Genomic DNA, 70,647 nt, shown 5'->3' with positions numbered 1-70,647 from the left:
GTCGGTAGCGGGTGTCCAGGAAAGCGGTGTTTTGTCGCGCCGCTTATTGCCGGGTATCATGTCCAATAGTGGCGCTTGTGCTCGTAGGGCATGAGGGATGAAACGTCGGTAGAAGTTTGTCATGGCCAAAAACCTCTTCAGCTCCATAACGGTGGTCGGTTTCGGGTACTGACGTATAGCTTCCACCTTATCTTCTAGCGGCCGGATGCCTTCGGCGGTGACGCGGTGTCCTAAAAAAGAGATTTCTAGCTGGGCGAACTCACATTTCGCCAGGTTAATGGTTAGCCCGTGTTGCGTGAGGCGATTGAAAAGCTGTCGCAGATGGTCTCGGTGTTCCTCCGGTGTCCTCGAGGCGACTATGATGTCATCGATGTACGGGAATACGAAGTCGAGCCCGCGTAGGACGTTGTGGATCAGTCTCTGGAACGTTTGGGCCGCGTTTCGCAACCCGAAAGGCATAGTGGTGTATTCGAAGAGTCCGAAGGGAGTGATGATCGCCGTCTTGGGAATGTCGTCCGGATGGATGGCGATTTGGTGGTATGCCTTCTGTAAGTCCACCTTCGAGAAGATGGTCTTCCCTTCCAGCTGCATGGTGAAATCGTGCAGATATGGCAACGGATACGGTCGGGGTTGGTGCGTGCGTTGAGAGCACGGTAATCGCCGCAGGGACGCCAGGTACCATCCGCTTTACGCACCATGTGCAGCGGGCTGGCCCAGCTGCTGCTAGACGGTCGGCATATCCCGAGTTGTACAAGGGACTCAAACTCTGCTTTGGCTGCTGCATATTTGTCCGGTGGTAGACGCCGTGAGCGGGCGAACGTTGGCGGGCCCGTGGTCTCAATGCGGTGCACTACTTCAGACGGAGTTTTCGTTCGGGGTGAGTTCGTAATGAGGTCGGGGAACTCATTTAGAAGGTCAGCTACGGGAGACGACGTGTCACATACCTTGACGGTGGACTGTCGGGTTGTGTCCGGCTGGCCGGCTACGCGGAGGTTAGATTGCGCGTCAACTAAACAGCGATGGCGTAGATCTACAAGTAAATGGTAATGGCGCAGAAAGTCCGCTCCTATGATGGCAGAGCTTACGTCCGCGATAACGAAATTCCACAAGAAAGGACGGCGTAAACTAAGATCAATTGTACGGAGGGACTCACCATATACCACTATCGGCGACCCGTTGGCTGCATATAGCCGCATCGTAGACGGCTTTGTGGGGATGTAGTTAGCTGATTTCGGGATGACGGAAACATCAGCGCCAGTGTCGATAAGGTAGCGGTGTTGTGTTTTGCGGTCGAAGATCACCATCCGGTTGCTGACAGGTAAGATGGTGTTCACTTGCGATCCGATGTTCCCGGCGCATCCTCATGCTGATGACGGCGGTTGACCCGAGCTCGGAGACACGGGGGCTGGATACGAGCAAGGCTGTCGGCAGGATCGTGCTGTCCTTCCAAAACGGCGATGGTAGTAGCACTGTCCATCGGTGGCGTCAGTGGCACGACGCGGCGGTGTCGGTGGCTGTGAACGAGGGTGAGCCCGGAAGCGGTCGCTTTGGCGGCACTGTCGCATGAACTCGTTGAGCTGGCGGCTAAGGTCGTCCACTTTCCGCGTCATTTGTGCTTCGAAATCATTCGTCGAGCGTACCTCGGCCATGGTGTTGCAAGCGCTGGTCGTGGCGAGAGGTGAAATGCATTCCATTATAGCGTCGGCGACTGCGGTCTTGTCTGCTGTCGCTCCTTGTGCGGCGATAACGGCCGACTGCACGTGTGGAGGTAGCTTCCCGATCCAGAGGTCCACCAGGAGCGATTCGGTAATCGTATCGCCAGCGGCACGACGCATCTCCGCAAGTAGCTGGGACGGTTTGCGGTCTCCTAATTCGGTCGCGTACAACAACCGATTTAGTCGCCTGCGTTGAGATTCGCTATAATGTGCGAGGATGGTTTTTTTCACGAAATCGTATCGGTTAGTCGCAGGCACGTTTCCTAGTAGCGGTTGTAACTCCGAGAACAAACGAAGAGGTATCTGGGCCATCACTATATGGAAACGTCGGCTGTCCATTTTCGCGGTGATACCGGACGCTGCGAACCAATGTTCTAAAGCGCAGAAAAACGACGGTAGGTTGTTGATGTCCATCTCCGGTACATTCAGTCGTATGGCGTGGCATGTGTCCACTTGGCGCTCTGCGGTGGGCTCCATCGTAGGTGCTGCTGCAGCCGCGTCGGTAACATCGGCCGGTCTCATCTCAGTCGCCTCTGGGACAAGCGGTAATGCTAGGGAAGCGCGCTGCCGGTCGGGGCTGTGTTGCATCATCTTTTACGCCACGTATAAAATCGTGGTTTTGCTGCACGGTGCTTTGAAAACCCGAAATGGCGCTGTAGGGTTTCGAAGAAAATGGCGCTGTCTGCTCGTACACAATGGCGCGCTGAACTGATTGACACAAAATGGTGCGCTGTACCAACACGAATAAAATGGCGTCGCGGTGTCGGAAAATGGCGTGTCGCGTATGACGATGTCGCTTGCACTGGCCGGATTGACGGCGTATTTGGACTTACCAGAACGACGGCGTAATTGGTTCGAGCCAGATCGTTGGTACGGGTCGCTGGTTTCACAGGCGCAGACAGCTGAGGGCACGTGCCGGATCGATGAGGAAGGCTGCTGGCTATGTGGACCGGAACGTTGGCGCGGTGAGCGGGGTCGTACGCTGAAGCGTCGGCGTGGGCTGCTAGCTACACGGGCCGGATCGTCGGCGTAAGCTGCTGGTCGCGCGGGCCGGATCGTCGGCGAAAGCTGCTAACAACACGGGCCGTAACGTCAGTGTACTTCGTAGATCGTAAGGCGATGTTTCGATGGTTACACGGGCCGGAACATCGGCGGAGTGTGCAGGTTGCACAAGCCGGATCGTCGGCGGTGTTCGCAGGTTACACGAGCCGGAACATCGGCGGAGAGTGCAGGTTGCACAAGTCGGATCGTCGGCGAGGTTAGCTTGTTACACGGGCCGGAACATCGGCAAGTGTGCTGGTCGCACAAGCCGGATCGTCGGCGTGAACTGCTGGTGTAACCGTTGGGGTGCTCTTTCTCTCTCTCTCTGCTCGTCGATCTGCTTCCGTGGAGGATCAGTCAGTCACTGGCTGCCAGGTCGTGGATCCTGTGGACACTTCACTGGCACAATTTTCACTCGCGGCGATAAAAATGTTCGGTCGGGCGACGCACACACGCACTCACGGAATACACGCACTACGCACACACTCACAATGAAACCACACGCACTCGCGTCGAAATATTCGCACTCGCGATAACAAAAGAATTTTTTTTTTTTGGCAATCACGTCGGGGTCACCAGTTTTGGCTACCAGAATAAACGGTAGACCATTTTTGTATTTTGAGATTGCCAAGATTTATTTAACTTTGTCGAATGTGGTTTACAAAATTCGATGTGGCTTGGAGAAGAGAATAAAAGAAAAAGAGAGCGCGTGTAGTGTTCGCTGGGTTTTTATAAAACGCTGAGACGGAAGTCTCTTGCGCGGCCTCGTGGCTTATGTCAACTTGACATATTCTGTTAATCCGTGCGCGGTGTATGTCAGGCTGACGTTTCTTCGATAATCCGTGTGCGATGTATACAGCCGGAGGTCAGCTCCGAACAGTGGTAGAGCCACACCGTGGTCGCCACAAATCTTATCACTACGGAAAAATGCTGGATCTGCTAAAGTTACTCCTACCGGCATATTCCACCTTTCCGTGTTTTTCGTGCGAAAAGGAAAATCCGATGTCACCTTTGGTAGTACCAACCAATCAAGCGTTGCGGCAAACTCAGCTACACGTGACTTGACGATTGCTGTCACAACGGATACAGCCCGTACTTCTACCGCTGCGATTCCCGATAATGGTCTTGCAAGTCGTCGTTTTCTCAGTCTCAACTGCTGCACTAATTGCACACTGATAAAATTTGACTGGGAACCTTGATCTAATAATGCTCTAGCAATCATCTCCTCGCCATGTTCATTGCACACTAAAACTCGTGCTGTCGACAACCAGACCATCTGCTCCTTGGCAGCTTTTACATGCGTTGTAGCGTTTATAGTTTCTTCTCGACTTGGTGGGGTTGGAAAGGCAATACGATTACATAATAACATATGATGACGTCCCTTGCACTTCTCATATCTTGTTGATGAACGGCAGAAAATAGATCGATGATTTTTAGTCAAGCAATTGAAGCATAGTGCATTCTTTTTGACTACTTCCTGGCGTTCTATTCCTGAGAGCCGCTCAAATGATGGACACCTTGCTACTGGATGATCACCCTGGCATACAATGCAACATTTTGTAACGGCTATGTGTGCTTGGCTCGCACATACTAAAGTTGCGTTCGGTTTCGTTCCCTTCCCCCAGGACAATCGCATGGCAATCGGATTGAAGGCGCAACATTTTCCATACAATCCGCAGTGTTGCGTTTTCTTCGCGCCAACTTTGCCTGTATTTTCAATGAGCCAAGCGATTTTACCCCCTCCTACACGCGTTGTATCCTACAGCACGCTTGTCGCGGCAACGTTCACCACATACACACACATCTCCACACTCAGCGTACGACATCTTCCCTGTTGCTGTTCTGGACTCAGACAAAATTTGTGTTTCTACACTTATTGTTCAAAAAAGTAGAAGCTCTTAGGATCTGAATTTACAAACAAATATCAAAATGTTATGTTCTGCTAATGATATTGCACTAAATTTAATTGAACTACATTAAGTTTTTACATATCTTTCGTAAAAGTTCGGCAGAGTATGAAAACGTCGTTACAATTTGTCATGAATAACTTAAATTTTAAGATTTTCGCACATAAAATTATGACGCGCGCTGTGCATGTGCCTGCTGAATTCTTTTATCTGTCTCGCTTCTACACATGTGTGCATTACCGCTGTCATCCAGTTGAAAACTTTGTTGTGATTCGTATTAGTGTTGATATTTTTGTTATCTAAGGAACCTTTGATTTGCAATTTAGATCATCAAATAGTATAGATTTATCATTTCATGAGCAACATAATACCGCCAGTACCTCAGTGTTGTGATCTAACGAGTATTTAATAATTGAAATTGTAGAATGCAATAGCAGTGACAGAGAGGGACAGCATGTACAAGTAGGGAGAATAGGTTGACAGTTGTTATTGAACCACCGCCGAAGACGGGCGAATAAATATTACACCGAACCAGAACTCTACAATTGGCGCAGTCGGTACGATTTTTTGTTGGTGGTGTGTAAAACGTGCAGATAAGAGATGATGGAAAGAGTGAGTCTGGGAAAAAAAGTTGTAGCACGTAGCGTTTTACGAAAGAAAGGAACGGAAAGAAAGGAAAAGGTGAGTTCGGCAAAATCCCGAAGCATTGTCCCAAACGTGGAAAGTAAATGACAGCCATGTTGCGTACCCAATCAACAAAACTGACGCTTACTAACAGAACCCAACAAACATTTTAATATGTAAGAGCGAGAAAGCATGATTATTTTTGCTGACCGGGAAAAGAGAATGAGAGTTTGGTTTGAAATCTACAGCGCAGTTTGGCAAACTAAAAAAAAAAAATAAGAAAGAACATGAAAAATCGAGAAGAATGCAAGTCCGGTTGAAGACCGTAGTACATACCCAAAATAATACTATTGATTAAAAAAAGAGAATGCGTGTCCGGTTGAAACTCCGCAGCGCAAAGTAGTGTTTGTAATAAAAAGAGACTTTGAATAAATATAATTTTAAAATAGCATGCAAGTCCGGTTGAAGACCGTAGTGCATATCGAAATAATTATAATGATTATAAAAAAGAATGCGAATCCGGCTGAAACCCCCAAGCGCACAGTGTTTGCAGAAACAGAAAGATGTTGAAAAAATTTCAATTTAAAAAAAAGATGCGAGTCCGGTTAAAAATCCGTAGCGCACTAGTTTTGATGAAAACTGAAACAGTAAGAAGCATGCAAGTCTGGTTAAAGACCGCAGTGCAAATAAAAATATTTTATAAAAAAAACAAACAGTCGTAAAAGGAGATGCGAGTCCGGTCGAAGACCGTAGCGAACAGCAATCCGAAACAAATAAAATGCGAGTCTGTTTACAAATCCATAGCGCAGTTTTTCCATAGTAAACAGGCAAGTCCGAAAGATTCGAAGTGCCGTAATAAAGTTAATGTGAGTCCGGTGTGATTCCGTAGCACAATAAGGGCAAGTCCGGAGAAATCCGTAGTGCCATATTGTAATGAGAATGTGAGCCCGGTATGATTCCGTAGCACAAAAGGCAAGTCCGAAAGATTCGAAGTGCCGTAATAAAGTTAATGTGAGTCCGGTGTGATTCCGTAGCACAATAAGGGCAAGTCCGGAGAAATCCGTAGTGCCATATAATGAGAATGTGAGCCCGGTATGATTCCGTAGCACAAAAGGCAAGTCCGAAAGATTCGAAGTGCCGTATTAAAGTTAATGTGAGTCCGGTGTGATTCCGTAGCACAATAAGGGCAAGTCCAGAGAAATCCGTAGTGCCATATAATGAGAATGTGAGCCCGGTATGATTCCGTAGCACAAAAGGCAAGTCCGAAAAATTCGAAGTGCCGTGTTAAAGTTAATGTGAGTCCGGTATGGTTCCGTAGCACAAACGGCAAGTCCAGAGAAATCTTTAGTGCCATATTGTAATGAGAATGTGAGTCCAGTACGATCTAGTATGAATATCCAGTATGTAGCACCAAAGGCAAGACCGAGGAATTTCGAAGTGCCGCATTAAAACTAATGTTAGATCGGTATGGTTCCATAACATATAAATCAAGTTAGAAGAATTGCCATACTAAAATAGGAAAATTGATATTTTGCAGCATACGCTGACGACAAAAGTAGAAAGGAAAGTATAGTGGTGGAAAAAGAGATTAATCTGGCAAGCCAAGTTGTCACATAAAAGACAACATAGATTAATATAAAAAACAAGCTAAAGAGTGGCTGGCAGCGCGAGAAGCTCAATGTGCGTGACATCTTGAATGTGATTATGTGCGATAAAAAGAATGCGATTCCGGCTGTTATATGAAGTGCACAGTTGCACATAAAAAAGCGATAAAGAGAGACGGAGAAAGAGAGAGAGATAGAGATAGATAGAGAGAGACAGAGAAAGAGAGAGAGATAGAGATAGATAGAGAGAGACAGAGAGAGACATAGAGAGAGAGAGAGACATAGAGAGAGAGAGAGAGAGAGAGAGAGAAAATAAAATTGAAGATTTAGAGAAAAAATACAATTGAGAGACAGGATACAGTAAACAAAAAAACGAAAAGAATGTAGAGATAGTTTGTATTATGTGATAACATTTACTAGAATAAAACAAAATTAGATGTGGTGCTGACTTTTGATTAATAAGGCACTTTTGATGCATAAAAAATACAATAGGCAAATTTTGTTAGAGTCTTGTTAATTAGGAATCTTGTTGATAACTTCAAAGAAAGTAATGTAATGCGAACGAAAATCGGGGAATAATTCCTACTGTTAAAAATAATTACATAAAATCGTTAGTCATGCATTTATATAAACAAACGGGATTTGTTTGCAAATCAAATGCTAATACATCACGACAGAATTGTGATTCAACCGAAATGCACATGATGATAGATAGATTAGAAGACTTGATTATAAACTATGGATCTAGCTATTGGAGATTGAAAAATAATCAATTTGTTGATTTCATTAATCGTTATTGTGTTTATCCAACAACATGTAGTATTTTAAGAATGCAGTTGCTTTGGAGGTTTGTGGTAATGATAGAGTATTTCAAAAATATTAGAGGGAATCATTGCTCTTCCTATGCTTCTGATACAATACCAAAATTGATAACAGGATACAAGTTCAAAAAAAAACATTGGTCCGAAGGGTTTACTCGCTATAATAGCAATCCAGATAGATTGTCCAGATCTCCAGATCCAGATCGACCAATCCCAATTTCAACCCATTCCAGATGGAGCTAGGCTAATTGCTATGATAGCTGCTAGGATGAAAGGACGTCCAATTTGACAGCCTACTGACCGATTTTGGTACCTGGTTTAGAGCAAATTAGCGATAAGTTCGGTTAAGGTCTTGAAGTAGGGTTGAATAAGGTCAACGCAAACAGCTGGTAAAAATTAGGCTCCATCGAGGATAGTAGCCAAAGCAATTAGAAGAAGACAGGCATATGATTGGACAAATGGGCAAAATTATCTACGCGAGCGAAGGTTAAAGTAATCGAAATGAAGTCACTAACAGATTGATACACACGGACAACACAGAGTAACAAGCTGATCATGAAGATTATTAAAATAGGATGGGAAATTAATTTTTAAATGCTTAACAATTAAAAAAAGAGATCATAATGACTACTTAAGGTAGTTGCAATCTTACATCGCAAAAAAGGGAAATGAAAATTCATTACGGACAAAATGAAACATAAGGTTAAAAAAAAGAAGAAAGAAGAAAATTTAAGAGCATATACAATAACATGTTTGATATTTTGCCACACCTTCCAGTACGTGTAGATAGCAAAAGTTGGTGCAGGAAAAATCATTCCTTCATGGAATAAAGAGTAACTGACAAACATTTTGGACGAGTCCCAGGTCAGTAGATTATACGTGAGATAAAAAAAAAGAATTCAAGTTTGTAAAACCAGCCCGTAAGACCAGCCCGTAAGACCAGCTAAGATGATATCTGAAAGATAATGTCCATAATAATGTAATGAAAGATTATGTAATGTCTATTGATCATGGTGAGACTGACAAAAGCTAAAATGCATCGGAATGAGTTAGGAAAATAGGGAAGAGTAAAGTTAACAAGAAGTATAGATACAAAAGATAGTTCGAAGAAGCGACGTATTGTAGGAATTGTGATAAATAGAAGAAGTAAATAAGACAAGAATCAAACATTACTGCAAATATGTAGAATATACGTAATTTATGTCAAATAGGCTTTGAGATGTTGAAATAAGTAAGCGTTGGAATAGGAATCTACCTTGCAAAAAAAAAAAAGTCAGACATGAGTCATCGATGAGGAGAGTTATAAATGTAGATGTGTTTGAAGTGTTAAGAATGAAGTCAAGCAAAGAAAGCGAGAAGGAAGATGACACGGAATTTATAGGAGCAATGCAGAAGCAAGTGACACCGGGTAGAATTGAACCAACGAAGGATGTTGAAGCGGTTGAGCGCAGATATCAAAGAAAAATCAGCTGTAGTGACAGTTACATGTATCGGATAAGTATTGAGTTTGGGAATGTTAAATGAAAAATGAAATTATTTTGAAAAATAATGTTTTTTTTGCAGCTTATCTTTAGCGTAATGCACAGGACTGTACCCTGAATCATGATGCAGAGAAGTCCTTCGAGGTAGCCGAGACACGGAAATGTACTACACGCAATAGGATTTCAGAACACGGAGAGATGGAGCACATATATGATACAACCATCAAGTTACTAATGCTATGAAGGAAGTGGAAGAATAGAAGATCGAGATGTAGATGTACAAAAAAAAATCATTTGCAGGAAACCACGACAGAGTAGTCAGAATCATGAAGTATTATGACAATTAAAAAGTTAGACCATGCAAATTTGGTTTTTGTTAGGATTTAAGGATTAGACGTAGATGTATATACAATCGATATTGTAAACCGTGAATTGTTTGCTTTAAGTTGAAAACCATAGAAAATCTGTATAACAGAATATAAGAGAGGCTTTTTTTTCACTGTTTTTCTTGGAGGAGGAAAGGGATTGTAGAATGCAATAGCAGTGACAGAGAGGGACAGCATGTACAAGTAGGGAGAATAGGTTGACAGTTGTTATTGAACCACCGCCGAAGACGGGCGAATAAATATTACACCGAACCAGAACTCTACAGAAATAAACTGTATTTACGTTATTGTGTTATACTTGCTGTTTAAGCAATACGCTTGCTGTAAATTTGAATTCGGTAAGTAACTGGCTTAATTTTGAATGGTTAATGTGTTTATAATGTAAAACGATAAAGTTACTGGGTGTGTTCATGTTTTTTTAGGTAAACAAGTGACTTCAAGATATTCTATTGTCCATGCCCAATCCCACCCAACTTGCCCCACCAGGGATTTGCGAGTCTACGCCAGGGAACTGCGTTCAGTCCGAGAGTCCGGCAGTGATCCAAAATACCAAAAAGGTACACGCGGAAATATTCGTGACTGAATATGGAATGTAACTTGTCCGTGTTTCCATGGCTGCTAGGATCCCACGTCCGGAATTATGTGTTGTGCTCACTTGAGTTGACTGCTTTTTTCATAGTTGGCGGCATCTGATATCTGTATGTCGCTGCTCTTCGTTGCTGCTTCGCTCCACGATGGATGTGGATACGGGTGTCCTTGCTTGCTGGGTAGATTGGTATGAGTTCCACAAACTGCAATGCGTTCATACCAATTTCCCACGCCAATTGCTGACTTACGCTGTACCAGTCTGAGCAATCTGCAGCACTCCAGAAGCACTCCTGGCAGTCCCCGTACCGCACAGGTGGTGCGTAGCATAACGCCGAATCGGTGGCTGCTGCCAGCAGGTGAGAACGATTCATGTGAACGACACGATCACTCTACTGACGGTGATAGAGACTACTTCCGGAGATAGCTTTAAACTTGAACAACAGAACCAAACCATAACCCTTACTTGGCACGATGGCATTTCAGCTGACAGTGTCCATGCGGATGGCGGATGTGTAACGCCACAGCCATCAGGCAGTGTTTATCCCGAGCGTTAATGCTGTCGAACGATATGGCCGTTATGCCCGTGTTGACAATACACAAGATTAAGTGATAGGAAAACCACACGCCGCGTAGGGCGTACCGGTCATTGGACATTGACATTGTTGTGAATCCTATTCCTCTTGGTACAGGTGAATGAATATACGTCGCTGAAGTATTTTTCCGAGTGCATTCACAGCACCAAAGCTAATATTTTCGAAAGGTTATCTAGGCTTGGGGAGCAATATCATTTGTTGTCGGTTTTTAATACGGTGCAAATGACCGCTCGAAAGACGAGTTTACCAGGTATTCCTGTTTCGATACTATCGTCGTAGCATGTTGAATTATTTTCAATGTTCTGGGGCTTTTTACGTTGCCATCTCAGCAGGCAGCTCAGTGCCAACCGTTACAGGCATCATATAATTGCTCGCCGTCGAGAGCTTTCTCCACCTTTGCCCTCACCTATTTTGATGAATTGGAAACATGAAACTGTTAGCACATGCTAACTTTAATGACCTTCTCGATCACGCGGTTTTCATTAAAATGATGTTCCGCTGCCTCCTTTTACCCAGGTAATGGCGCACAGGGATTTCTGGTGCGCACGTTATAGCATGTGCGTTGAAGTATTTCACTACACGCATCGGCAAGCACCTCAAATATCGTTCTCAGCTGTATCTCTCTCCCTCTCTCGGATATCAATGCTGCGAATTCCAATATGGAACGAATCCAAGTTACAAAGGGTCGTTTTCCACCTGCTGCTAACGCATCGGTCGCGCTGTCGACTGTCATGTGAATTATGCCGTGATCGATACGACTGGGGCTGTTGCGCACGCACCTGATTTTCATCGAGCCCTTGCATCTCAAACTTTGTCATCCCGTGGTCGGACCTCGGGGATAGGAGCACAGGGCATTAGTGTGAAAAAGTACATGAAATTAAATTGTAACTATGTATACGAATTATGTAGTTGAATATTCGTTAACAGTGTTGTTTAAACTATGTATGTGAAAAAGAGTTCGAATGAATGCCCTGTTCAGTTCATACTTATTTTTAAAATTATTATTCAGGCTGTTGAACATTAAAAGATACTTCCCTTTCTTTATGAGAAAGAACTTTCTTTATGAGGAAGGACTTTCTTTATTTTTACAAAATGTACAAATATGTTTGAGAAACTCCCTCGTGAGTTTTTAAAAGATATGTTTATTTTTCGGCAGGGAAACACAGACTAATTTGCTAGGTTTTATGTTTCGACGCTGCTTGGTGTTCTTCGCCTACCGGTCACGTTACCAACCACATGCCGTGATCATGTTCATCCCGCCTGCATGGTGTCATCTGCATACCGGACGGTCCACTCGATCAATACGGCACCGCACATGGAGCTTACGTTCGTGATCTGCGCCGATTGTCGTAGGAACCCGCTTCCGGTATGGTTCCAGTTGGTACACGACACCGCGTGTGGAGCGCACCAAGCACTTTGTCTAGCACCTGTGTACATATCTGAACATTGTTTGATTTACTATAAAGGTAGGGTAATTGTACCAGTATTGGGCTGGCCAGAGCAGCAGTTTAACTAAAACTGCTCATAAACTAACAATTTCAATATTGTATGATGAAAATGTTCTTATTTTGCTTTATAAACTACTGTAATACTACTGTACCCCCAGTATGTCAAGTTACAAATGCTTTTTTTATATATAAGCAAAACGTGGTACAGTCCTCAGGTGGCAAAACTTAAAAAAAAACTCGTCGTGAGTTCAAGCCTTCTATGGACCGGTCCCTTGTGTCAAGGATTGAATATCCGTCTGCATGGTACTAATAAGCCTAGAAGCCCGGTACAGCCCTGCCCTTAGGTCGTTACGCCAAATAACAGCAATTTCATAAATACATTATAATGGTTCAATACACCACGGGTCCTGTCGAACACCCGGAAAATGTAAAGCTCTTAAAATGTAATTAGATTTCATGTTAAATACGTTGATGTTATGCATCGCATTTTTGCACACATTCGCGTATTTTGTTACCCTGTCGAAACCTGTCAAAACTAAAAACTTATCCTGTTAACCTGGTAGATTTGTACAAAGTCTACCATTTCTTAAATATAAATAATACACATAAACATAACTCATAAACATACCTGCTAAACAAATAAAACTTACTCTTAACTTACAAAAAAGGCTTATTCATACCTGGAAAACTAAGAAAATTTTACAGGCATACGAAACCATAAAAAACGCAGGTAACTTTTACAACAGCTAGAACACGCACCTGTGCATAAAAACCCCAGGCAATTAAATGATTCGTATGTTGTGCAAAGGTAAATTTACATACCTTTTCATACTTCGGGTTGTATAAATTTTGCTCCAAATACAGCATGCCCCTCATTCGCAAATACGTTGTTGTTTGTGTGACATCTCTGTTCTAATTCGGAGCTCTGCCATTGTGTCTCGTGTATTTCTTGAAAAGTGTAAGCTCGATTAGTGATGGAAAATATTCCATATTCGCAACAACTTAAAATAACCGGAAAACTTTATAAAGATGCTGATGCTAAGGCAAAAGTATCAAGATTGGATACCCAGTCTAGTGCAACGCATAGTGAAACGCAAATAGATCTGAGGAATCAGCCTTCAACATCCTCTGCATTACCTTTTACTGCAGCTGATATATTACCAAATCAAGCAAACATAGACGCAAGTAGCAATTTAAAAATCATAAGCGATTGTGATTCTGAAGGAGACAATGAAAACATCGACATTAACGAGGATGAGGATATTGAAAATTTGGACATCAACGAGGCTGATGAAAATGAAACCATTAACATCAACGAAGAGCAAGAGGATGACGAAACAGATGAAATCGAAATAGAAAATCTGGATCTTAAAGAATGCTTAAAAATCTGGTCATTGGTTTCCAATATAGACCATAAATCGCTTCGGTTTCTGCTGAGAATTTTACGTACAAACTGTGATGCTTCTCTTCCTAAAGATCCTCGTACATTACTAAAAACTCCAAAGAAACCTGCAGGAATTACAAACATCACTGGAGGGCAGCTGTGGTACCAAGGAATAAAGACATGCCTCATGAAAAAGTTTCGGTAAGTTCAATACAGATGGAATCGCAATTTCAAATATTAATTTATTTTTGTCTTTTTTTCTTTAACAGCACCGCCAACCTTGATGACAATATTTCAACACTAAGCCTGAAAGTGTTTATTGATGGATTACCACTTCATAGGAGCACCAATCTGGAGTTTTGGCCAATCTTGGCGAGCATCGACGAACTCCCAAACGAAGCGCCGATGAAAGTGGGTATTTATTGTGGATTGAAGCATCCACAAAACATAGAGGAATATTTACGGCAACTTGTAGATGAGTTGAAAGAATTGACTACCAGTGGTATTGTTATACACAACCGTTTCATCAAAATCAACCTGCTTTACTTCATCGCTGATACTCCTGCTAGAGCTCTGCTAAAAGGTAAATATTCATTTACACTATTACTTCTCTACCAGCTAAAAGTAAAGCTAACAAGCTATATCTTTCTTTTCCGTTTATTAACAGGAGTTGTGAATTTTAACGGATTGCAAGGATGCATTAAATGCACATGTCAAGGAACAAAGGAAAACAATAGAACTATTTTTAGAGGAGTTTCTGCCGAGCAACGAACTAACAAAGCATTTCGAGATGGCGTTTATATGCCAGAGCATCAAAGAGAACTAACTCCTCTATTGGAGCTAGAATGTTTAGATATGATAAAACAATTTATTGTGGCTGATGAATTGCATCTAATTCACCATGGAGTATTCAAGAAACTAATTAAGAGATGGAGGGATGGAGAGCGTGGCTTTTTACCTAGATGGTCTGATCAACAATGTGAGACAATTTCATCAAAATTAGCCGACATTCAGCTTCCATCCGAAATTCATAGAAGGCTACGACATTTAAGGTATTTGGATTTGGTATTTGGAAAGCGACCGAGTTCAGATCATTCCTTCACTACGGGAGCATAGTTATTTTGCGTGATTATATATCAGACGAGCAATATTCCCATTTTATGTTGCTATTTTGTTCAATTACTCTACTATCATCAAAAGCGTACGAAGAGCATTGGCCAAAAGCAGGAAAAATGTTAAATCGTTTTGTAATGGACTACGAAACAAATTACGGACCAAACGGTTTAACCAGCAACGTACACAATCTTCAGCACGTTCTAGAAGATGTCAAAAACTACGGCCCACTTCCATTAATATCAACATATCCGTTTGAAAATGAACTACGTCTTTTGAAGCTGCTGTTAAGGAGTGGAGTGAACTGTTTACAACAAGTGATAAACCGTTTGGCAGAATTAGATCAACTTGACAACCGACACAAAAATACAGAGGAGAATATTAAATATCCATGCGTTAAACACCACTGCGATAAGAGGACAGCACATATACGTCAAGGATTAATGTTACAGCAAGGAGATAGAAACGGATGGTTTTTAACGAAGGATAATCATGTAGTTAGATTTGAATCAGCAGTTGAACGCGCATCAACAGAGGTTATAAAAGGAAAAAAGCTTCTGACCAGCGAGGAATATTTTTACAAGCCTATAAGTTCATTCCTTTTGAACATATCGAAGGGTAATATGAATGAGTTATCATCATTTTCGGATGAGTTTTTCCCTCAAAGTATAAAGTGTAAGTTAGTAGCTATAAAAACAATGTCAGAAGAGTATGTGTACATTCCATTGCTTCATACTTTAGAAACATAAATAAATAAACATATTCATAAAGAGCGATCCAGACAGTTCATTTATTTAATAATAGTTCACATTGCTTAGAATTTTAAATTCTTTTAATTTTAATTCATTTCATAAATTCAAACTTTGTTTCATTATATACTTAACATATGTTATCACAAGTATAAGATCATGTGTAAGCTTATCGAACATAATTAACATAATATAATGTAATATATAAAGGAACATACTTTGTTATTAATTCTATTTTCTCTAGCATTACCTTATTTAGTGTTTAGGCTTAAAATTATGAGAAGTAGAAGCACGAGCTCCGGACAGATTAAGTCTAGAGCTGGCATGTCGTAATTTCTGTCCTATATAATCAAAAACAAATCTTTCCGCCGGTTTCACAAATTTTGTCTCCGCAATTTCCAAGAATAATTTTTTTATGTTAGTGTAGGACGAGAAAGGAATCTTTTGCTCTGTTTTACTGCGTCCGGACCAAGTCATTTTAGCTAAAAATTGCCGGGAAAATAGTAAGTCCAATGACTGGTGTATTTGGTATTTAGAGTTCCCTAACTTTAATGAACTTCGCAGCTCCGTTAAATTTTTTTGTTTAAAAGTATCGTTTGATTCTCCTAGCTGGCTTTCAAAATCCTCTAATTGTTTTTGGTCCTGTATTGCTTCGAAAACAAATTCATTTACTGGCTCACTATGTCCTGATTTTTCGTGTAATACATCTATTATGTAATCTAATTTGGTATTTCAAATTTCCAATTTGCGCTCTAATGTTGAATTTGTTTTTTTGCTTTTCTGATTGGCTGATGTAGTTGCAGTCGTAGTTGAGGTTGTTGTAGGTATTGCCTTACTATTGTCATTTGGTGCGGGTGTCGATATCGGTATGGATAGGGTTTCATCGAATGAATGGTTGTTAAGATAATCTGTAACAAAGCAAATTAATAAACTTATTCAAGTACATTTAATTTTATTATCATCTCACTCACCATCTAATGAATTGCATCTGGAACGTGGCAAATACTGAAGATGTGACCCTGTCATGGAGACTGCAAATAGATTAATATTTAAAAATGGGATATTTTCAAGATTGTCAAGGCACTTCATACCATTTGATGTGGAAACATTTGTTGTTGGATCTTGTTGGTATTGTTCTTCAAATTGTGTTTCTACCAATACTGTTTGAAATTGTTCATGGCTATTTTTTTGGAGATCTTGTTGTTGTTGTGCCTCTTTCTGTTGTTGTTGTCGTTTCTCTTTCTGTTGTTGTTGTTGTTTCTCTTTCTGTTGTTGTTGTTGCTCATTTTCTTGTTGTGGTTCTAGTTGATTTTGTTTGTGTGTTGAACAAACTGGAGTTTCTTGTTCTTGTTTAGGAATCATTGATGATCGCCAGGGACACTTCGTTAAGTACGACATTATTGCTTGCACGTCGGCGGTTGGGGGAGCTAATAAAACTGGAAATTTGTTTGATATTACTGTGTTAAAATTTTGATGGTGCGTGACGAACATGTTTGCAATGATTATATGCTAGTGGTGAGTCATACGTTTCATTTCACAATCTGTGGATGTGATCCAAACGGAATCGATTCCAACCCGTGAAGTGCAGCTGGTGCGCTTATTTTGAGTTGGAATCAAATCTGACCCGTGGATGTATCGAGTTGGTGTCGACCCTAATCATTGTTGTCGGGTTACAATCATGTTCGTCATAGTTTGTTCTATATACGGTGCCGATAACAACTATTCGTTGCATTTCGGTCCTCCGCCAACAATTTCCTCAGATTTATTTCCTTGTTCCTTACCATTTTCATTAGTGGGTGCCTTTTTTTTGTTTTCCGTTTTCGGATATGACGATGACGAGGTGCTTGCTGCTTGGATCATATCCTTCGTTGTGCTGTTATCGGAAACAACTTCTTCTTTCACTGAAAATGCTACACGTTAATTAATGAAATCACTCCTACAAATATTGTCTTACCAATGGTTTCCGTTTTTGTCTTTGACGGTTTGATGACGGTTTTAAAATCTGCAATTGGTCGGCTTGACTTCGGTTGGACTATATTGCACGCTGAAAATAATTGCATACACCCCGGTACCAAAATCCATGCGACTTTTCGCTAACGGATTGATTAAATGGCGCCCGATTAGACGATCCGATAGAAGCACTTTTCAGGCTTAACGGATTGAGCGAGATACACCGTCGCGGCGACACGATACATGTTGCATACATGTGTATTACATTTCAAGAGCCCCCCCTCACTTTTTTCGGATAGCAATGAGTTCAAACACACTTACGAATCCGTTGTTAATTTTTTTTTTATTTTCCACTTTCTTTTTATGCACCCGCGGGAGAGTGCGAAACGACAAAGAAAAGAAAACACACACACACCTCCTCCTCCCCATGGTGTTTTTCGCAATGTGATCCCGTAGGAGAACGCGAATGCAAAAACACACACACAAAGTCACGCACGCACGCAGGCAAGCACACAAACACACACCCCACTCCTCCCCCGCTCGTGTTTTCGCAAGGTGATTCCGTAGGAGATCGCGAAACAGCAAAAAACACACACACAACCACGCGCGCACACATACACACACAGACACATATACCTACCCCCCCTCCTCTCCTAGTGTTTTTCGCAAGGTGATCCCGTAGGATCTCGTTATGCGAAGCGGCAAAAACACACACAGCCACGCACGCAGGCATGCACACACATACATACACACACAGACGCGCGCGCGCACGCACGCACGAACGCACGAGAGAGCGTAAATGAAGAGGTTCCATACGTTGCCGGCCTCCCCCTCCCGTGTTCTCGTTCACAGAGAAGGCTGATGTGTGCACGTTTGTGCGTGTACCTTTGCCGTCCCTCCTCTCCTTCCTCATCCGTTGACCGTTCGTTGTAAGGTGGAGGATGATTTCAGCGCTGTTCAAGAAATGAAAGTTAAGAATAATATTACTCACTCTTTTTTCGTATGTTTTGTGTGTTATCATAACTTACCTTATTGCAAACAAAATCCGGAATGAAGCTCCTCGTTTAGAATTTTCCGCATTCGATCACATCCTCGGCGATGCTCGACGCCATCAGTGGATGAAAGCAGGAAAAGAAACAAAGAAAAGCATCAGTCACCATCAGCATCATCTTACTCTCACACTTTTACATCGGTTGATGATTCTTACCTTTACAATACCACCAAAACAAACAGCGATGGAACCAAATCCGGAACACCAAAATCACACACGATTTCTGGAGCAAACCGACACATCCTCCCCCTCCAATTGTTTGCCGCAGACTGACGTGTGTGTGAGCAGCAATGTTCTTGAAGCGGTGAGCAACGGTAAAGGACACACAAGAAGAAGCGAGACGGCTATACGAGTAATGAATTACGCCGCTGCACACACAGCGCGCGTCATAATTTTATGCGCGAAAATCTTAAAATTTAAGTTATTCATGACAAATTGTATCGACATTTTCATACTCTGACGAACTTTTACGAAAGATATGTAAAAACTTAATTTAGTGCAATTAAATTCAGTGCAATATCATTAGCAGAACATAACATTTTGATATTTGTTTGTAAATTCAGATCCTAAGAGCTTCTACTTTTTTGAACAATAAGTGTAGAAACACAAATTTTGTCTGAGTCCAGAACAGCAACAGGGAAGATGTCGTACGCTGAGTGTGGAGATGTGTGTGTATGTGGTGAACGTTGCCGCGACAAGCGTGCTGTAGGATACAACGCGTGTAGGAGGGGGTAAAATCGCTTGGCTCATTGAAAATACAGGCAAAGTTGGCGCGAAGAAAACGCAACACTGCGGATTGTATGGAAAATGTTGCGCCTTCAATCCGATTGCCATGCGATTGTCCTGGGGGCATTAAACAATCGCACATGTAAACAATGCAATGCAATCTTACCTTTTTTTTTAGTTCCAGGTTCTTCATTTTCCTTCTCCAAAATATTGCGGGATCTTTTTCCAGATGCAGGAATCTTCTTACCTCTACCGGGCTGCGCCACGTTGTTTTGGTTCATTTTCGGAATCTATATCCAACGCAAAAACATATCAGCCAAATTGTTGAGAACAAACAAAACAAAGCGGACATTGTTACACTTACCGTATCTAATATATTTCTGTTATTTGAATGATTTAGAAACCCATCAACTACTAGATCCACTTCAACACTTTGTTTGCATTACAAACTGACAGCTCGCGTACGTTCCGTGTACGGGTTGTGGTTGTGTGAGTGAGAGAATTTTCGTTCTCATCGCAACCACTGCATGAATTAAAAAATCCAGACGCATGTACAATAAAAGACATCGCATGATACATATCACACGTTGCTGCAACACGACTATGTCGCGTCATTCAAACTATCCGTTAAGCCTGAAAAGTGCTTCTATCGGATCGTCTAATCGGGCGCCATTTAATCAATCCGTTAGCGAAAAGTCGCATGGATTTTGGTACCGGGGTTCTTTCTCTGCCCGTTGTTCTCTGCACGACTTGAAATGGGATCATTAGCTGCTTTTGTAGATATTCTGTTTGTCCCATCGGTAACGGTGTTGTTCAAAATCTTTATCCTCTTTTCACAGAATTCCATCAGGTCATCAAAATTGTCTTCCGTGTCAGCTGCAAAGATTTCGTATGCCATTAACGTATCGTGATGAATTTTGCATCTTACCAGACTTGTTCAAGGTGTAGCCCATTTTGATACTGGCTCTTTTAGTCGTTCCATTCCCCGCACCAACCGTCGAGATTCATTAACGATTCGAGTCAACTCTTCGGGTGTTGCTGCTGCCATTGGTTGAAGATCCATGAGCGCCTTAAAATACTCGCGCTTCAGCTTCTTTTCATCATCGAAACGCTTAAAAAGCGCCTTCCATGTACTCGAATAGTTCTCCCCCATAAGTTGAACATGTTCAAGTTGTCGAGCTACATCTCCTCTCAACGACGCCAGTAAATATTGCAGCTTCATAACTTCAGACAACTCCACTACCTCGTGCACCATCGATTCGAAACGATCCTTAAAACTCATCCATTGCGTACTATCACCACTAAACGTAGGAAGCTCTATTTTCGGTAAACGCACTTGTGAACTCGAAAACAATGTGTTCGTCATAGTACTGTTCGCGATCGGTCGTACACTTTCATCTCGTCCTTGTTTTTCTAACAGAAAACCCTTCACTTTGTGATACTTTCTTTGAAACTCCTTCCTCTCACTTCTTAACTGTACCTCATCACACTCATCATACTCCAATAACAACTTTTCCCGCACGCTTTCATAAGTCTTTTTTGCCTCTTCCAAGGACAAAAGCTGACTACTTAATTCACAACGTTGTGCATCCACGTAATTATCCATAAATTCTTCAAATTGCCCTAGGCCTGCCAATCGATCTTGGTAAATTCTTATCCACGGCACCATTTTTTCTGCTTCTTTCGATGCTTTCGGCATTTTAAAGTTCAACAACACTCCTCAAATTGCGATGGCGAACACTGACACCAACTCGGTCACGATGGCCGAAACACACTAACCGCAAACTGATTGTCCTAGCAACGATCTTTCCGACGCTAAACTTGTTCTAATTTTCACACGATTTTACCACTCCTAGCATTGGGGCCCGCGAATTGGCCGAAATACACTTCTCATCCCAACTCAGGAGCAGGTCCAACACAAATGTGTGTAGTTTTCTAGCAATCAACAAAAAAACAATTTTACGTCACCTATAGTTACGCGCACCTCTGTAACTCGGACCCACGCTATGGCCGAACTAACGCACACGCACAAATCGCTAGCACGATTGCTAAAGCTAAAAAAAAAACGGTACACGCACAAAATTACGCTTACGCACTGTTATCGTTCGCTTACTTCTGCACTCTAAACCGCCGACTCCCGGAAAAGTGTAATAAAAGTCACAAAACTCTATGCCACTTCATGTGCACTCACGTAAAAAAACACGCACATAAAGGCATGCGCCGGCAAATCGTACGCCTACACTCTTCCACTCACAAACAATCTCGTGGATTCAGCACAAGCAAAAACGATACAATCGCAGCGATCTTGTGATGAGAATCTAAATGTCCCGAATTCTATTGCGATTTTGACAACTCGTTTATCCCTTTTTGTTCGAAGGACCAAATGTTCAATAGCTCAATCAAAAAAACCGATGTGTTCTGTACGGTGGTTCAACTTAGACTCTAACATTTATTTCATCATTTCAATAGACGTACGCGTTCTCACTAACACTAACTAACTCTTATCGTTATGGACTAAATTATGGCTACTTGTATGCTATTACCTTTCAGCATACATCTAGGCGCTAACATATTTCATTGATGACGCCTTGCTTGAAAATAAAACGCAAAGAAAAATAATCCCTGGCACCGTGGCATAAGGAAGCTGCTTAGGCGCTATTTAAAAGATCCACCTGGAACTTTAACGCTGTTTATCTACTGCAAAAGGCGAATTCAAGCAGCGATCTTTAGCATGCCAAAATTAGCTGCTTAGGCAATTTTGGCTACTTGGGTATCTTCTTCACAAGGTATACCTGTTCTCGGAAGCTTCCAATTACTAGACCATTAATTAACGACTGTGAAATTTATCGGAAAGATCATACTAAATACCTAGGACTAACGGTAGATAAACGACTGACATACAGATATCATACAGAAAATGTTACTGTTAAATGTGAAAAAACTTTTTAGAATTCTGTACAGTTTTCTTAATAGGAAATCGAAATTAAATTTCAAAGACGAAATGCTGTTGTACCCATTAGGTAAAATTGTGCCCACTCACACAAATTAAAATTGCAAAGAGCTCAAAATAAATTCTTGAAAGCTATTTTAGAGTCCCTCGGTGGTACAACACAACTGCATTACACATCGGATGTAATATTCCCACAATAGTGAAAATATTAACCAGGTTGAAATTAAACTACAATGCAAAGTGCACAACTAGCCCACTACAAATACTACACACTAAAAAATATTTCACGACCTCGGTTAATTATCTGCCGAAATACAGGGTTTTCCAATTGAGTTTAGACTAGCATCATACTTTTTTTTGAATAAGCGCAATAGATTCTTGACTAGCATCCTCCATTTTTGATTACGATCAAAATCGATTCGATTGCAGGCGCGAAGTGACCAGATTGTTTTTAGAGGTTATCGGTAGGAAATCTAAAGCAAATTCGGTAATTTTCGGTAAAAACAACTTTTTATTCACTCACAAAATTTATTAAATTCCAATTTTATTGTTGAACGGTGAATACTTAGAAAAATATTTGATTTTCGGTCAGAAATATTGAGTTTTAGTATGCTCAATTGTGAACCGATATTCGATCGAAAATCGATAGAACTACATATGGTCACTCTGAAAAAGCTAGCTTTTGGTTAGGTTATGTCTATGGGTCCACTACTGCATATTTCAATTCAGCTGTTATATACTTTTGTGTTGTATTGTGCATTCATAAAATCAAAACAATAGCATCGAAAACCTATCAGATAAAATATATCTTTCTTTGTGGATGATATATAACAGTAAAACAAATTATTTAAACAAATGAGCGGATGAAATTAAATATTATCCACAGATTATTATTCAAGTCGATCTGTCACACCGGATGTTATAAACCCGTCGCTCTTAGGCTGTCATGCAGGGACCAGCTGAAATCAATTGCTCCTAGTCAATAATCCATTGCTCGTAATGAAAAAAAAAGAATGCTAGTCAAGAATCTATTGCGACTATTCAAAAAAAGTATGCCGCTAGTCTAAACTCAATTGGAAAACCCTGTATGTCAGCTCTTTCATTTCTTGCTGATATGTCAGTAGAAAAATCCCAGTAGCCGAAAATCAGTACCATGAAATACTGACATATCTGTTAAATATATATTTTAACCGAATCTCGGCAACACTGACTCAATTGGAAAACCCTGTATGTCAGCTCTTTCATTTCTTGCCATCCGGCGTTTGACTTCAATATACGTATTAACTCGTCGACCCGACGCAATTCGACGACTCGACAAAACTCGACGACAACCGCATTTTATCGTTATAACTTTGCTAAAGCTGACTATGTGAAACTGAACGACATGATATCAATGTTTAACAATAGCTTTCATTGTTCCAATTTTGTTTCACTTGACGAAGCAGTATGTTCATTCTCGTCCTTCATGCTGCAAGCCTTTGTTGTATGCGTCCCAGTTCAGCGTCCTAAACCTAACCCCCCCTGGGCGGACCGCACACTCAAATGACTCAAACGTGTAAAAAGAGCTGCTTATCGTCACTACCAAACGCGCCGCTGCCAAAGATCTCGCTCGATCTACTTTGACATGCACTCTTCATACTGCAGCTATAACAGGTTTCGATATCGCAGATATTTGAGTAAAATTCAACGTAACCTCTGCAGGTGGCCTGACTCGTTTTGGCGCTTCTACAACAGCAAAACAAAATCCACGCATACACCGAAATCCATTACGTACAAAGGAGCAACAAGTGCCAACACTAATGAAATGTGCAATCTCTTCGCGGATCGCTTCGCAGATTGCTTTTCACCGGCCATGAATGATACCGATACCATTGATGCTGCTCTCATCAACACTCCGGCTGGCGCAATTAACATGAGCACTCCTTTCATCGACAGTGAGATCGTTTTATCAGCCCTAATGCAACTAAAGCCTTCCTTCGCTCCTGGACCCGACCTTCTGCCGTGCTGAAACGCTGCCAAACGACAGTAGCACCTATCCTTGCAAAAATGTTCAATGCATCGCTAGCCAATGGCTACTTTCCCAAAACATGGAGAAAATCTTGGATGGTTCCTATTTACAAAAAGGGCGACAGGACAGATGCCATCAACTACCGGGGTATTACATCTTTGTGTGCCATTGCCAAGGTGTTCGAACTAGTGATATACAAAAATCTGCTACATACATGCCGCAGCTACCTAAGCCCGTATCAACATGGATTCGTGCCAAAAAAAAGTCGACTACCACGAACCTGGTTGAATTTGTAACCTATTGCACTAGTCAAATTGCCGGAGCTCAAGTCGATGCAATTTATACAGATCTGAAAGCAGCATTCGACTCTCTTCCGCACGCAATTCTTCTCGCTAAACTCGATAAGCAAGGAGTTCCCAGCTCGCTCGTACAGTGGCTTAAGTCTTACCTAATTAATCGCACATACATCGTGAAAATTGATAAGCACATGTCCAAAGAAATAGTCAGCAGCTCGGGTGTGCCACAAGGAAGCAATATTGGCCCGCTTCTCTTCATATTGTTCATCAACGATGTTACCCTCGCTTTACCTCCCGACAGTATCAGTCTGTTTGCCGACGACGCAAAAATGTTTGCGCCTATTTACAAAACAGGTGATTGTACATTCCTGCAAGACTGCATCGAAATTTTCTGTTCGTGGTGCAAGCGTAACGGACTGACTATCTGCATCGAGAAATGCTACTGTGTGTCTTTTAGTCGATGCAGGAGCCCAGTCACTGGGACCTACTTCATTAACGGCACTGCAGTTAATCGACAAAATCATGCCAAAGACCTGGGCGTTCTGCTTGACTCTAGTTTGAACTTTAAACAGCATATCGATGACGTTGTAGCCAGAGGAAATCGATTACTTGGCGTGGTTATCCGGACAACTAGTGAATTCCGCAACCCCATCTGCATCAAAGCTGTCTACAACTGTATTATTCGTTCGGTTCTGGAATATTCGTGCGTAGTCTGGAGCCCAACTACTGCTTCTTCAATTGCTCGACTTGAGGCGATTCAACGTAAGCTCACGAGATATGCCCTACGCCTACTTCCCTGGCAGGATCGCAATAATCTTCCTCCATATGCTGCGCGGTGCCGTCTTCTAGGCCTTGAACCTCTTTCGGTTAGAAGACGCAATGCACAATGCTCTTTCATCGCTGGATTGCTAAATGGCTCTATCGACTCATCGCCTTTGTTGCATCGAGTCGATATCTATGCACCATCCCGAACACTTAGGTCTAGAGAAACTCTACGGCTCGCTCAACCCCGTTCCAGTGCTGGTCGGTCTGACCCTATGTTCCGCATGTCGGCTGTCTTCAACACTGTCTCGGATTGCTTCGACTTCGACATCTCAACTCAGTGCTTCAAGGAACGTCTCCGGCTTTTGCTGTGGCCGCAGTGAATTGCGATGCAAATCTTGTTTTTGCTATGTATTTTTTTTTATTGACTTGTTACATCTTAATTAGGCCATACGGCCTTTGAAGATTAAATAAATAATAATAATAATAATAATAATATGTCATTACAAAAATCCTAGTAGCCGAAAATCAGTACCATAAAATACTAACATATCAGTTAAATATATATTTTAACCGAATCTCGGCAACACTGCATGCCGAGCGCATACGTAAACACAACATGAGCTCGGTGACAGCTCATCTGTAAAAATAACCGAGATATCGGTTTGATACGTTTCAACTATCTTGCTAGCCGTGACTCGGTTTTCTGTCTGTCATTCGCCATTATGTTTACAGCGTGCTAGTGAAACAATTTTGGAGTGGTTTTGTGATTTTAAGTGCGATAAAAGCGAAAATGGATGTAATTCTGAACATTCTGCAGGAAGAAGATGTAAGAATATACGAAGTTTTCCGTAAGTATCTTTGAATCATGAATAATTTTCATTTTAGCTTCCGGTACCTGGTCTAATTTGCTTCTTCTGTGGAGAAAAAGTGTTTGGCTATGTAGAAGAACTTTAGCATCACACTAATGCACTTATTCGGCAACAGCACTTTGATCCGGATCGTGTGTTTTATGATTGTATGGTACCAAAATGTCGATCGACATATAACCATTTCAAGTCATTAAAAAGGCACATATTGCAGCAACACCCACGTTCGCCCAAAACACCCGGTACCAAAAGAGCTATCGGAGAAACGCTCAATGAGATCCCAGACGAACCCGTAACAAAAAAATCAAACCACATTGATATGGAAACTGATTTTGACACTAACTTTGGATCAAATTAAAAAAAAGTCACTTTGGGTATTTGCAGATTGACGGCAGATGTATCGCTTCCTCAAACCAAAATTTTGCAAATGATAAAACTTTGCGAACACCAAGTAAAAATGCTTGGTGTTTACTTCGAAGAAAGAACAAAGTCATTTTTAACGGAACGTAAAACTGATTTAGCTGCTCCAGAAACTATAAACTTTTTAAACAAGTTCCACGTAGAAGATTTGTTTTCGGTAGTTTCAACACGTTCAAAACAAACACAGATTTTAAACAATTTGGTAGTTAGTATTCCAAGACCAGCAGAAAAATTGCTTCAAACACGAAAAGATATTCGGCATATTGATGGTATACCAACAAAAGTAATAGTTAACGAAACCTTCATGTATATACCGATCACTGAGACCTTGAAGCTAATTTTCAGATGTCGCCAAAACAGGGAATTAATGACAGATAATTTGCCGCCAAACCCAACCCTCAAAGAATACTCTAGTTTCCGATCTGGAGAAACATACCAAAACAGTGAATATTTAAAAAAAAAATCCCCGATGCCATACGAATAAGCCTTTATCAAGACGACGTGGAACTCGGAAATGCACTGAGCTCTAGAGCAGGTATTAACAAAGTATCGGTGTTAGATTTTAAAATAGAAAATTTTCCAAGCAGGTGGAATAGTTCTCCGAAAACAATATTTCCACTAATTTATTGCACTTCTATAGACTCCAAAAAGCATGGCTTCAGCAAGATCTTGGAACCTCTAATTCACGACCTCCGAAAACCGGAACACGGAGTAGACGTTTTGTACGGAACAGAAAAATATACCATACGAGCAGTTTTAACGATCTTCTGCGGTAATACACTGGCTGTACATGAGGTTTTCGGATGACTGGGACCCATTGCAAAATTCTTCTGCAGACTTTGCACTATGCCAAGACCAGCATTTCATCAGAATCGGTTCCAAAATTTTCCCATGCGTACGAAAGAGTGGTATGAACTCAACTTGGAGAAAGTTAATTCAGGAGATATGACGCCTTCAGATTGTGGATTGAAACGTGGTAATTGCATATTAAATGAGCTACAATACTATCACATTACACAAAATTTTGCTTTGAATACTATGCATGACATAGCGGAAGGATTGGTGCCATAACTATACAGCTAGTACTAGGTCACTATCACAAAATTAAGTCATTGGGTTTCATTGCATCATTCATCAATGACCGCATACATTTATTTGCCTATGGATACATCGACAAAAAGAATAGACCATCGGCGAACTTTACTGATGAAATGCTATCTAAACTTATTTACAAACTCCAACAGACTGCATAACAAAACGTGATAATACTCCTTCTTTTCCTTTTTTGTTTACTGACAAGGTTCCCGCTAATTGCGAGTATATGCGTATGATCGGTCATTTGTTGAATATAACTCACATTTTGATGTCTTCAATAATATCTGACCATATGTTAGTATCATTAGAAGAACTTATTCGGTTGTATGAGGAGAAATTTTACAAAAAAATTCGACGAAGACTCAACAAAAATCACCACCTTGACCATTACATCCAGTGTTACAGTGTTTGCTTCATAAATCTGTGTGTTCCACATGTTTTTGTACCCAACAAAGCAACAGTAAATGGGATCGACTCCAGAAAAAACTTGCTAGTGTGCATAACAAACCACGAAAATGAATATTATCCGTTGTATGGTATTATTGTCGAGACAGTGGTTATGAACAGTGCTATGTTTTTGATGATAAAATTATACAAAACTAACGGATATAATGATTGTCTAGATGCGTACTAAATTGCAGTAGGACCAACTGAAAAATTTGTTTCGTTTGAAGAAATCCATTCGCATACTACCTTTGCCTTCTGGTCACCATTTGGAAGTGATAAAAAAAATGTTTCCCGAAGGAGCTATTGCCAGGATTATTTATAAGCGTAATATTATATTATATACTTCATAGGTTAGATTGGAAAATAGGAAAGATAGGTTGAAATTGATTAAACATTTCTTACAGTAAAAGAAGAAATAACAGATTTGGACACCTTCTTATCCCTGGACAACAATGATTTCACTAGACTACAGTTAACGACAAAAATGATAAAAATAATTAAAAAATATCAAAAACAGTATGGAGTTACAATTGACATTACGCCTCCCAATGAATTTATAGAAGAAACGCAGAGGAATGTACCAACCAGAAGCTTGAGTTCAACTTTTAAGATGTACAATTTTGACAATGTGAGTATTATTGCTACGGCGTGTTGTACATACGAAGAAGTAACTTTTTTTAAAGGAAATTGACGTTAGCCTACTCCTTAAGCAAAGTGATGAAGGTAAACAAATCCATGAAACATTGACAGAAGGAATTAAACTCGATGAGGTCACCAACAAAAAAATAAATCGAATAATTTGCGATTGGTTAGCGGACAGTTAGGTAGCGGTAATCGCTACTGCGGGCGTGCGGGCGTGCGTGCGGAAAAATCAAAATTGTTTGATTGACGCATGCGGTTGCGGGCTGTCACCCGCTGCAGGTGTCAAATTCCATACATTTTCAGAAAACGCACGCACGCCCGCATCAGCGATTACCGCTGCCTTACGGCGTGTAAGTATTGTACAAAACAATGAAAAGTGTGAGTTGATGTACTTCTTTCATATATTTCAGGCGTCCACAAACGGAAAAAAAGTAATGTTTGCTAAATCATTAGTTAAAACTTATCCCATTCTGGCCTCGAGCCTTTCAGATGTACCCTATGTAAGTATATTATTTTTTATTATTTATTACGACCATTAAACATGGTGATGCTGTCGTTAACTGTGTACAGGCGGTCCCCGAGATACACGGTTAATGGGGACCGGAAACAGCCGCAAAATACCGCGTATCGTGCTGTCTTTTCTGAATGCTGCCAGGATGTATTCGCAATCACTTCGATGGAATTATGTGCAATATAACTGTTTAAATCCAAACATATCTGCTTGTGATTAGAACATACTAACAGCTTAATCACAGCATGTCACACGAGATTCGAACGCAATTCAAATCAGGTGTAAGTCACTGGAAAATATTTGGAAACACAGCACACTTAAAAACAGAACAACACGAATTTTAGTCAAATTTAGAATATTTTACAGGCAGCGTGGTTTGATAAAGGTGGACGAGGAGCAGGACGGCATGCTGGTTCTATTCATTATATAATGGAAACCCTTGCAAAAAGATCCTGTAGTCGAGTGTTCTACCGATCAAGATACGATGAATCGACTCCATCTTCTTCGAAAATAATAACGAACGTGGAGAAAATATTGATGATTTGGTAGTATGACATATGAAGTTTCTTATACTTAGATATTATAAGGTGGCATCGTAGAAGTGATACACTTTGTTTTTGTTAGAAAGTTGACACCAGGTTTGATTTCTCTTAGGAATCTATTTAAATAGCTTCTATTGGTACTAAACCTGCATTTCACTTAATTTATTTCAAATCTTTCTCCTTTACAATTGATAACCGCCCGTAGGCGCTTTTGGAAATCGTTGCAGGCCGCACGCACAACTTCATCCGGCATTTCATCCCATATCTTTATCAACCGTTTCTTGAATCCGTCCCAAAGCAAATGTTTGACGTTGCCCAACTTTCCAAGCATGCATCTCCATATGCTGAAGTCCAACGGGTTCAAATCTGGAGACAACGCAGCCCATTCCGATGCATTGATAAAACATGGCAAATGCTCCTTGCACCACTTCTGAACGATCGAAGCCTTATGGGCTGGAGCTGAATCCTGTTGGAAGCAAAAGTTGTCGTTGCCAAAAAGCTTCTTAGCGTCTGGTTTCAAGTGGCCTTGAAAAACGTGTTCTAAATAGTACTCCTTGTTGATCTTCACGCCTTTGTCGATAAACAATAACGGAAACTTCCCTTTAGCCGAGATAGCTCCCCAAACCATCACAGCTGACGCATTTTGATACTGTGGGGCTGTTATTCTATCGGCTGTTATATCCCGAATACAAATACGATCATTCTGCTTATTCAAAGTTTCCTCCAGAGGGAACAGTTTTTCGTCCGAAAAGATGATGTTGTGGCCTACGTGCATCTTCAGCAACAAGCGAGATTTTTATTTGTTCGCGACTTGAATCCATTATAGTATATGAGAAAACTGAAGCGAACACTAAGTGTACGTTTTTCACGATAAATAGTAAACAAATTAAGCTGTCAAAATATACCCATGAGTTTGACACACAGTGACAGAAAACACAAAAAGGGGTACTTGAATAGGTGTATCACTTCTACGATGCCACCCTGTAAATTGATTTTAACCTTTTTCACAGGTGTACGAGTTAGAAACTATTGTTCCCTTGGAAACTTCTATGGAAAACATAAAATATTTATGGAAATAAACACTGGCTTACCGGCACGAAAAGCGTGCCAGAGGGATTTTTTCCCAATTTATGACCGACTGTTCGGCGGCTTCAGCCTTCCGAGGAGAATTGGTAAGTCGATTATCTTCTATCTCAATGTAAGTAGGGATACATATGTAGCTCAATTCTTCATTTTTCAGATAGCTTTAGAATTCGAAATGATGAATCCTACTGCTGTTAAATTCGAAGACATGTGAAATTTAATCCAACAGAAATTATTGGAAAAATATCTAATAGATTACAGGTACATCAAAAATGACCTGATTAAGTCACTGTGTCTCGTACGAGAAAAAATACTATGAGAGGAGCCAAGCGAACCCGCGAAGAAGACTACAAATAGAATGATGCGCGAACATTAAATCCACTACAAGGAATAATCGATTGGATTGATGTAAGTTACGAGGATTCGACAAGGGTTTCTATTACAGCTAACAATGTTGCAATTCTAATAATCACATTAACCTCATATTTTTTCCACAGACTTCGTGCTGAGACACGATGTTTAATCTTCTATTTTTATGTTTTTTTTCTTTTTTTAGTTCGAGACGTCATTTCCGACGCCTGATGTCCCGCGCATTATAATTATTGCCAAAAGGTTTGAACTCGGCGAATGCTACGTGGTGTGGAGAAACAGTACGATTCATGTAGGAAACAATTTGATTCGTGCATTCATCGTTCTTTGTCAAGCCTTAACAGTTTTCAATGTTAAATGCTATGCGGCTGACAAACTTTTCTTTTCATTTTTTCATGCTTCATGCTGTAATGCGATGATCGTACAACTGTACTTCGAGTACTGTCGCAGTAGGTCAGTGTTTCGCTGACATGAGCCGAGGTGGAATAATACTTTGTTCGAAGCGGACTTTTCAACACTTGATCGTCCAGGCGATCATAAAAACCCAGAAGAGGTTTCCCTTACTGGAAACGTTGGAGTTCAGAAGCCTTACCTTACATAGCCTTGGGAAGGGGGACATAACTAAACTCTTGAAATAAGTTGGAAGGCGAAGGTTTTAGGCAGCGTTATGTCCTATCTTGACAGTCCAAACGAATCTGACTTGCCATGGTCGGAATTGGTTTTATTTATACTACAATGAAGTTAAGGGTTTCGCACATTTGGTTCCGGGTTTTATGTTGGGAAGTTATTGTTAGCTAGTTACGTTTGCCTTTTGTTGACAAGAACGATGGTTCTTGTCACTAAGTTCCTGTTTTGGGTTACATACTGTTCCTGCTTATGTTATGCGTTTCGGTTGTTTTTGATAAGTGTGTCATCTGTTATTTGTTTGAATGGATGGCCTGAATTCTTCCGGGTGTGTTGCTATGGTATGATCTGATTTACAGAATGTGTTATAATGGATGTGTTACAATGGTGTGGTTTGGCTTTCTAAAGTGTGTTACAATGTGTGCATATCTGATAGTGTGTATTATAATAAGTTTTATATAGCAGATATGCTACAATGCTTTAAGCTTGGAGCACTCAGTACAACTACCAATAAGTTGTTAAAGCAGCTGTTTTAAAATAAAGTTTATAAAAAGATTTATTTACATTCTCCTTATTTAAAAAGCGCAGCTGCTTTTGAATAGCCCGGTGAAAAGCAAAATTCTAGTGATTAGAATAATAATAAGAATTCATCTTACAGTGGCCGGCAAAATAAAGTGGCCACTACATACAATTTTACATTTTTTAATTTTTTTCCGGGAAAAATGAAGTAATTGTACTGCTTTATTTTTTGAAACATTGTTCTTCATATGCTTAAGAATGCGCAGTACCATAGCATAACAAAAATGAGAAGTTTGCTTCAAGAAAAATTATTTTTTCAAAATTGTTAAAAATCACTTTGCCAAAATAAAGTGCCCCCTTTGTTCATTCTACAGAAAATATTTTTATGAACAAATATAACACCAAACTTATAATTTATATGCATTTCTCTCGCATTCTTTACATGTTCGAGGATCTTTGATATAATTTATTTTGTTTTTATCTGCACATATTTGGCAGTGGTTCTTCCTAAGAGTATTTCAGAGCTTTAACATATTTTGTTTTACTTAATCACGTCATTTTCACCACATTTGCATTAAAATTTGCACACTAAATCTCGATAACATTAAAATTAAGACTAAGTGAGAGCCATTAAAGAAGTTTTATTCGATTTGATTGAAAAAAAAATCTACGTGTATAACTTGAGTCGTCTTCCTGTTGTAACATCAATTTATTTACTAACTCCGTATTTTTCACAGAAAACAGATAAATTCACACAGTATGCTTATATAGGTATTAGCTTTCATTACGCCGTCGATTTAAATCATGCTCCCCACTTCTCGTATAGGAATCCCCTCCCTGGTCATCACATTGCACTCTTCATACATATTGGTTTGTTGGATCGCGTCTAGAAATTTCTAGAACATCTGTTCTAATTTGGACTCATCTGTCCAAATATCAGTTTTTCAACAATTTAACGATATATCTGCATGTTCTTGATCATATTGAAGCGAATTGGCTTTGTTAGTCTTGCTGTAGATCGGGCGAGGAGCTTGAAGGACGCCACATCTAACGGACACTAAATTACGAAAATGGCAATGTGATAGCTAGGGGGTGTTTATCTTTAGGAGTAGCGGGAAAACTGGTATGAATCGAAAGTACAACTATGACTGATACCTATTTTAACATTCTTCATCAATAATTTGGGAAAAAATAGGTTTTGGAAACTGAAAACATGTTCCTACAGGCTAACATCTCAACACACATAATCAATACAAAAAACATTTCTCAACTAGTATCGTATAAAACACCTTGCATGTCCTCCATAAAGTCTAAATCTTGGTGCCATCGAGAATTTGTGGCAGATTATAGGTGCGAAGGTGAATAAAACTGGTGTAACAAACAAATAAATGTAAATTTAATGCTCTTGATAACGCTTGAGAAGAATCAGATGCGAAAACTAGATGCAGAACTAGATAAACCTTTAAAAATTGAAAAAAAAAATACGCCAAAGATCCTCGAACATGTAAAGAATGCAAGAGAAATGCATATAAATTATAAGTTTGGTGTTATATTTGTTCATAAAAATATTTTCTGTAGAATGAACAAAGTGGGCACTTTATTTTGGCACAGTGATTTTTAACAATTTTGAAAAAAAATTTTTTTTTGAAGCAAACTTCTCATTTTTGTTATACTATGGTACTGCGCATTCTTAAGCATTTCACAAACAATGTTTCAAAAAATAAAGCAGTACAATAACTTCATTTTTTACAGAAAACAATAAAAAACGTAAATTGTAAGTAGTGGCCACTTTATTCTGCCGGCCACTGTATATAAAAACATAAGATATTACTATGTAAATACAAGATTATGAAATATTAGAATTTTCATCGGAAATAATCAACCCACTTCAAAAAGGTATAATAGCGTTTTTTTGTGTTATTAAACATCCAATCCAATTTATTTAACTTTATTTTAAATTTGTTACTTAAATAATTTTTATGCAAAGAAAAAAGGACTGACATTCAAAAATGATTGTTTTTATTTCTTTCCGAAATCTCAGTTAGCTGCAACCGAAAACCTCGGTTATACGTAAACGTCAAAACAAACCGAAATTTAACCGAGATATTTGCCGAGACGTCAGTTGTGCGGATCTCGGCAAAAATTTACCGAGATTCGGCAAAAAAATTTAAGAGTGTAAGAGAATTGAACTCTTAAAAACATAGTTTTAGGTTTAGAATTACTATAATTATTTTTATTTTTATGCTAAGGCCTGTACATAGTATCATAAGTAGTGAAAATTAATTTAAGTCTTGTATTCAGCCAAGGGGTTTTCAATTCCAATTGTATTTTTCCCCTTAATTAAATTGTTATTTAATTTTGCAATTGTTAGAAATCTACTAAGTTCCTCCGGCCAAGATTACTATTAAGCATAGAATTCAATGAGGCGAGAAAATACCCAAATAACCAAGATAGCGAAAACACCACCAATTTCCTGTACTAAAAATTCGGTTGCATCAAACAAAGCCAACCCAATTTACATTGGTACTAAAATTTTGTTCTAAATTTGCTCGATTGGTGCTCGAACCGTCCAAAAGTGTGGATGTGTGTGTGATCACCCGTGTAGGAAGTGGCAAGTATGATTGTGTGCGTGTAATCTTCTTGTAGCGAACGACGATGGCATCATTTTCAGCTGTCATTTATTTGGCTTTGGTGTTTGACGAAAGAAGAAAATAAATTTTGTGCTCTATTTTTTTGTGAAAATTTGTTGGATTTTTTCAGTTAAATGGCTACACAACCAATGAAGAGGAGCAGAAAAGTTACTTCCCGGCGGAACAAGAACATAGCTTGCAGCTATGTCGACGGAGTTTGTTTGCACTGTTTTGCACTTTCAGGAGCTGATGACGGTGATGCCGAATGGACGCGGGGCGAGGATGCGATGGCTGACGATTGAACCAGGTTCACAGGGGCATTCACGGTGAGGACTCGTCGGCCCATTTGTCCCGATTGTATAACCACTGGCTTGTTGTTTTGATTCACAGTGCCAAGAGCCGATAATGGAGATGCCGAAAGGACGCAGGATGCTGATGCTTTTGACCATTGCACGAGCTTCACAGGGGCATTCACGGTAAGTGCTGGCCGGCACATTTGTTCGGTTTTGATAATCACCGGGTTATTGGTTTGTTGTACATTTTCAGGAAGGAATAATGGTGATGTAGATACGGATATCTTCAATGGTACGATGGTCGCTGGTACTACCGATGCCTGCGCTTTTACGCTGAGATCTGGAACTGTTGCCATCGGTGCTGTTATCGTTTTATACACGTTGTTTGAAGCCATTTCGCTAAACGTATCCTAAATGAACATTTTGTTTATTTAGTGAATCATTTGCTTTCAATTTATTCTAATTAATATGTACCTTTTTATGTTTTGCAGAAAATACAAGAGAAATAATAAAACTAATTTTAGATTTCAGGCTATGAAGCATCACCGAACAATTTGGTTTTGTTTTGTATTTTCATTTGACGTTTCGATGATGACAATTGGAAATGACACGAAAGAGCAAAGCACAGTGGTCGGTTTTCATGAAATTGTACTAAAATTTCCCTTAAACTGGGGCAGTTTAAGGTAAGTTAAAGGCTCCAGTTTAAGGGAATTTGCTCGAATTCCCGATTATTCGTGCTCGAAAATGTCAATTGGGAAAACACTGTAAATTTGGTGGGTTAAACAACACATCTACAGAAGCGGCCACTTCAATGTTTGTTAAAGTCAGTTTTTTATTTATCACCCCAAAAATGTGTTTCATTGTGCAAAGGAAGCAATGAAACTTGTGTGTTTAAGTTAATTTGTTGTGAAACATATTTGTGTAAGATACGAATGCGTGTGTTTGTTTACTTGCAAATGGAATTTTTTATTTCGCTGGTCAGAGCACAGTATATTTATTATTAATATTGCCGAAGTTATGCTGTGATGTAAGTGAATGAGTTAAAGTAATCGATGTGTTAAATTCATGTTCAGCATATTGACCTTAACCCGCACTTGATCCATACTTTTTTCGTCAACATGTTTGGAAAAGGTGGGCCTAGCGTGGGCAAGGTTAATATATCTTATTAGAACTGACAGCTTCGATTGTTCTAAAATTTGGTGCGTTAACGGCTGAATCAGGCCCGTGGCAGCGCTCATCCGATGCGATTTTATCGGACGAGATTTATATGGGATTTGACAGACAACGTCGGACGTGCGATTTCGTCGTACAATGGAATCAAAATTTTTTGATTCCGTCGGATCGTCGCATCCGATTTTATCTGTCAATGTAATCATGCAGGTTATGTAGGAACAATATGAAATTATCGTAATTATGATGTATGAACTTTTATTTCCGTGGTATTCTGCTTACAAACGTTCTTCGTGTGTGCAAAGTGACGCTGCTTTTCTTGGCGCACTTTTCTCCCATTCCCCCGTTTGACGGTTCTTGACAGCTATCTCCTGTCAGGTTGGCTCATACGATAACTTGCTGTACGTGCTGGTTATGACAGAAATTATTTTTTATAATTGTTAAACCATTCAAATTTTCGCAATATGAGCCGAAATAGCGTTTGACAGAAGCGTCCGATAAAATCGCATCGGATGAGAGTTGCCACCGCCCTCAACCACTACTAACTCACGTGGGTTTGAAGTGGCTTTACAGTGGGTTAAGGCCGATTTGGTTATTTGGGTAGTTTCGTACCCATCATCGCGTAAGATTTCAAACAATTGTACATACAGGCGGTCCCCGAGATACACGGTTAATGGGGACCGAAAACGACCGCAAAATACCGCGTATCTCGAATTTCCGCGTAAGTCGAATCTCGGGATTTCCAGCCAAAATATCACTAATTTTCGTGCAATTTTGCAAGTAGGGGGTGGTTTTCGCCACCAAATTAATTATTTGATATGTTTCTACTGAATTGAACAATTTTAAACCTTTTTAAATAGTATTTTACATTCATTTAATACGGAAATTATTTGGTATTTCACAATGGATGTGTCAAATCAGTACAATTTGCTCAAAGAACTGTCAAATTTGGAAAACCGCGTATCTCCGAATCCGCGTATAAGAGGTACCGTGTATCTCGGGGACTGCCTGTACTAATGAAATTTAAAAATGGAAATAAAAGAACTAGCTAACTGAGCCCATTGCTATGATAACAATGCTAAAATACATGTTTCTTAATGATTTATGTACCTATTTAGTACTTCTTAAATAAAATATCGATGATATTCGGATGTTTGAGTTTTTTGACGTTCTTGTGTATATTTTTGGTGCGGCCACGAGAAAAGCTCTTTTTTGTAGTTGACAAGCAATTTTGACAAAGTTGAAATTTTTTTCAACATTTTGTCAACTCCGTGGCCACGCGCTTTATGACTCCGCTAGCTATTATCCGTTTTATGGTCACTAAAAACAAAGCTAAAATATATTGTATGTATTGTTAAGATTCAAGTTACATTTTAATCTTACCTTAATTTCAACATGCTGTGACGAATGTTTCGAATTGCGCTAGCTTCGAAATCATTTTCCTTCTGGTGATTTCTTGTTGTTAATTTCTCTAATGTAGAAGATGAAACTTGATCATCCGATTCCTCAGAAAAGTGAGGACTGGCCTTGCCGGCAATGCGAAACATCTTCTTTTTAATTTCTCGTTTGTAAGCCTTCCTTCTCAATGCATAACGTTTGGCCCCCACGGGGTCATTGTCGTTTTTTACCACATTTGCATCTATGCGAGATGAACTCTGGGTTTCGTTATTATTATTGTAAAGCATGCGCTTAAACAAGTCTAAATCGTGATGCATTGTTCTTATCAACGATGATTGCGGAATTTTATCCTCAATTATTGCCTCTACCGTGGTTACACCATTATCTATTATTAAAAGTCATACATTTTTAAAAACAATTTATAATATTATTATTTTGTTGATAATATAAATAAATGTGAATTAGTTTAGTAAAATGATAAGGCACTCGCATGCATCTGCTCTGCATACTCTCATTCGAAGTTGCATGGAGTTAAGCAATATACTATATATAATAAAAAAAGGCAGAAAAAATATGTCTGTCGGATGTACGTAGTGTAATTTCTCTGTAACATAACCTTTAATTTATGTAATTTCAACACCATGTAAAAAAACACTTTTGTATTTTATCATAAATGTATTTTATCGTAGACGACAAACGAACATTATCATATTAGTTAGTACATAGCAAGTATTTGTTTTAAATCTCCATTTAAATGTACGTTGTTCCAATCATTCTGGGTATTATCCAAATAATTATCGTAATCGTGCAACTCCTTTGCAGCGCCACGCTGCAACAGACACGATACAGCGTCGAATGTAACGCTGTCATTTTCTACAACACATTTAGCTTTGGACCAACGATTATCGCGATATTGCCACATTTTCAAAGCTGGATAACGCATATTAATTGAAATCGAACAGTTATCAATAACTGCAATGCAAGCATTGGAACAATTTTCAGCTATTTTATCCGCAATTCGTATTCCCGGCGCCCGCTCAAAACGGTTATCGTAGAAATTTTCGCAGCCTACATAATAACCGACGATATGTTGTCCCTTTTGCAATGCTTTGGCTTCTACCTACAAATATCAATAAATTCTTTAATGTTCAAACCTTCTGAGAAATTTAAAAATATGACATACCTGAACCAGAGCCACCTCTGCCATGGGCGACACATGAAGACACTGATGAAAGAGGGGCACCGCGTCCGCAATCGTACTTGTTTTACCATTTTCAGCCAAAAGTATCCCATTCACCGCTAGATGGGGATACTTTGCTGCATGAAGCATAATTTTACAAAACGCACGGGGATCGAACATTATTTCCGACATTTTTGGTAGATCGTAAGAATTTTGCAAAACACAAATTATTGTTTTTATCTGTTTAGACATATATGAGACAGATACGTGACAATAGTCGCCCCTATGAAAAAAACGTAAATTATTCGCACTAAGGGATTTTTTTTATTTTGGCCAGATATTTGTAGTTTCTGTAGCCGTTCAAATAGACATAGAGCGACAACGTCAATTTTGTAAACAGAGCTACTCGTCTCGCGCGGCATTTTTGCTCCAACCGAAATAATTGAATTATTTAGTTCTTTTACGAGCCAAATAAATGCCAAACGCAATGATTTTAACACATTTTAACCTATTATTGTGTGTTTTCAAATATAAAACAAAATGTTTGATTGTGTCAAATAAGCTACTTTGATCTACACAGAGTGAAATTTTGAGATATTTTTCGACACGCGACGTTGTCGCTCTATGTCTATTTGAACGGTAACCGTTCAAATAGACATTGCGCGATAACGTCAAACGCGACAAAAAATAACTCAAAATTTCACCCCGCGTAGACCAAAGTAGCTCATTTTGCTCAGTCAACCTACATGCTTTTTGTTTAAAAACATAAAAAATGAGTTGTTATTGTTCTTTTTCGTCTCTTGTTTTCCTCTTTCCCATTTTGTTCCTTCATTTCTTCTTTTTGCAATTGCATTTGTCCAATAGGGCGACGCTCTGGGACCATTCGAACGAGACAAACAAACTCTGTTCGATAGGTGCTCTGTCAGCTGTTCTTATAGACATGTCATGATGCATTGCAATACGCCTATCTTTTCATCTCGAAAAGGAAGTATTTTCATGATTTAAATGAAAATCCATCTGCAGAGGGAAGATTCAACAAATAATTTACTAGTTATTCACATCAATAATAACATAAAAATCATCAAAATTTAATATTGAATATGTAAAGAAACGTCCATGCCAAAACATATAGGGGAAAGCGAGGCAAAATGGGCATGTGGGGCAAAATGGGCACCCTCTATTTAAGCATTATTTGACTGCAAAGATACTTTCCGATGCTCAAAATATATTCATTAGAGTGTTCTATGAATACCATGTAAGTTTCACAACCCTTACATAACAAATAATCAAGAAAAATGTAAAATAAGATTTAGTAGTATATTGATGTAATTTTTGCCACTTCGCAAATAAGCTTAAACCAGTGTCACAGAGATGCGTTAAAGTATTAGATGATATGTTTTTAAAGATATGATATTTCTATACAATTTGTCTGAAGAAAGCAAGGCAATGTGGAGGGAATGTGTATTTTACTAATATAACAAAAAATACAAAAATGCTTCACGTGGGGCAAAATGGACAGTTACGCTTGGGGCAAATTGGGCAGATGCTTTTGACATACGGCGCTTGGTGAGGCTATGATGTTGTATTTTTCGCTTCAATAATGATAACAGGCACAGCTTCAAAATATTCGATTTTATAGATTCAAACGTGTAAAAACTGTATTAATTTTGATAACATATTTTTGGAATAATTTGAAGGGCTTTCCTGAGCAGCAAAACAAAAGATAGGACGAGAATACATTTCTCGAAACGTGTGCAAAAGCTTAGACCATTACCTAAGCGCAGTTGTTGTGGCCCATATTGCCCCAGTGTTTTGACGTTTCACAGTTTGTTTACATATGCCCATTTTGCCTCGCGTGTCAAAATTGCTCCTCGTATAACGTCAATATTAATTTTACAGTTTTTTCATGATTTTAAGTTGTTTTCATTCTATTTAGTAATTTTAATCCTTGGATAAGGGAAGAGGCATACAATGGTAGGAGAAAAATTGTGTTTTGTGGCATATTCAAAGGAATATTCAGTAACATGCCCATTTTGCCCCGCTTTCCCCTACAGTGCATACACATATATTGTGTACACGTAATAGTTTTATTCGTTTCAAAACTGTATATTTGATGTTATAATTGATTGTGAAACATTGCAAATATTATTGATAGCTATTTTAAATATTTTGCAGACAATTTTAAGAAAAAAAGGGACAAAATATGTAAACAAACTTGAAAATGTCCCGAATTGAATTCTGTCTACTGTAGCTGTGAAGCATTTGACAGCCAAGGTTCTCACAGCACAGGTGGGTATCGAACATCACATACCGAATCAACTGACATGTTCGACTTGACCGTAGCAATAGACGATGCGCAATCTCAGATTGAGCATATATTTATCTGTCAAACGGGTCGGTATGATATATTTATCTGTCAAAAAAAATTATATATCTCGGACATATATAAGGACGTCACACGAGGCGTAAACTCAAAAAGTTTACGCTTGATTTGTATGGGAGAGCGTAAACTTCCTGTCAAAAGATTTCAGGGTTGTATGGCTGAAATCCAGTTTACGCCAAAGTTTACGCTTCGTGTGACGTCCGTAATAATCTTGAAAATTTATGCGCAATCTTGGCGCAATCTGAAATTGTATGGAAATGACGTTTATAGCTCAGGGTTGGCTACGGGAAATGACATATATTTTGATAAAACGAATATATGCGCAATCTGAGATTGCGCATCGTGTATTAATACGGTGAGGTTTGTCTTGTTTTTTTGTTTGTGTCTGACAGTGCACCTCCATATGATTATATGGGTTTGTTCGAGTCGGATGTCGTGTTCGATTGTTGCCAGAGAGCAGCCTAACTTTGAAAAAAAGAACTAATTGACTAAGGCTCATGTCTGTGTTCCATCGGATGCGATTTTATCGGAAGGCCTGTCAAAATCGGAATCAAAGAATTTTGATTTTGTCGGACGCCGCATCCGATGTTATCTGTCAAACTATATGTGTGGTGTTTAGAAGGAACAACCACAAACTAATTTTTCATAATCGTTAAACTATTAAAATCATCACATGATCGCAATATGAATCCAAAAAGCGTCTGACAGCACGTGCGATAAAATCACATGCGGCGAAGCACAGACAGGGCCCTTAGTCAGCTAGGCCCGTGGCAGCGCTCATCCGATGCGATTTTATCGGACGAGATTTATATGGGATTTGACAGATAACGTCGGACGTGCGATTTCATCGTACGACGGAATCAAAAAATTTGATTCCGTCCGATCGTCGCATCCGATTTTATCTGTCAATGTAATCATGCAGTTTATGTAGGAACAATATGAAATTATTTTTTAAATTACTGAAACGAAATTTAAAAAACATGATTTTTTTTAATTTATGAAATTACTAAATATGTACATAAATCAAATAGAAACATGCATTTTAGTAATATTACCATAGCAATGGGTCACAACTGCACCAAACAGCTGTTTGTTACCGCTTTGTCGCGAACGTCAAATTATGTCACTTTTTGTTAACTTTTGTCAATTTTATTTCTTGTCTTATCCAGGTTTCGAAATTTTGACAAAAGCTCAAAAAAGTAACAAAAGCTAACGTTTTGAAAATGTTGTTAGCATTTTGTCGCTCCTGTGACCTTGCGCCTCTTGATGTGAAGTCGTGAAATGTCAATTTGCTCTGAAGCACTTCCCAGCTAGACAAATGGGCTAAATTACCCCTATCTTACCTCTAAATTACCGGTAATTTAAGAGTAATTTAATGGCAACTTATCTGTCGTTAATTTATCCATTCGAATAGTTTTGATGAAACCTATTCTTTCCTAAATGTTATTGTGATTTTTTTTTCGGCTGAATTGTTAATAAATAACGAAATGCATTGAATTATTGTTTAATGGTTATATATCACCATTTTCTTTAAGTTATAAAAACGATTACAATGGGTTTTTTTCAGTAAACTTGACTGGAACAGCCGCTTCATCCGGAGAAGGCGTTGTACAATTAGCACTAATAAACGCAATTTCTCGGCTGATTTTTATATTCCTAGTTTTGAATACCTCGCCAACGTCTTCTTCCTCTAAAAGTTCATTAAAACAATACTCTTTATGTTCTTATTTACAACTTTTCGCCGACAATAAACGACAACACTTCGTACTGCTAAATTGCTCTTAAATTACTGTTGTGAAAGACAAAAAACTGCTCAAATGGGTAAATTAACACAAGGCAGTCTGACTGAGTCAACCTCCTAATATACCCGCTAGGCAAAGCGACTGAAGAAATCATTGCCTTCCGCATATTTTCTCATGTCTTCTTTTTCCCTCCTACGGCAAATTTGTCAAGCAGCTTGTCGAGCTAACCGTCCCTTGCCCCGCCTCCTACCCCTCGACTAAGCGCACTGTCGAAGGTTTGGATGTGTTAGTGCGTCAGACCGGCAATCGCTGTCAGCAGTCGTCCGTGCTTTTTCCCTCCATAGAACTATCTGTTTCTCACGTGTGGTCAATGCTCGCGAGCTTTTGTGGTGTTAAAGCCCGGGCTACATTGATCGTACTCGCAAGTGTAATTTTTATATTCACTAGCGCATCTGGCGGCGACCAGCGCAAGCTAGATGTGGGTATAATTTAAGTGCCAAAATTATTCATGCTTGGTGTCTCATCAAGTTTCGACCAGGCTACCTGTTTGCCGTAGGAAATGTTGATAAACGTTTATAAATTGCAACAAAGTAGGCCGTTAATTGTTGTTGTTGGACAAATCGTCATTCATACAAAGCGCTGGGCAACATTTTTCCCCATCTTCCATTCTCTATCCATCATTGGGTAAAATTATAAAGGCCGGGCTACATTGATCGTACTCCGTAGTGTAATTTTGATTTTCACTAGCGCATCTGGCGGTGGCTAGTGGAAGCTTTTTTTGGTCGTCGGGGGAATGGTCGTGTTCAATCTTAAAATTAATTAGTTTTTAAGGCCGGGCTACATTGATCGTACTCGCAAGCGTAATTTTGATTTTCACTAGCGCATCTGGCGGCGGCTGGTGGAAGCTTTTTTTGGTCATCGAGGGAATGGTCATGCCGGATCTCAAAATTAAGTAGTTTTTTCATCGTTTTCCATTGCAAAAATGGATGCAATGCGTGCAAAACATGTGTATCTACGTTTTACAAAACTTTTCTCCTCCGATTTAAGTAAAAAACATGGAAAAATAACGTATTTTCTGGAGCGGCTCCAAATTGTTTGGCAAAATGCTTCGGTCAGCCGCCGCCAGATGCGCTAGTGAAAATCAAAATTACGCTTGTGAGTACGATCAATGTAGCCCGGCCTTTACACCGTTTTTTTATTCGAAAACTGCTGAAATACTTGCACGACATATTTATCTATCAATTACAAAGCTTTTCCAATCCAGTTAAAGTAAAAAACATGGAAAAATAACGTATTTTCTGAAGCGGCTCCAAATTGTTTGGCAAAATGCTTCGGTCAGCCGCCGCCAGATGCGCTAGTGAAAATCAAAATTACACTACGGAGTACGATCAATGTAGCCCGGCCTTAAGGCCGGGCTACATTGATCGTACTCTCTGGTGTAATTTAAATTTTCACTAGCGCATCTGGCGGCGGCTGTAGGAAGCATATTGTCAAACAATTTGGAGCCGCTCCAGAAAATACGTTAATTTTCGATTTGTTTCACTTAAATCGGAGAACAAAAGTTTTGTAAAACGTAGATACACATGTTTTTTCACGCATTGCATCCATTTTTGCAATGGAAAACGATGGAAAAACTACTTAATTTTGAGATCAGGCATGACCATTCCCTCGATGACCAAAAAAAGCTTCCACCAGTCGCCACCAGATGCGCTAGTGAAAATCAAAATTACGCTTGCGAGTACGATCAATGTAGCCCGGCCTATAGCCTCCTCGACCCAAAACGTTTTTTGACAGATAAATTATGCCAGCATCTAGCTTCGACCCGCCGCCGCTAGATGGCGTACGCGTTCACAAAAATTACACTACGGAGTACGATGGATGTAGCCCGGCCTTTAAAGAAACCGTTAACAAACACTGCGGCGATGAAGTTGAATTTTCACAAATCAAATTGAAAAGGCACAAAGTAACTATGACTACGGAATCGCTATCTCACGTTGGAGGATTTACTATGCAACGCGCAGAACCATATTTCGAAGTAGAACACGCAACACAGGTGGCTATGGCCGTGCATAGGAAAGCTTAAACCAAATTGCATAAAGGCCGGGCTACATTGATCGTACTCGCTAGTGTAATTTCGATTTTCACTAGCACATCTGGCGGCGGCTGACCGAACCATTTTGCCAAACAATTTGGAGCCGCTCCAGAAAATATTTTATTTTTCCTTGGTTTTTACTTTAACTGGACAGGAAAAGCTTTGTAATTGATAGATAAACATATTTTGCAGGTTTTTCACCAGTTTTCGCATCAAAAAACGGTGAAAAAACTAATTCATTTTGAGATTCAACACGACCATTCCCCCGACGATCAAAAAAAACTTCCACCAGCCGCCGCCAGATGCGCTAGTGAAAATCAAAATTACACTACGGAGTACGATCAATGTAGCCCGGCGTTAAAGCATAACTTTATGTGACACTATGCATTTTCTTTCGCATGTTGTAGATTACACAGAGAGGCTGAGCCGTCAGCGCAAGGTTGTAAGCGTGCGTGAGTGTGCAAAACTAAATGTATATTCTTCTGGAATGTTATGATCCATCGGTCAAAGAAAGGAAGGTGGGTGTTCGTCATGGTGTTTTTTTTATTGTGGAGGTGCATCCTTCCCCCTGCCTGCAGCGTATGCATCGGGCAGGAGACAATGTGGCAGTATGTAAGTTACCCCCTGCATAAGATGGATTCTGGATTGGATTCTAACCGCGTATGAACCGTCCGCCGTAGCAAGGGCTGACTATCCGGCTACCTGATACTCAAGTCCTGAAAAGGCCGTCATGATCGCGTAGGCCATTACGCCAATAATAATAATAACAAGAAAAAGAACTTTGGATTGCCATCCGTACCGGGGAAAGAGTTTGTCTTGATTTTGTTGCTGCCGGATCTACCGTACTGGCGCGACAAATGCACGGAATACACTCGATCAAAGGACATGAACTTATCGAGCCGAAGCCATTCCAAGACAGTGCCAGACGCTCGGCGTCATGATACCGACTTCAAGCCAGAAAGCCGCCAGATTCTGGACGGACAGGCGCAGCACCATACGCACATCGTAATAAACAAAACCAGAATCCTCTATGTATCAATTCAATTCATAAAGGCCGGGCTACATTGATCGTACTCGCTAGTGTAATTTTTTATATTCACTAGCGCATCTGGCGGCGACCAGCGCAAGCTAGATGTGGGTATAATTTAAATGCCAAAATTATTCATGCTTGGTGTCTCATCAAGTTCCGGCCAGGCTACTTGTATGTCGTTGAAAATGTTGATAAACGTCCATAAATTGCAACTAAGTAGGCCGTTAATTGTTGTTGTTGGACAAATCGTCATTCATACAAAGCGCTAGGCAACATTTCTCCTCATCTCATCTTCGAATATCTATTCATGATTGGGTAAAATTATAGCCTTCTCGACCCAAAACGTTTTTCGACAGATAAATTATACCAGCCTCTAGCTTCAACCCGCAGCCGCTAGATGACGTACGCACAAAAATTGCACTACGGAGTACGATCAATTTAGCCCGGCCTTAATGTTGTTTCAACTTGCGGCCGCTAGCTGAATTGGAAAGAAATGTGATGCATATGGCTAGCCCGTTTGCTTTGATCGTGTATCTTTTTATCACCCCCAACAGCAGGGCCGGTCGCAAAGATGGTGATGCCAATTCAATGGTTGTGTTGTCTCTCAGGTTGTGGCAATCGAAAATTATACATTATACCGCAGTCTTGGCATTGGCTAAGACAGAATGCATGGAGCGTAGCCGCAGCGGGTGAAAAACGCATCAGAATGAAACAACACACACGCACGCACGCGCGTACATCAGCACACACCGCCGAACGCGTGCACGGGAGCACGCACCCACGAAAGCACGATCGATTACCGCTACCGTTTCGGAAGAATTGCTGGCTTAACTATCTTGTAGCGCATCCTCATCTAAAGCGCCGGGCAGTATGGGGGATCGCGGCATGATGGAGGTCACATTCCTCGCGCTGTGTATATGTGTCGAAACCCGAAAATTAAAAAAAAAATTCAGCACATTCACATCTTTTATCGTCATTATAAAATGCTTAGAAGGTCGTTGAAGCATCAAAAATGTTCAAATAAAAAAAAACATTAGATTTTTGTAAGACGCTTGTTTCCAATTGGCTTCTTTACTCTCAATTTCCACGAGCATCAAATGGCCTCATCTGCAGCGGCACGAAATAAAATAAACCATCAACTCATCGATTATACTTCAATTCCCGAAACAAACCACACACACACAAATAAAAAATGCTAACCCCTCTATCAATCAAAACACACAACTGCGCAATACACCACATGTATATGTACCAACGTATACACAACACACAATCAGCTGATGGCGGAAGGCACGGACTGAAGCGCAAGTACCCAAGCGACAAAATCGACATGCTTTCTCGCTCTCTCAGGTTCACTGATCTACTGGGTAGAATGAGAACGCATGTCGATTTTGTTAGTTGGGTAAGGCAAAGGAGGGCGAGAGATGGAGAGGATGAGAAGAAAAACATGGGCACCAATATTTGGAATTTTTTGCTCCGTCCTTTTTTTTGCTCCATCGCCTGAAATAGTTCGTCTATTTCCCTAACAGAGGGCGCCAAAACTGCTCTACCCAGCGCAGGTTTCTCTGAAATCCCGCGCGAGAAACCGGCCAAAGGGCGGTGGCAACGCTCATCCGATGCGATTTTATCGGACGCTTTTGTCAAACACTATTTCGGCTCATATTGCGAAAATTCGAATGATTTGAATTGTTAAACCATTATAAAAAAAATTATTTGATATTGTTCCTACATAAACTGCATGATTACATTGACAGATAAAATCGGATGCGACGATCCAACGGAATCAAAATTTTTTGATTCCGTCGTACGACGAAATCGCACGTCCGACGTTATCTGTCAAATCCCATAAAAATCTCGTCCGATAAAATCACATCGGATGAGCGCTGCCACGGGCCTAAATCTGCGCTGGCCTGCACAGGAAACTGCTTGGTTTTGGTCAGCGGGTACCTAATACACCTTGAGTGCAAGTCCACCCAAGTGACATTTGCTCGAAATTGTTTTCCCATATCTGCTCGATTAGTACTCGATACGCTTCAAATTGTGGATTTGAGTGTGATCAAGTGTTTGAAGGCGCTAAGATTTAGTGAGTTCGTAAATTAGATTTTCCTCTTTCGATGGACGATGCTGTCGAGCTCATTTTACATTCGTAGATTCGATAATTTATGAAAAACAAAAGCAGATATTGTGTGACGTTATTTTATAAAAAATCGATATTATGTAAGTATAAAATGGCTACATGACCAACTATAACGATAGGAAACATCATTTCCGGGCGAATCTAGAAGAAAATAACGAAACAGCCGCATCACAGTTGATTTTAAAGGCCTTTTTCTAAATTCCCTTAAACTGGTGCAGTTTAAGGGAAGTTTAAGGCTCCAGCTTACAGGGTTTACCAGCGTAATAAACAACTGTTCACTTGTTTATAACAATAGTCGTTTTGAATAGACACCGCTGTCTACCACTTGCTCACACGTCAGATGGTGTAGGCTACTCTGTCCAATTGCATAACACAATTTTCCCCTTCGATTAGCAACTGTCAGATTCGGCACAGTTTGTTTTGTTAGGACAAATTTTGTAAAAACCAAACATTTTCAAAAACGTTTCTTTTATTCGAGCAATATGCAGTATAAACCATACATTTCAATAAATCAAAACATTAATTTTGTTAATTATAAAAGAACCACAAGAAATCGTGCCGCATCCGGCCGTTGTGCAATCGAAGGCGAAAATTGTGTTATTCAATTGGACAGAGTAGCTTACACCATCTGACGTGTGAGCAAGTGGTAGACAGCGGTGTCTATTCAAAACGACTATTGTTATAAACAAGTGGACAGTTGTTTATTATGCTGGTAAACCTTGTATTCAAGCAATATGCAGTATAAACCATACATTTCAATAAATCAAAGCATTAATTTTGTTAATTACACAACAACCACAATAAACCGTGCCGAATCCGACCGATGTGCAATCGAAGGCGAAAATTGTGTTATTCAATTGGACAGAGTAGCTTACACCATCTGACGTGTGAGCAAGTGGTAGACAGCGGTGTCTATACAAAACGACTATTGTTATAAACAAGTGAACAGTTGTTTTATATGCTGGTAAACCCTGTAAGGGAATATCCTTGAATTCCCAATTATTCGTGCTTGAAAATGTCAATTGGGTATCGAGCAAATGTCACTTGGGTTGACCCAAAGTGGGTAGAAAGGAGGTGTCGTCATGTAGAACAATTGGGCATCGAGGCTTTAGAAAAAAGCACAAAACCAGGATCGACGGCAGTTGTCAAATGCGACGAATGTTGCTGGTATTTAGATATGATATATGAATTGTTTTCGTTTAATACACATTTTTTTAGCATTAAAAATTCGTATTTTGCATCCACACTCCATAAATCGACATTTTACACGTTATAATGTAGCTGCTGCCTGTAAACAAATATCGACGGCTGTTGTCAAACTGAATCTTAAAATGGCAACATGCCAAACGCTAAGAAGACACCTCCTCTATATTCCACCTTGGGTTGACCTAGCCCGGATATACGAATAACACGGATAATGAGTCAAATGATATATTTTATCACCAGTTCCTGATTATATTTTGGAAAATTTTCTATTTTTTTTTATAAAAATAACCCTGTGTTAACTTCACGTTTTTCCAATGATTATATTAGAAATGTTCCATGAATTATAGTGTTACAGGTGTCCCCCGAGATACGACTGTATTTGGGACCGAAAAAAAGTCCCAACGCAAGGCGTAAAGCTACGGCTAGATGATAGCTACTTGTATGCGGCAACAAATGACAGCTACCAATTTATTTTGTTCTTAATGTCAAATGTAGCTGCGGAATGTAGCTATCGTTTGGGAGCCCAGCTACGCTAGTTTGGTTTGCTGTCATATTGCGCTTGTCATTTATGATTGATTTGTGTTTATACTTGTATCGATTGATTGGTTTGTGCTTTGCTTAAGTCGAAAAAGTCTTATGTCGAATATCTGTCAATGTAAACTTTATAACCGAAGTTGAAGAGTCGAAATCTATGATATCGTGTTTTTTATTTGAAACAATGTTCGATAATGTATTAATTGTACACAAAAAGTCGTTCACACGAAATAGATATTCCATATCGTGTAGTTGTGGTATCTTTGAAAATGTGTGTGTAACGGTTATCAGCTCAGAAATTCAAAAATATACATCAATTTCTTCTCGATGGCAACTTTTCACTGTCAAAATCAAAATCGTCGTATCTGCGAATCGTCGTAACTCGAGGGGGTCGTAACTCGGGGACGCCTGTATTTGTTATAACAATGTGCTCTTATAACCGCTCTTTCAAATATCCTCCTCATAACGCAATGTCACCATTGTATTGAACTGTCATTTCTCAACCGCACGGATAAACGGCAAGCCGAATAAAAGGTACCCGGATAAACAGCGGTACACTGTATGTACAAAAAAATGTTTAAAGCAATTTAACACTCTTACTTTCCAAAGATTGGTGCTAAAAAGCACATTAATTATTGATTTTATGTTGCTCATTTTGACCCGTTTACTGGCCAAATATTTATTTTTCTTTTAAGTGCATTATTTGTCGCAAAATTGGTGATATTTGGTATAAGAAAGGTCATATTATGTGTCGACATACGCATTTTAGTGTTCTGATCAAGTTTAAAGGAATATTCAGCCAAATTCAAGGTGTGTTATTGTTCCGAGTTTCGGCAGGAGGCCGCAACATTGAACTGTCAAAAATGAACATTTACTGTGCGCATATTTTTGGCAGCATTTAAAGTGAATAATTATTTATTTTTCTTTATTTTAAAATTCTAAACGAGCTAAAATAAATTTTTCAAACATAGAATTGGTTTACTGTTCTGGTTCTCTTAATAACGAAACCTGCCAAACTATTAGCTAACAGCGAATCTGCCGAAAAATTGTGAACTCTGCATATTTTGTTTGATACAGTAGAACGTCGATTATCCGAGCAGCTCGGGACCGGACGGTTGCCGGTTAATCGATTGGCATGGATAATGGTCCGAGAAATGTCAAATTCATATAAAAAATATAAAATTCACTAGTTTTACAATTAATCCACTATGAATCAATCGATTAATCGTTATTAGAATATTATTTTAATCAATAACTATAGGTTTAACTGTTCATGAACAAAACTGAATTTTGAAAATACCACTAGACACTACAGAGCGGCACAAAAAACTGGTTGCCCACTTGACTATCGCAGCAAATGTTCGCCGTACGTTTGAATAGCTGTCAAATTTATGCGCACGATTGAGCCGCTCGCCGGTTAATCCGCCCCCGGATAATCGACGCTCTACTGTATTTTGAAAAATATGCAAGGAAATGATGTGATACTTCGTATATGAATAATAAATGAGCATATTTCTATTTAAAAAAATATTTGTGGAGACTATTTGCAACACGTGTTTGAGTAATTACACGTTTTTAGTTATTCTGCCGAATACTGGTACAGTTACCCTAGTAGTTTTTGAGGGAATGATGAATTTCCAAGGACTTTCTGCTGTCCAATGGCATCCAAGATGGCCAATCCGATTTTGGCTAACCGTAGCAATAGACGATGCGCAATCTCAGATTGCGCATATATTTATCTGTCAAACTGGTCGGTTTGATACATTTATCTGTCAAAAAAAAATTTTACATCTCGGACATATAATCTTGAAATTTATGCGCAATCTTGGCGCAATCTGAAATTGTATGGAAATGACGTTTATAGCTCAGGGTTGGCTACGCGAAATGACACATGTTTTGATAAAACGAATATATGCACAATCTGAGATTGCGCATCGTGTATTAATACGGTAATAGTTGACCTCGTTCCTAGATAGTCCTTGCCTTCGCTCAAACAGGCATTCTGGAGGCTTGACGTGTACACAAAATATTCTTATACGGACGTCACACGAGGCGTAAACTCAAAAAGTTTACGCTTGATTTGTATGTGAGAGCGTAAACTTCCTGACAAAAGATTTCAGGGTTGTATGGCTGAAATCCAGTTTACGCCAAAGTTTACGCTTCGTGTGACGTCCGTATTAGGCCGAAAATACACGGACCGGAATTTCGCGGCCGCGGAATTCCGCCTGCTGTCAAACCCATATACAAAGTGTCAACGGCAACTTTCCCGAACTGTCATATCCGTACATTTTTCAGAAAGCGGAATTCCGCGGACGGAGTATTTTCGGCCTTAAAATCTTCATTCAGAAGCAGAGGCAAAAAAGTCAACTTTCTAAATACATACATCTTAAGATAAGCCCACCTATATATTATACCGTCATGTATATAGTCACCTATATAAACCGTCATGTTACTTACCGTCCAGGGCTTCCTTCATTTCGTTATAACCCATTTCCAAAATTTCCATGGCATTTATCAATCCATTAGGCGCCGTCAACGTTTGTAGCTCTTTTTCCAAATCTCTGATTGTCCTGTACGAACTTGAACTGTCATAACTCGTTCCAAAGCTTTTTAAATAAAATCGATCGAATCCACGTTCTAATTCGTCTTGTACGAAACGAAAAGCATCTGATTTAAACATTTTCCATAGAATCACTGTTATTTGCGGCAATTCTTTCTCGTTGTAAGGATATTTTGCAAATGTTTTCATCATACGCCACTCTGTTAAAGTCAGTCGAATCTTGCAAAACATAAATAACGGCTGTTTAAAATACAACGTATAGAGTAGGTAAAACGATCCTATTCGTTCGAATGGATTATTTGAGACGATAAACATTTTTTTCACTGTGTAAAAGATTTCTCCTAAATATTCTGCCATTTCTGCATCAGTATTCCGCCCGCTGCAATGAACACAAATGGAAAGTTTATAATCAACAGAATGCTCAATTGTGCCTTGAACTTACAAAAAAATATACTGGAAATTGGTTCTCTTCCATTCTTGACTAAATGTTTGATAATCTGTAGCTTTCAACTTTGCAAAATCACACAAAAATTCGGAACAATCCTCACGAAAACCACTTGAAATGGAGCTTGCCATGATTTGGCTCGCTACATTTGTTTACTTTTTGGTAGGTCTATCCGTAAAAACTTTATACCAATGTTTCACAAAGTTGCTCCCCGACTAAGGCTGCGCTCTGGCACCAATCGAACACGACATCCGACTCGAACAAACCCAAGGTGTATTTATTTAACAGGTGAATTATTAGCACGTTTGCCAGGCGCCATCATTGAGTATTGTTATGTCAAATCGCATACAATTTTCTACACCACCCTCCAGCCCTTCCCGATTTGAATACCGTGGCCCACAGTATTGTTATGTCAAGTCGTGAAATGTCAATTTGCTCTGAAGCACTTCACCTCCTAATATCCATACACCTTGGAACAAACCCATATAATCATATGGAGGTGCACTGTCAGACACAAACAAGAAAACAAGACAAACATGTCAAATCCCATACATTTTTCATGTTCGATGTCGTGTTGGATTGATGCTAGAGCGCCGGGTAACCGTTCCAATACACATAGAGCAACGTCTCGCACGACAAAAAATAGCTCAAAATTTCCTTCGGCATAGACCAAAGTAGCTAATTTGACCCAGTGAACCAACTTGTTCTATGTTTGAAAACACAAAAAATAACTTATAATGTGTTCAAATCTATTTTTTGCGTTTGGCTTGTAAACAACTAAATAATTCGATTGTTTCGCAAGGTGTATAGATATTAGAAGGTGAAGTGCTCCAGACCAAGGTGTTATAAATGACAAGGTGAAGTTGTTCAGAGCAAAATGACATTTCTCGATTTGACATTTCTCTTCGGGGGTTCCGGTATAAAAATCGTGGAGGGCTGGTGCGGGGTAATGAAATTTGTATGCAGAGAGTGACAGATGTCCCCCACAATGTCGCCCAGCAAAAGCGATAAAAATCAACCTTCTAAATACATTATCCTTGCTCCAGACTTGAACATTTCACGACTTGACGAATTGAATTGACATTTCACGACTTGACATAACAATACTGGTGGCACCCAAGGTGGATTAAAAATATCAGGTGGTGGATTAGGGCTTTTGGGGGGTCGCCATAGTTATCGAAAAAATGAGATATATTAACAAAAGATTTGATGATTTGTTTATGCACGCAATTTAAAATCATGTGAGTATGAGTTCTAATCTCACGTAAATTGTCCATGTGGCTCGTAGATAATGAGGAATTAATGTAAAAATTTAAAAAAAATAATGTTTTCTTAATTTTTATCACCAAAAATGTCGAAGACACAATGAATTACAGAATAAATTCACGGAATAAACCAAAATAACACACTTTAATCCATGTTCTAATGTTCAATAAGAACTCGCAAAGTCCAAAATATAGTTTTGGAGAATATTTAATCGAAAAAATGGGGTAGATAAATTATACAGGCGGTCCCCGAGATACACGGTACCTCTTATACGCGGATTCGGAGATACGCGGTTTTCCAAATTCGACAGTTCTTTGAGCAAATTGTACTGATTTGACACATCCACTGTGAAATACCAAATAATTACCGTATTGATCGATTGTGAAATACCATTTCATAAGGTTTAAAACTGTTCAATTCAGTAGAAACATATCAAACAATTAATTTGGAGGCTTAAACAACACCCTACTTGCAAAATTGCACGAAAATTAGTGATATTTTGGCGGGAAATCACGAGATTCGACTTACGCGGAAATTCGAGATACGCGGTATTTTGCGGCCGTTTTCGGTCCCCATCAACCGTGTATCTCGGGGACCGCCTGTATACACAAATTTAATAAATGTAAACAAAGTTTGAATCCTGGGGACCTTACGTCAAGTGACGAATTGTCAAAATGCACTAGAGTCCAAGGTGAATGGATATTAGGAGGTGAAGTGCTTCAGAGCAAATTGACATTTCACGACTTGACATAACAATACTGTGGGCCACGGTATTCAAATCGGGAAGGGCTGGAGGGTGGTGTAGAAAATTGTATGCGATTTGACATAACAATACTCAATGATGGCGCCTGGCAAACGTGCTAATAATTCACCTGTTAAATAAATACACCTTGCTAGAGTCCACCACCTGATATTTTTAAATCCACCTTGGTGGCACCGGTATTAAAATCGGGAAAGGCTGGAGGGGGGTGGATTTAAGGTGGATGTAAAAATATCAGGTGGTGGACTCTAGCAAGGTGGAATATAGAGGAGGTGTCTTCTTAGTGTTTGGCATGTTGCCATTTTGAGATTCAGTTTGACAACAGCCGTCGATATTTGTTTACAGGCAGCAGCTGCAATATAACGTGGAAAATGCCGATTTATAAAGTGTGGATGCAAAATGCTAGTTGTTAGTGCAATTCAAATATTTATTAAACGAAAACAATTCATTTATTCTTGTGTCTTTGGCTTGCATCAGTTACTTTATTCAAACACTGATATAATAGTACACATAATAAATATAAACTCTCAAGTACAATACAGGCGGTCCCCGAGATACACGGTTAATGGGGACCGAAAACGGCCGCAAAATACCGCGTATCTCGTATTTCCGCGTAAGTCGAATCTCGTGATTTCCAGCTAAAATTTCACTAATTTTCGTGTAATTTTGCAAGTAGGGGGCGGTTTTAGTCACTGTATGAGTTATTTGAAATGATTCTTACTGAATATAACAGTTTTAAACCTTTTGAAATAGTTTTTAACATTCGATCGAAACGGAAATTATTTGGCAATTTACAATTGATGTGTCAAATCAGTACAATTTGGCCAAAGAACTGTCAAATTTAGAAAACCGTGTATCTCCGAATCCGCGTATAAGAGGTACCGTGTATCTCGGGGACCGCCTGTACACACTAAAATACTCCGCCGCGCGCCAGCCGTACCGCGCCCTGCCGAGAGCCCTGCTCGACAGGCTGCTCGCAACACTTGCTTGTCCGAGCGCACCACACACACTAAGTGGCCCGCGCTTAGTGTGCGTGACACACTGTCGTTCCCTGGACATTGACCAGTGCACAGTGGGCAACCGCCATACAAACGCCGGGATGAAAATCGATTCCTCGTGCTATTGTAATTTTTCTTCATTCAATACAATTTATCTTACTATAAAGGGTAGTCCTATACTAAAATCGTCAAGACAGCGAATAAAACTTAATAATTATTGCTCACAACATTGCATTATTGCCCCTACCCGCAAATTTCCGTTAAATGCCTTCTAATCGCCTTGTAATCGCCGGCGAATTGAAGGCGATCAGCAGTGCATTTAGCAGTAATTAAATGCCTTTGAAATATGTCAATGAAAAATTTCGCTTTTAATTTGAAATTTGAAATTGCAACTGTCAAAAGAAAACCTTACAAGCGTCTTCAGCACTGCACTGTTGTAGTGTTCCCAGATATGAGCGTGAGATTCGATAGCACGATTTACGTGTTATGATCTCTTGCGTTAAGCTCTGAGCTATTTCACTTTATTAAAGATGGTCTACATTATTCGGTTGTTAAAGACCAACTCATTGAAAGGTGATAATATACCAAACTCATTTCGATAACTAAAAAAAAAAATGAGATACATATTTCTCCCATCCTGATAATGAACGGTGAACATAGTGTACTTATTATGTTTTTTTTAAAAAGGTATTATTTTAATTTCGCTTCACATAAATTTTGTTTAAAGTAATTATAGTAAGAAAAAAATAATTTAAAAAGAAATAAACGCAGAAAAAAGATCATAAAAATCTGGATTTGAACACACGCTTTCTCGGTTCGGAACCAAAAGCGTTGTCACTGCTCTATTTGGCAGTTACATTGGTACAGGTGCAAATTCAGTATATAAACAAGCTAAGATGGCGGTAAGCTATCTGTTCTCCTTGAATCAAAAAGTTGAAAGATTTCGAAGAGAACCCGTTACAGCCGTGAAAGTTTCGGTTGAAATCTTTATTCGCCTTCTAAGGCGACTAAGGCCTTAAATGCCTTCTGAATGCCTTCAAAGCCGTTTAATGCTGGTAGGGGCGTCCCAAATAGCCAGCTCGTACTTTATAGCTGATTTAGGGCTGATTAACGAAAAATCGTTCCGATGTCGTACTTTGGGGCAGATTAAGAGATGAAGCGGTACTTTGCCGAACTATGGAGCTTTTTAACAGGCACATGGTATTCTTTGCAACTTTGCGGCTGATTAGCACTATGTGTAGGGTTCATGGTGGAACTTGAAGGCTTGTTAAGAAAGGGTACCGAACTTGGTGGAACTTTATAGCTTTTTAATGCATGACATCGGTACAAGGTGGCTCTTGTCAAAGTGTCAAAGACGTACGCCGCCAATAATCTCATTGCTGCTGCACAAGTTAGATACGTTAATTGAAGAATGAATATTGAGTGAAGTGATTGTGAATTATCAGTATATTGTGTAAAATTTTGTGTAATTCATCAATACAAAGGATTTAAAAATATACATATGTGTTTAAACGAAACAAATCTTGTTGTTTATTTCATCGATGACGCTTGCTTGAAAATAAAACACAAAGAAAAATAATACCTGGCATCGTGGCATAAGGAAGCTGCTTAGGCGCTGTTTGAAAGACCCACATAGAACTTTGATGCTGTTTATCTACTGCAAAAGGCGAATTAGAGCAGCGATCTTTACCCAAGCGCCACAGATTAAGCTTAAACGACTGGAAAATTGAATATCCATATAAAAAAATGAAAGCTCCACAGCTTCATTGGTTTGATCAATAGATGGCGTATTACAACTCATCATTATATTGCTATCCTGTTCTTGCAATGTGTTTCGACAATTTTCATCTTATCATGACCTATATAGCCTTATAACTTTCTGAGCAAAAATCTATGTGAATGGTCGTGTGGTCAGATACGTGGGTATCAACACCAACGACCATAACTCAATTCTCACTTGCTTCAGTACTGGTGGTGTCTGTTGGAGTTTAGTAATTAAACAATTGTATCGCCGTTCTAGTTCTAGCGATGCATAACTTCAATGCGAAACCATACAACAGTACAGAGGAAATGAGAAAGCTCTCCTCCAAGCGATGAAGCTCAACTGGTTGGGGTATCCCACCAACAGAGAGCGCCACCAGCTTTTTTGCTATTTTTAGAATGAATGAGTCGTTTGCCGTCTGCTAAACGAAGTCTTTCTATATTCCGTTTAGGTAGAGAACTTGAGTCGTTTAGAAGCCGTTTAGTGGTCGTTTAGTGGATTTGTGGCACTTGGGTAGCGTGCCAAAATGAGCTGCTTAAGCAATTCTGGCTATTTGGGGTATCAGTTAACAGCATCAATAATAATTGTTAGCAATTAAAACGAAGGCGGAATAAGTTTCTGACTGAAAACGAATTTTTAAAGTATTACGCGCTAAAAAAGTTGTGTTTTTCATGGTTTGTTTGGAAAAGAGCCGTTTCCTATCCTACTACCTTTTTCAAACAGTTTTTCTCTTCAGCTTTGTTTTCTGCCTGTTTGTTTCAAATGCCCGTTTATGACAGGTAGTTGGATACTGGTGGTGTATGGCTCATACAACACACGTCAAAATCGTCCGCGCTATTTTCAAGAAAAAGTTCAATAATTTTCGGGGTCGCGGATGGTCGCAGCTAATTTCAACGTAAAAACGTAGAAAAAATGTTGATCTTTCCTATGATATACGACACACGAGTGAAATCGAGTCGAATCATAAAAAAATCACTTTCCAAAATGAAAATATCCAAAAATTCGGCAGTGATGTTTGGTTTTCAATCATTAATGAACTTTCACAACAAGTTTTTACAAAATATTCAGACATTACATCAAAGTATGACAAAAAACCTTTCCAATGACACATTAATTATCAAAATCTAACCATCATATACTAAAATATGATGGTTTATGTTCGGTCGAAAAATAGCTCAAAATTGGGACAAAAAACAAAAAGTTTACACTTTGATGGCCTATATCTCAGTAAGTTTAAGATAAAAACGTGAAAAATTTTGGTTTCAACTAAGTTTAAGTATCTATTTTAAGGATATGATTATGGTGTTAACCTGCGATGAAGTTGGTTTTTCGATTTTTATACAGGCGTTTGCCCAATGTGCAGTGGTAGCACAACTACCACGGCATGTCCAGGGGTCGGCACGGCTGCCCACAAGATTTATCATACCCTGGTTTTGTGCTTTTTCTAAAGCCTTGATGGCCAAATGTTCTGTATGACGACACCTCCTTTTTACCCACTTTGGGACTCTAGTGCATTTTGACAATTTGGTCACTTGACGTAACCGTATTAATACACGATGCGCAATCTCAGATTGCGCATGTATTCGTTTTATCAAAACATATGTCATTTCGCGTAGCCAACCCTGAGCTATAAACGTCATTTCGATACAATTTCAGATTGCGCCAAGATTGCGCATATATTTTCAAGATTATAGGTCCGAGATATATAAATTTTTTTTTGACAGATAAATATATCAAACCGACCCGTTTGACAGATAAATATATGCGCAATCTGAGATTGCGCATCGTCTATTGCTACGGTAAGAGAAAAATAAATATTCGTAAGCCAGTTCGCACCGTGCGCTATAACCATAAAACTGTCAATTTCAAGGTGGAATGTATAATGAGGTGAAGTTATAGCGCTTTTGGCGATCCCCCCCCTGGGCTCCGATTTTGACAGATGGTTTTCCGCTTGCATATGTATTGATGGATTGTTTACGTTTTGCATGGTCAATATTTGGTGGAGATCAATTTGGGTGAATATTTTAGTTTATTAGAACACAGCCCGTGATTTAAAATGGAAATTTTCCTTCGAGAACTAGAAGCGTTCGCCAAACGCGGAAAACTAACTGTCAGTTTCCTTCGTCAATTCTTCTTCCACCTAGCTGTCAAAACGGGCTTATAACTTGACCTGATATCTTTACGGTCCTTCGTCAATTTTCTTCAATGGCTGCTCTGTTTAAACGTCGCATCAAAATGGCTGTCAAAACGGGCCAAAATAAGCAACATAAAATTAATAATTAAAGTGCTTTATAACAACAATCTTAGGAAAGTAAGATTGTTAAATTGCTTTAAACATATTTTTTGTACATATTTACATTGGTAAAAACATTTTCTAACCCGTATTCGCGCTGCCGAAAAATAGGAACACAGCCTGCCGAAAATAGGAGCAAAATCAATGTTTGCATTGTCACGAATATTTATGAAAAAGGGTTTTGAACCGGCAAATAAAAAATAGTGTTACATACTATGATAGTTTATCAACCAGAATAACATCACTTTCATGAAAATTAATAAAAAATGTTTATGTGTGAGCAGTTTTTGTGAAACTGCTGCACTAGCCTGCTGAAAACTGGTACAGTTACCCTACCCTATAAAAAATCAGTAGGAATACAGATAAAGCGGTATTTCTGGTCACTCTGGGTGAAATTACCCTAGCGACTCTCGCAGAGCAGTTGTTGAGTAGAAACAGTTTGACATCAAAGCTTGAAGATGAGAATCAACTCTTGTCCCTAACTAACATTACAAAACTGAATCATTAACTCTCTGGACCAAAAATGCCTTACGCTAACCAACCATCAGTTACAATCTCGGAGCTAACCGATGAAAATGTAAAATTTATCGTTGAAGACACAGAATTAAGGTAAGCTAGAATGCAGCCCATCGCATATATTGAAAGATTGTTTGGTTATGTTTTATGATATATTTGCAGTGTGGCCAATAGTTTACGGCGGGTATTTATTGCGGAAACACCGACACTTGCGATCGATTGGGTGCAGCTGGAGTCTAATACAACTGTTCTAGCCGATGAATTTCTTGCTCATCGCGTTGGGTTAATACCGCTCATTTCAGATGAAGTGGTAGATCGTATGCAATACAGCCGTGATTGCCCGTGCTTAGACTTTTGTAACGAGTGCAGTGTGGAATTCACTTTGGACGTAAAATGCAACGAGGAGCACACTCGACATGTTACAACAGCTGATCTGAAATCAAGTGACCCTAGGGTATTGCCAGTTACATCCAGACATAGAGACGATGAAGACAACGAATACGGAGAAGGAACAGATGAAATACTAATCATTAAGCTTCGCAAAGGACAGGAGTTAAAGTTAAAAGCTTATGCTAAAAAAGGCTTCGGGAAAGAACATGCGAAATGGAATCCTACATGTGGTGTTAGCTTTGAATACGATCCAGATAATGCTATGAGACATACTCTATATCCAAAACCAGATGAATGGCCGAAATCAGAACACACCGAATTGGACGATGACAAATGTGAGCTGAAAAAGCATTATTAGTAATATTTTGCTCAATTTATCGATTATTTTTGTGTTTCCAGACGAAGCTGACTATAACTGGGAATTGAAGCCGAACAAATTCTTCTTTAATGTCGAGTCTTCTGGTGCCCTCAAACCAGAAAATATTGTGCTGATGGGAGTTCAAGTTTTGAAGAACAAGTTGTCAAATTTGCAGACTCAATTAAGCCATGAGACAGACGTTTTGGCTATTTGAACTCGTAGACGGCTTCACGCTATGTAAAATAATTTAATAAAATAAGCTATGTTGCAAACAATACAATTGATACACTTTTCATCGTTGTTAAAGTCATAAGCTAATAGTTGATAGCTTGATGAAGGAATTCATATATATTTTCTACAATATCTACAGGTTCAATTGGCAATGATATTATCTGGCACTGTTGTATGTTATTTTGCTTTCCTTTAGGCCGACAAGATATACCACACTCAACGGGAGAGTCATGTCAAAATGTATTATTTTTTTTTAACTAAAATGTCCCGTAGTATTAGTACAAAATATCCCAATCAGTCCCGGGTTTGGACGTCCTGGGCTAATTAACGTAAATCTGAATGTGTAATTTGAAGATAATAAAATGTTGTAAAATCTCTCCAAGATTAATCTTCACGGTATCTACATTCTAGAAGGAGTTTTATCTTACGAAAAAAAACAAGTTTAGCCCTATGGCGGACTCCAGGGCCTGCCAATGAATTTTTCCGTATGCCGATAGCAGGTCCTGGCGCCTGCCATTGGACATTTGCTAGGGAAACGCACAACTGTACGAAACGGATTACGCCTAACTGTACGCTAACCACATGCATAGCAGCGGTGTACAGTTAAAGTAATGGTGTTCTATGAATTATTGCCATTGTTGACAAAAACCTCATCCCACATACAACAGTTTTGAGAACAGAGTAGAGTTGAAATTGTAGCAAAATATACTCATTCAAAAAATCAGCACCGGGCTGATCGTGTCGATGTCGTATTTAAGAAACCACAGGATGGATTCTTTTGACCGATATTTTTGTGAACTGCAATTCAAAAATTCATAATAGAGAAGACAACCACACGGTCCATATACGGAATCTCTTGGGATACATTCATTTGGGGGTATCACAAGTGTGTAGAATATGACGGAACTCTGAAATTGATTATCTAAAACAAACAATTCGCCTTGCAGGGACTACATCTTAGAGAAATTACATTTGATGAAATCGTCTCATTAAACTGTTTGAGGAAAATAATTTAAGTCAGGGGTCTCCAAACATACGACCCTCGGGTCGCATGCGGCTCTAAAGAGCCTGTAATGCGGATCGCGATGTCTTTGTAAAGCAAAACATAAATAGCTTCTTTTTTTTTCTAATTAGACACTCGAAATTTAGACATTTAATTTTCAAAGACGAAAATCGAGATTCAATAAAAGACAGCTATAGAAATTTGATATATTTAGTTAGTATTTTTTCTGAGATTTGCACTTTCGCTCATTCTAAAAGTAGTAAAGCTGAAATGGCCCTCCACAATGTTATTCGTGGAGCAATGTGGCCCGAAAACTGGAAAGTTTGGAGATGCCTGATTGAAGTGATCAAAGGACAACGAATAACTAAATTATTGCAAAAGAGATTAATTATTGGGAGATTGGAATTATTGGATTAAGAGAAGGAATTATTTTTCATAAGTTAACGTAGAGTAAGCGTTTTAAAGAAAATGATAAGTGTGGAAGTCGTTGAATCGTTGATCTTTAAATATGTTATGTGCGTTCCTGGTAGTACTGCTCCAGATGAAAGAAGATTTACGGAAATGAATAGTATATGCACGATTTAAAAATAGTGTCTTAAGTTGGAGACAAATTAGTAACAGTTCTATTTGGCGTAACGCCCTACGCGGTTATGCCCGGCCTATATAGGCTGTTGAGACTTAATGGCTGCAGCCCAAGGTACGCCGGCAGTGTAACGGGCGATTTGTTATTCTGGCTAGCTTCTGGTCCTACGTAAGGCGGCACGGTCCATTTGGGTCTTGAACCCACGACGGGCATGTTGTCGTACGAGTTGACGACTGTTCCACGATATCAGCCAGGATATACAGTGCGAAATATGTGCCATACTTGTTTAGGCGAAAGAACTCCGTTGGAGCCAAAGCCTCTATTAACTATACCAACAACATGTGCCATACTTGCTGCAGCAATATTTCCACCGCTACAGGATGCCTTAACGGGCTGCTGGGGAATGCTCTCCAGCCTGATGAGGCTTGCGGAACAAAACGATTGCCGCCGGAGAGATTGCCTGCAGCGGCGTACCAGCGTGCGGAACGAGTTGCTGAGAAATGTTCTCCTACTGGATGAGGCTAGCGGGATATTACGATCGCCGCCGGAAAGATTTCTTAGAACGTCGTAGCAGCGCTTGCAGTAGCCGGGTAAAAATGCCCAAAAACAATGCATTTACGTGAAATGCTCCAGAACAATGAAGCTAGGACCGGAGGGTGTCACCACACCGATATTCCCGCAATGGAAAATGGTATGGTAAAAGGGTGATATGTTGTGGGCAGCCGTGCCGACCCCTAGATTTGCCGTGGTAGTTGCGCTACCACCGTTCAATGTCCAGAGGACGACAGTTTGACACACACACTAAGCGCGGGCCACAAGGGGGTGTGTTGCGAGTAGCAATACGCGCTTCGGAGCGCACCCTTTTAAGAAATTTTACTTATTGTTGTGCCTTTGATGCTTCGCTCAGGTATTTTATTAAACACTCGGCTGCGCACCAGCCGTATTGTGCCCTGCTCAACCGGCTGCTCGCAACTAGTGATGGGCAAAACGAGCCGGCTCCGGAACCGGGTGGATTAACAGATATTTTATAGTAGAATATGCCGCCTTAAAACGCGGTATGTAATGCATGTTTTACAAATTATGAACAAATTTGCAGGATTTAAGGTTGCATCCAAGGCTCCGGTTTAACAGCGCACTAAAAAAAGCTTTTAATGATGTTTTAATCGAGAAAATCCGTCAATAGCATAGTAAGCCATGTTTAAAGAAGTTTATCAAATAATAATAATAATAGTAATAATAAAATTTTTGAAGTTTTGAACATTGTTAAGAAAGACGAGACCAACGAATGCTACACAAAGTCATGCATGTCAATACTGCAATCACATAGTGTGTTAGCTTCCACACGTGCGAGAAGATCTATACTTTTTTTTTATTACGCTATCATACAATGCCGTCTCTATAGAACCGTTAGTCCGGAACCGTTGGTCCGATGCTGTTGATTCGCTGCCGGCTCCGGAGCCATTGAAGCGGAGTCGTAGGTGCGGAGCCGGCGGAGCCTGCTACGAAATTATCTGGAGTCGGTCGGAGCCGGCTCCGGCTTCGGAGCCGTTTTGCTCATCACTAATACACAGCGTCGGATTAAAACGAGTGGAAGACCTAAGTGGTTACAGGAATGAAGGCCTTTGTGAAGTGTCAAGCAAGAAGTTGTAAGAGGAATTCTAAACCAGGAAAAGGTTGAGACGCAAATTTACTTGCAAGCGGGGGATGTGTTACGGACCCCACGCTTCTGCTTATTTTGTGTTCTGCTTAATCCGCCACTGGGTATACACGGTACGTCCAAAACAGCGGAGATCATACAAAATCATCAAAAAATCTCCTGAGTCGCGTTCCATTGTCCACCACGCAGGCAAAACCGAAGCTGAACCGAAATTGACGATGTATGACGAGACCGCCGCCAGTAAAGTTTTTAGTTCAGGTAAATACGCCTTCTGTGTAGAGAAAAAACCTTAAATGAAGTAAACTTGTATTGATACGATTATTATGTTATATTTCTAAAACTCGGTATTTTATCTGCTTTCTTGTTTTCTTAGAAAATATTCAATGCTCCGTTGTTAACTATGTGCACTGTTTTTCCGTTCATTAATTCTCTCTGGTCTGCTCAGCGAAACCGGTTCAAACAATTTTTTTTATAAAAGGATAATATTTATGTTTAATAGTCATCACTGTCATCTTCGTCTTGAGACATTTGTTTTTGGAAAATTTCGGCATTCTGTAGTGTAGCAGTCTGAACGCTATACCATTGTTGTTGTTCAGCAGCTGCCTGTTCCTCACGCGCTCTAGCAAAGAGTTCTTGCTGTTGTCGTAACAATTCCTCCTCAGGAATGCCAAGATTTTCGAGTCGAGTGCTCTGTCGCCTTCTTTTAGCAGCCACCTGTTTGCAATCGTTCAAAACAGCTTCCGCTTCCTGCTTATAATCTTTGAACCCCAATCGATCGAGGGCCTCTAAAACATGCTCAGCATTAATTGTTTTTTTATTTCTCTGATTACAAACCTCATTTGCTTCCGAGCTGATCAAATGTATGAACTCAGTGCAACAATTCAGAATCAACTCACGACTTTCATTCGCAACTCTTATTGACGGTACCTTAGAAATAAAAATGATTTGTTAATTAACTTCTCGCTTAAGACTAAGACGGCAGAGCAATCCAATTCATACCAGCTCTTTGATTATTTTGTTGATGCTGGCTCGTGGCAAAGTTAGTTCATCGTCCTCTTGGTTCGGCGGACAAAGTTCATCATGAGGATCAGACATTTTCCTTCCTTTGTGTTGCTAATTACTAAACCGTTATGCTTATTAGAAGAAAGGAAAATGTTAGGATTATACGTTAAGTTTCCATTCCTTTTCTCTTGAATTCAGACACCATAAAATATCAACAATACTGTGTTTATGATCAAAGTGACTATAAAGAAGGTGTCGCATAGCTCTTTCACACAAGACGAATGTGACAATCAGTGACCAGAAATGCCGATTTATCTGTACAGTCATTATCCGATATACGCTATCGTACGGGACCGAGCGCAATAGCGTATCTCGAGTTTTGGCGTATAGCGGATTCCTATGGAAAAATAGTTTACACTACCGGTTCGAGGGTTGAAAAATATCGCCACAGAGTTTTGCATTAAAGTTTTTGTTATACAATAGGTATCTTTTGCACAAATTTAATGAAAAATGCATTCAGAACATTAAAGAAATTCAAAAAGAGCATAGCATACAGCAATTATCCGCAGTACGCGATACTCGATATACGCGAATTCGTAGTACGCGATTCCTTTAAATTTGACAGCTTCATGTGTTTTTTGCAAATATTTTAATTTTTTGAAATATGTTATGCTCTTTTTGAATTTCTTTAATGTTCTTAAATTAAATAACAGTAAATTATTCTTCTTTGATTCGTGGTGAATTATATTATCATAAAATTCACCATGACATAAATCAGATTATGACATATTTTCAACTTTCTTTGGTAATAAATCAACTATTTTACTCAACTTATGCGATGCTATGCTAAAAAAAAGTTAAATACGATGTTTAACCTCATATACTCGTATAGTTTATGTAGAGTGAAGCGTATGTTGATATCATACTGTACATGATAAATGCATATTGAGGTTATGTGTTGTTTCGTCAAGCTCAACGCGTTTCGTGTTACAGGGTTTTTAATAATAATATTTTAGTTTTGCCATGGTGCCTGTGTATGTTTCTCAATTGTTTCAGGAATCGTTTCAAGATTTTTGAACATTCCCAATATGATTTGCATAATTTGTTTCAAAAATTGTTCGATAATTTCAATTAATTGGGGAAACAATTTAAAATAAAGTGAGAGCAAGCAATAAATCATCACAAGAATGAAAAAGGATATCGAGCAAAACACGACTACAAACCCTGCAATGCACTCTCCGATCGCGTGTCATGTCATAATGCGTAATACACTCGCGCGTCTCTTCATTTCATGTTATACACTCTCAGAGAACAAGCCGTCATAAACATTAAGTCCGAAAACCAAGAATTGTTTAATCTCTTGGTAATTTCTTTCTAATGGATGTGTTGTGAATTTTTTTTTCTCTGTTGTGAATCTGTGTTTATCAAAACATGTTATCAAAACGTATAAAAAAGTGGCCAGTTGTATAGAGCTCGCGACCGAGTAGAACGAGTAAGACGCATTAATGGTGACCAATACAATCAACTACTGCATACAACTACAGCTAGACCATCTGAAGGTATCTAATATGGAATTTCTTAAAATGGTGGACTGTGATGCATTATGAATGATGATTCTTTTTCGTGACATGTTTATGGCATTAATGCAAGTATTTTTGTTTCAGATAAAGTTCATAGAGTGTCGGTGCGTGTTGCTGATCGATCTGTTTAAGACAACACCCTTACATATGATAATGTGTCCGACGCTATTTGTGAAAGTACTGGAAGAAAACATGACAGCAATATTTCAGAATCTAATACTTCTTCGAACAACAATGATGATATGTTCAGTGATGTAGAAAGCATGTCTGATGATGAAACAGGATTGGATACACATTCTGATGACGATGCAATGTTGGATGAGCCTGATTTTGATAAAATGGACACGAGTGATTGTTTGAAATATTGGGCATTGAGCACCAAACAAACCCATTATTCAATGAATATGCTGTTAAAAATATTGAGGAAAAAAATGAACATGTGTCTACCAAAGGATGCTAGAACTTTCCTGAAAACAAATAGAAATGGACCAGAAATATCAAAAATTGGAGATGGTCTGTTTTGGTATCGCGGTGTTAAAGAGGGCCTCACCAAGCATTTGCGGTAAAATGCATATTGTTAAAACATTTTCCAATGATTCATCAGTTTTCTCTTTCAGTTTTGTTAAGGTGCCAAGCACTCTTTCGCTGAACATCTTTATAGATGGACTACCACTAAGTAAAAGCAGTCCAACGCAGTTCTGGCCAATATTGGCAAATATTTATGAAATGCCTAAACTATTGCCATTTACTATAGCAATTTATGCCGGAAGATCAAAGCCAAATGATCTGGAAAAATATCTGAAGCAATTAGTGTCAGAATTAAATACCCTTATTGATGGAGGAACAATTATTAACCAGACAAAAATAGCAATTCGAGTGCGAGCCGTCATAGCAGATACTCCTGCTAGATCGTTTATCAAAGGTAGTGTAGCAAATTAATTTTTAACTAAACAATTTTTAAGTTACTAATTTTATCGTTTCGACAATTCAGGTGTAGCGAATTTTAATTCTGCCGATGGATGTCTCAAATGCACATGCCTAGCAGAATTTAATGAGGATAGTAGGTGCATGGTTTATAAAGGAGTTAAAGCCCCTCCAAGAACTGAAAAAGGTTTTAGAGGTGAAGAATATGGAAACCATCACAAATGTAGGTCACCATTCATTGATTTGAAAAAATTTGACATTGTTAAAGGCATACCAGTAGCAGATATTCTTCACTTAATACATTATGGTATGATGCGCCGTTTTGTTTTAGGATGGAGGGATGGAAAATTAGGGATGAAAACAAAGTGGTCAGCCCAACTTGCGGAAGAAATATCTTCTTTGCTAGTCAAAATCCGACTTCCAGTAGAAATACATAGGTCATTTCGTGGAGTTGATATGGCGCGTTTTTGGAAAGCAACGGAGTATGGAAGTTTCCTCAATTATGCCAGCATTGTAATTTTGAAAGATCGAATGTCTGAAATGTATTTCGAACATTTCAAACTGTTTTTTTGTGCGATTACATTGATGTCGTCACAGGCATATATAAATAATTGGAAAATGGCAGGAGAAATGCTAAATAGATTTGTAATCGATTTCGAAGTTCTTTACGGGGAAAGATATTTAACAAGTAATATTCACAATTTGCAACATATATGCGAGGAGGTTTTGAAGTTTGGTCCGTTGTATTCCTTTTCTACATATCCGTTTGAAAATCATCTTCAGATGTTAAAAGCTTTATTGAGGTCAGGTTACAATGAAATTCAACAAGTTTTCAAAGGGTTATCAGAGTTAGAGGATTTTCATATACCAACTTTTTTTGTTTCGAAAAAAGTGTCTAAGCCAAGCATATTTGTGCAGAAGAATGGAAAGGTAGTTTTAAAATTACTAGATTACATATTACGTAACGATGAATGCAACTCATGGTTTTTAACGAAAGAAAATTGTATTGCAAAATTTTCAAACGCAGCACAACTTGGAAATTCGATTCAAGTATGCGGAAGAATGCTCAACAACAAGTCCGATTTTTTCAGATCACCATTTCCATCAAGTGTTTTAAATATTTACAAGGGATTCTCAAATGATTTATCGTTGAATGATATCCAGTTGAGTGTGAGTGACATAAAATGCAAGCTTGTTGCAGTAAATTTAAATCCACTTTCGGAAACAGTTTTTATTCCATTGATTCATTCTCTTAGCATTTCTTAACTTCAAAAACTCTCATTCTTTGAATATATCATAATTGATTCTTTAAATTCTTTGAAAAATCACTGCCAGAAATAAACATAACTTCGATTGAGTGTAAGAGTTGTTAAGTATGTTGCGTTAATCAGTATGAACGCAGTATGCAGTATAGAGGGAATCCAAGCAATATTAACGGTTTTTTTTTAATTTTTTTCAGTCTGCATCTTATGGTTGGTAGGTTTACGCACTCCTTGAATATTCAATCGTTGTTTTGCTTGCTTCAATTTACGTTGAACAAATTTTGATAGCATATTATCGCTAACCTTATGAAATTTAATGCTTCCAATAGTCTGAAACAAATTCATCAGATTTCTCAACAGTCTAATTTCAAACTTAGTGCAACCTTTCCCTATACCTGTCCAACTACATTCTACCAATAGTGTTTTTTTTTCAAAAATTAAATCAAGGGCTTCCAGCAACCTATTTTCCGCATCCGTATCTATGATTTTAGATTTCAGCCAATCCAACACCTGTTGAAAATAATCTTTTTCTCCTAATCTTTCATCGCACTGCATTCGATCTTTCTTATTAGTTAGACGATTGAATTCAAATTCTAATATATTACTTCCGTTTACTTCCACAGCTTGGGCTGTTGTGTTAAGCAGCATTTCATTTGGCGTTCTATTATGCTCATCTTTTTCAAAAATTTTTGTTGCCCTTTCTGAAGATCTTCATATGCTTCTTTCTGGAACTTTACTAATGCTTCGAAACATGGACAATGAGAACATTTCGAATTTTCTTCAGGAACATTTTCATTTTCTAGGTGATCGTTTAAGTATTCCGCATGAAAATTAGCTGTGTCGAAATCGTATTTTACAGTTTCCATAGCATCGTTTTCTAAAACGTGCTGTGCGAATATTTGCTCATAATTTCCAATTGTTATATGCTGTGTTGTGCCTTGTTC

The 70,647-nt window shown here is 39.3% G+C and overlaps 7 protein-coding genes and 3 long non-coding RNA genes across 14 annotated transcripts; 3 read left to right on the top strand and 7 right to left on the bottom strand.

Moving 5' to 3' along the window:
- Positions 1-1,361: 1,361 nt before the first annotated feature.
- Positions 1,362-2,237, bottom strand: LOC121601072. The gene has a single exon (XM_041929874.1). It carries the CDS (start codon positions 2,235-2,237, stop codon positions 1,362-1,364), a length of 876 nt encoding a protein of 291 aa, XP_041785808.1.
- A 5,051-nt stretch (positions 2,238-7,288) lies between these two features.
- On the top strand, positions 7,289-10,243 carry LOC121601079. The gene is made up of 3 exons (XR_006005988.1): positions 7,289-9,917; positions 10,002-10,136; positions 10,202-10,243. It is a non-coding gene; the product is annotated as an uncharacterized LOC121601079 (long non-coding RNA).
- Positions 10,244-15,520: 5,277 nt separating this feature from the next.
- LOC121601078 lies at positions 15,521-16,709 on the bottom strand. Its single transcript, XR_006005987.1, has 3 exons — positions 16,546-16,709; positions 16,426-16,485; positions 15,521-16,362 (listed from the first exon to the last, which is right to left on the bottom strand). It is a non-coding gene; the product is annotated as an uncharacterized LOC121601078 (long non-coding RNA).
- Positions 16,710-16,736: 27 nt separating this feature from the next.
- Positions 16,737-22,904, bottom strand: LOC121601077. 2 transcript variants are annotated; one of them, XR_006005986.1, is made up of 5 exons: positions 19,546-22,904; positions 18,433-19,471; positions 17,409-18,357; positions 17,236-17,355; positions 16,737-16,890 (listed from the first exon to the last, which is right to left on the bottom strand). It is a non-coding gene; the product is annotated as an uncharacterized LOC121601077 (long non-coding RNA). The 2 variants fall into 2 exon arrangements; XR_006005985.1 differs by having other exon boundaries at positions 18,433-22,904.
- Positions 22,905-34,017: 11,113 nt separating this feature from the next.
- Positions 34,018-36,546, bottom strand: LOC121601068. The gene is made up of 2 exons (XM_041929871.1): positions 35,716-36,546; positions 34,018-35,651 (listed from the first exon to the last, which is right to left on the bottom strand). The coding sequence occupies exons 1-2, from the start codon at positions 35,782-35,784 to the stop codon at positions 35,151-35,153; spliced, it is 570 nt and encodes a 189-aa protein (XP_041785805.1). The 5' UTR covers positions 35,785-36,546; the 3' UTR covers positions 34,018-35,150.
- Positions 36,547-37,381: 835 nt separating this feature from the next.
- On the bottom strand, positions 37,382-53,483 carry LOC121601066. Of its 3 annotated transcripts, none has more exons than XM_041929867.1 (4): positions 53,116-53,483; positions 52,571-53,052; positions 37,795-38,194; positions 37,382-37,743 (listed from the first exon to the last, which is right to left on the bottom strand). In XM_041929867.1, exons 1-4 carry the CDS (start codon positions 53,247-53,249, stop codon positions 37,707-37,709), a joined length of 1,053 nt encoding a protein of 350 aa, XP_041785801.1. In that variant the 5' UTR covers positions 53,250-53,483; the 3' UTR covers positions 37,382-37,706. The 3 variants fall into 3 exon arrangements, with proteins under 3 accessions (XP_041785801.1, XP_041785802.1, XP_041785803.1); XM_041929868.1 differs by having other exon boundaries at positions 37,382-37,731; XM_041929869.1 differs by having other exon boundaries at positions 53,128-53,483.
- LOC121601067 (ER membrane protein complex subunit 8/9 homolog) lies at positions 38,452-39,580 on the bottom strand. Its single transcript, XM_041929870.1, has 2 exons — positions 38,993-39,580; positions 38,452-38,929 (listed from the first exon to the last, which is right to left on the bottom strand). Exons 1-2 carry the CDS (start codon positions 39,239-39,241, stop codon positions 38,525-38,527), a joined length of 654 nt encoding a protein of 217 aa, XP_041785804.1. The 5' UTR covers positions 39,242-39,580; the 3' UTR covers positions 38,452-38,524.
- A 7,127-nt stretch (positions 53,484-60,610) lies between the features above and the next one.
- LOC121601063 (DNA-directed RNA polymerase II subunit RPB3-like) lies at positions 60,611-61,736 on the top strand. The gene is made up of 3 exons (XM_041929862.1): positions 60,611-60,806; positions 60,876-61,438; positions 61,503-61,736. Exons 1-3 carry the CDS (start codon positions 60,721-60,723, stop codon positions 61,673-61,675), a joined length of 822 nt encoding a protein of 273 aa, XP_041785796.1. The 5' UTR covers positions 60,611-60,720; the 3' UTR covers positions 61,676-61,736.
- Positions 61,737-65,244: 3,508 nt separating this feature from the next.
- On the bottom strand, positions 65,245-66,140 carry LOC121601064 (protein Dr1-like). Its single transcript, XM_041929863.1, has 2 exons — positions 65,935-66,140; positions 65,245-65,862 (listed from the first exon to the last, which is right to left on the bottom strand). The coding sequence occupies exons 1-2, from the start codon at positions 66,028-66,030 to the stop codon at positions 65,428-65,430; spliced, it is 531 nt and encodes a 176-aa protein (XP_041785797.1). The 5' UTR covers positions 66,031-66,140; the 3' UTR covers positions 65,245-65,427.
- A 1,074-nt stretch (positions 66,141-67,214) lies between these two features.
- Positions 67,215-70,358, top strand: LOC121601080. 2 transcript variants are annotated; one of them, XM_041929891.1, is made up of 5 exons: positions 67,215-67,496; positions 67,602-68,079; positions 68,135-68,439; positions 68,509-68,664; positions 68,773-70,358. In XM_041929891.1, the coding sequence occupies exon 5, from the start codon at positions 68,796-68,798 to the stop codon at positions 69,705-69,707; it is 912 nt and encodes a 303-aa protein (XP_041785825.1). In that variant the 5' UTR covers positions 67,215-67,496; positions 67,602-68,079; positions 68,135-68,439; positions 68,509-68,664; positions 68,773-68,795; the 3' UTR covers positions 69,708-70,358. The 2 variants fall into 2 exon arrangements, with proteins under 2 accessions (XP_041785825.1, XP_041785824.1); XM_041929890.1 differs by having other exon boundaries at positions 68,509-70,358.
- Positions 70,359-70,647: the final 289 nt, after the last annotated feature.

The sequence above is a fragment of the Anopheles merus genome, unplaced genomic scaffold, assembly GCF_017562075.2.
Source record: "Anopheles merus strain MAF unplaced genomic scaffold, AmerM5.1 LNR4000022, whole genome shotgun sequence".
Lineage (NCBI taxonomy): Eukaryota > Metazoa > Arthropoda > Insecta > Diptera > Culicidae > Anopheles > Anopheles merus.
This window is presented reverse-complemented; position numbering and strand designations above follow the sequence as displayed.

Coding starts and splice junctions, on each gene's coding strand:
- LOC121601072 (XM_041929874.1), bottom strand. CDS start 2,237: ATGAGACCGGCCGATGTTACCGACGCGGCTGCAGCAGCACCTACGATG.
- LOC121601068 (XM_041929871.1), bottom strand. CDS start 35,784: ATGCTTCATAGCCTGAAATCTAAAATTAGTTTTATTATTTCTCTTGTA. Junction 35,652..35,715: donor TTTCTGCAAAACATAAAAAG/GTACATATTAAT, acceptor ATGTTCATTTAG/GATACGTTTAGCGAAATGGC.
- LOC121601067 (XM_041929870.1), bottom strand. CDS start 39,241: ATGTCTAAACAGATAAAAACAATAATTTGTGTTTTGCAAAATTCTTAC. Junction 38,930..38,992: donor CAGAGGTGGCTCTGGTTCAG/GTATGTCATATT, acceptor TGATATTTGTAG/GTAGAAGCCAAAGCATTGCA.
- LOC121601066 (XM_041929867.1), bottom strand. CDS start 53,249: ATGGCAAGCTCCATTTCAAGTGGTTTTCGTGAGGATTGTTCCGAATTT. Junction 38,195..52,570: donor AATGAAGGAAGCCCTGGACG/GTAAGTAACATG, acceptor TTTTAATAATAG/ATAATGGTGTAACCACGGTA. Junction 37,744..37,794: donor CACAGCATGTTGAAATTAAG/GTAAGATTAAAA, acceptor AATATATTTTAG/CTTTGTTTTTAGTGACCATA.
- LOC121601063 (XM_041929862.1), top strand. CDS start 60,721: ATGCCTTACGCTAACCAACCATCAGTTACAATCTCGGAGCTAACCGAT. Junction 60,807..60,875: donor GTTGAAGACACAGAATTAAG/GTAAGCTAGAAT, acceptor ATATATTTGCAG/TGTGGCCAATAGTTTACGGC. Junction 61,439..61,502: donor CGAATTGGACGATGACAAAT/GTGAGCTGAAAA, acceptor TTGTGTTTCCAG/ACGAAGCTGACTATAACTGG.
- LOC121601064 (XM_041929863.1), bottom strand. CDS start 66,030: ATGTCTGATCCTCATGATGAACTTTGTCCGCCGAACCAAGAGGACGAT. Junction 65,863..65,934: donor ACAAAATAATCAAAGAGCTG/GTATGAATTGGA, acceptor TTTATTTCTAAG/GTACCGTCAATAAGAGTTGC.
- LOC121601080 (XM_041929890.1), top strand. CDS start 67,760: ATGTTCAGTGATGTAGAAAGCATGTCTGATGATGAAACAGGATTGGAT. Junction 68,080..68,134: donor GGCCTCACCAAGCATTTGCG/GTAAAATGCATA, acceptor TTTCTCTTTCAG/TTTTGTTAAGGTGCCAAGCA. Junction 68,440..68,508: donor TGCTAGATCGTTTATCAAAG/GTAGTGTAGCAA, acceptor TCGACAATTCAG/GTGTAGCGAATTTTAATTCT.